Source organism: Dromaius novaehollandiae, chromosome 12 (genome assembly GCF_036370855.1).
Source record: "Dromaius novaehollandiae isolate bDroNov1 chromosome 12, bDroNov1.hap1, whole genome shotgun sequence".
Lineage (NCBI taxonomy): Eukaryota > Metazoa > Chordata > Aves > Casuariiformes > Dromaiidae > Dromaius > Dromaius novaehollandiae.
This window is the reverse complement of record NC_088109.1, coordinates 13,017,114-13,084,485: the sequence shown is the minus strand read 5'-3', so window position 1 is coordinate 13,084,485 and position 67,372 is coordinate 13,017,114. Positions and strand designations below refer to the sequence as shown.

Below are 67,372 nucleotides of genomic sequence, written 5' to 3'. Positions count from 1 at the left end.
GCCCCTTTAAATCAAAACAGAAAGAGTGCATTGTGGAATAATCCTGAACAGTTTCTGCTGAGTGAGTCCCAGCAAAGCTTTAGCACATCCCTTAAGATTATGGGGTGTGCTTTCAGTGTGATCCCAGAGGAATTAAGCAGGCGGCTTCAGCTATGGCTTAATGTGACTTGTGCTGCCAGGCTTGCTGGAAAATGTATCCTTCTATAATGAAAAAAAATGCATTTCACATCCCTGTCACCTTTTCTTCCCAATTTCTGTCCACTTCCCAGACACCCCCAAAGGCAGTCTTTGGAAAGAATATTTATTATGTTATCTTTGTCTTAAGCCTTTATCAGATCTTGTTTTGAACCCTATACTGTTGCCTCTGCTTAAGATACTGAAGTGATGGAAGCTAGAGAAACAGATGACATAGAAGGGATGCCTTTACCACACCAGGTTAGTCTAAGAATTATTGGTATAAAATAATTCTTATAAAAGAAAATGAAAAGTGAATTATTAAAGAACTTACAATATTTTTATCTCTGTAGTCCTAGTGTTGTCCCTTGCCAAATTTTAAATGAGTAATTAAATTCTGCCAACTCTGCCTAGAGTTTCAGAAAGAAAAGAGCAGTCATCTTGAAAGTTGTTCTACTGTGGAGTATTGTTGACTGCTCCAGAGTTGTTGGCCTTGCACTTACAGGCTTTTGTCTCTCTCATTTGTAAAGCATTTTGGAATAGTTCTGGAGAGGAGGCATTATGTCAGTGTAAATAATGGTATGTATTTTTACAAAGCATCATCTGACTATTGTTTTCCCTCTCCACTGCTGTCCATAGCAGCCTCAGTGAGTCAGTCACTTGTTATGGAACTTGATCCATTTGAAAACACATTAGTGATGAATGCTTATGGAGTCCTAGAGCCCTCTGCTTGGCTGAATAGTCTCCTCATGTGGAGGGTGCCATAATTCATTCCCCTGATGAACTCCGAGGGAGGGAGCAGCAACAGCTTCCAGAGTTGTACTTCCATCCCTTTCTCTTCCAGTCCCCTGTAATATACCCTTAATCCTTCCCCTCGCCTGCATGTCTCCTCTCCAAACTAGCACTCTGTGCATCTTTCCTCCATTCCCTCAGTTCAATATGTAGCCTCCTCCCAGTGCTGTTATTTTGCACCTTTGCTTACTGCTTCTCCCTGTTTTGGCTGCGCTGCTGCATCCAGAGAAGAAAATATAAATCCAGGTGCTGGCAGAGCTCCCACAGCAGGCGTTGTGAGCACAGTGTGGTAGAGAAGGTTTGTGTCAGCTCCAACATGTGGTGAGTAGCCTGTGTTCAGGCGCTCCTGAGCATGAGGCAGTCGCCTCGTCATCAGTAGCAGTCTGTGTGCAGGCGCTTCAGCTGCAGCTTGGGGCAGAGATCTCATGTGGATGACTACTGCTGACCCAGGAATAATACCAGTCAGTGTAGAGATAGACACCCCCAGCCTCATGCGAGTGCTTTGACCTGCCACTGTGTTTTATCCTTGTGCTTTGTAAATGTAAATCCCCTGTTGCAAAGCACCCCGTCCTTTCATTTTGTTCCCCTAGCAGACATCTGTGTAGGACAGACAGCTGGAGGCATCTTCTGAAGGCTGGGTTTTGGTTTGGGGCTTTTCCCCCCCATTTTTAATTCCCAAAGGAGAACACTTAAGTGTGCCCAAGAACTTTGATTATAATATGCTATTACTGCAGATCTCTGGCTGCTGTCCTGAGGCTGTTGGATACACATTCGAAAAAGGGTGAAATGGTGGAACAAAATGATTATGGGAAAATCAAAGCTTTTAAAGACATTTGTTGGATGAACAGATGTTCAAACATTCTTTTATTTGGTTTCCAGACAGACGTAGAGACTTTCCTTTCATCCTTGTAATCAGTGCATTATGCTGTAATTTGTAAAAATGGCATTAAAAAAATATTAACGGGGTCATATTGTGATCTACTGACTCTGTGTCATTAAGCCGTGAAGCTAAGAATGGCAACTGGGAACAGGGGTTAAATGTGGCAGAATGTACTCTACTAGCATATACGGTCAGACAGTTTTATAATGAATACAAAATGGAATGTAAGGAATTTTTTTTAATATTGCTAAGGTTGTCAGTATTGCAAAACTGGAAATTATTACAGTAGTACAGATGTTTGGTGAGTAATGCATCTTTGAGCTGAGGGGAGAGTAGCAGTGAGAAAAGCTTTGTTTTTTCAAGCCTGTTTTCTACTTCTCCATGGATTTTATTTTGGTACTGCAGGCTGGCTTGTGATCCTGCTAGAGGTCTTGAACTGTGAGAGCCAAAGCATACAATCATGGTGGTAAGGATTCAGTAGGTGGCATCCTTCACTTGGAATCAGAACTAAATCTCCTTACCTGAAGATGGGGTATGTTGTGGTGTTGATGATGAAGATTTTGGATGAAACTTGAAACCCGTCTCCCAAAGAAAAAATATTATTAAAAATGATTGTGCATTTAATGACTGCAGTAGAGTCATTAACTCTGGTCTATTGACCAAATCCTAAGGTAGCACTGTCCTCTCTAGGTGTGGTTCCTGGTGAGTCTCAGCTGAAAGTAGTTTTTTGTCCTTGCTTCCTGCCAACTGTGTTAATTTGTTGCAAATACTTGACTACAGATAAGTCATCTGCACTAATAGAGTTCTTGGAGCATATGAGGAATCCCCTATTTTTGGGCACTAAGCATTTCACGTGCTTGTTGGAGTTGTACAGTCGAACAGCCACAGGGTGGCAGAGCAAAAATGAAAGCCCAGCATGATGAGCAGTTATGATGCAGTCATGTCCTGGAAGCAGCCATGTTCCACCCCAGGACTGTCCGCATTTCACTGCTGGGAGAACAGGCTGTGTATTTACATCTGTAAAGTGCTCAGGGATCTTGTGAAATGAAGGATGAAAGGCAAAAGAGGAATGATAGTTATTAACAGCTTTAAAAACTCCTTGTGTTTCCATTTTAGTTTAATATCCACAGTAAGCTGAAGAGCTCTTTATTTACAAACACATGACTTTTAAACCAAATTAAACTGCATGTATAAATAGAATATTTTTTAAAGTCTAGCATAGGGAGCTAAACTGCTGAATATGGGAGGAGGGAAGAACTGTATGATTCAGTCTGTGGTGAAGCAAAGCTTGCTAGATGATGGGCATCAAGAAAGAATTCAAGGGTTTGGGGCTTTTCATGTCTAAGCAAAATTTTGGAGGAGGGAGAGTCTTTCTCAGGGATTCCTCGCAAGTTTTTTCTGATCTGTACAAAACTAGGTTAATAGCATAGGGTTGTGGGTCTATCTTGGACACTACGTAATAAGGGGAAGAGTACAGTGGGTTTACTTACTTCGTATTGCCTGTGCTATGAAGTCTCTCGCATGTCTGTGGCTGTACGTGCAGTGCTGTTTTTAATTCTAATTATTAGTGGACTTATGAACAGAGCAGACTTCAGGATAGAATGGGTTTTCCATTTCTCAGCAGGTGTTAGGTTCTTCTATTTATTTTTATTAGTGTCACTGATATGAGTGCTTTTTCAGGATGGTATTATCAGTCTGCAAGACTTGAATGTGTCCCCCCTCCACGGTGAATGTTGCTCATCAAACATGGCCTGAGCTACCTCTTAGTCTCACATGTTTCTGATACATGTTCATTGTTCTTTTTCTAATAAATGACAAAAGTGAGGGAATCCTGTCTTACACTTCTTTTTGGTCAGGATCAGCTGTAGAAGTAGCTAATCAAACAGAATCAGATAAACCCAGTGAGAGCTTTGGTAAGTCTTAGCCCTAACCTGAGCTCCAAGGCTCACTCTTAAAAACATCACCCTCTTCTGACTGTTGAGCCCTCTGTTCTAGTCTGTGTTTCTAAACCAAGAGGTAATTTGAGGTCTGGATCAAGAGCTACTAAACCTTGGTACTGACTAGGAAGCCTACTAGTGCCGTTACGTTGGCATTTTGGCTAAAGTGATCTGATTACTTATGATCCTTTAAGAACTCTAGGCTGTTCATTAGCTATAGAAGATTCTGTTTAGATCAATTCCTGCTCCTATTCTTTGATTGAAAGTTGTGCAGTCTGTGCTTTAGTTGCTCATTCTTAGATTTCTCAAGGGCCTCATTCATGTCAATCAGAGAGATTCCATCCTCCTTGGACCGCAAAATTGCTTTTATTAGACTGTATATGGCCCCCTTTCAGACAGGTAGGAACTAGTTCTCCTACAGTACTTGTCTGTGAAAACCGATATTTTAGTGCCTATAACTTCAGTCTCACAATTAGGAGTAATCTATGCCCTCCTGGTGAATTCATTCCCAAAACAGCATTCCATAAGGACAAGCTGAAACTTAGACCCCACACAGTGCTTTTGCCTAAATTTCTTCCTATTAGCTAAATCAAGCAATCCATCTTCTGGTTTTCTTTCTTAAGTCTCACTTTAACCAAGGCTAAGCTGAACTTGGCACCCTGTATATCAGAATACTGTTTTACTAACTGGAGAGGGCAAGGTCTTTCAGAAACTCTTCCATACAGTGTCAGGTTACTCAAAGATTATCTATGTAAAATGCATGCGATTTCTTCTCTGCAGAATATGGATCATTCTTTCTGTGGAGACATTAGAAATAGACTATCTAGAGATAATGATTCGAAGAAGGAAAAGTGGTTTACCATGCAGGAAGCAGAAGTACAAAAATTATTGTACAAGTAACTGCGGATCTGAGAAGTTTTTCTTGTCTGCTTGTATTCCACAACTTTCTCTTCTTTCTTATTGCTGCAGATTATAAGAAATACCCAGTTTTATGCAATGGCAAAAGAATGCTTTCCATCTTGCCTGCAGTATCCTTTCTGGTGACTGACTTTTTGATTGCCACTGTGCACTCAGCCAGTAATTTTAAAGAATTGTGAATGAACACTCCAAAATCTCTTTCCTCAGTTGTAACTGTTAATTCCAAACTCAGCATCATATAAGCATGGTTTAGATTATTTTTCCCTAGATGAATTAATTTGCATTTATCTGTTTTGGAGCTTATTTGCCTCTTTGCCCACTTGTTCAGTTTTGTGAGGTTCTTCTGGAATTCCTCACCACACAGAGTGACTTTGTGTCCTTTGTAATGAAAGAATCTGAGAAGCGGGCCTGTTTGTGCCTTTAAGTCATTGGGATGAGGTATTGATAAAGGAGGGAGAGGGTGTTCGAGGATACCTGTGAAATGTGTGGCCCGAAAGGACACTTACCATTAAAAGTAACTTTTTCTTTTTGCGTACAGTGTATGTGCAGCAGAAGCAGAGTGCGGCTCATGCAGAAAAGTAAGCATGCTTTTCTTTTCCATCACTGACTCATTTCAGACCTTGAGGTTTAAACATAAAGATGATTTTCTGCATGCCTCATATTCTGACTTTGGGAATTACTTTGAAATGTGAACAGGACGACATGGAGGTGGTGTTGTATGGCGATCTCTCAAACTGCTCTAGTGCTTTTTTTCTAAACAGCTCTGGATCCTAGATGCATCATCACAATGCCAGGGTCTCTTCCTCAAGCACATCTCAGAGAGACAGCTGTTCAGGGTCATCCTCTGCCCAAATCTCACGTTCTAACTTTAATCTTCTCTTTGTGATAAGCAGGATGGGTCATTAGGCCCTGGCTATTTCTTATTTGGTGATCTAGGAGTGGTACTGTCATCAGCATTTTCTCAGCTGTCCCAGTCAGAGATAAGGAATTCAGATGAGATGATGCTTCCGTACCTTGAGCTTGTGCTGCTCGTCTGTAAGCACTGCGTGCAGAGTACGTTAATGGTTGCCTAATGAGACCAAAACTCCATGATGTCACGTCACCATTCTTATTCAGCACCCTCTCTCTTTCCAGGACAATTGGAAATAATGTTTTCATTTAAAAATGAGACAATAATTGAGTTCTGTAGACTGTTACTTAGTGCAACAAAAGCTGCATTTCTTAGGTCTCACCTCTCTATGCTTTCTGAAGAAGATTGTTGTAGGGTATTATCATATCCATGGAAAGATATGTTGGGAATGTTGGCCTAAACATGAAGTCTTGGTGGGAAGCTTTTTCTTTGTTTTGCATCTTAAGATACAAGAGGGGTGAAGGGTATGAGACTGTCAGGTGGTTTCCTTGGCAAAAGTACCCTACCGCAGCTTTCTCAGAAAAATGCTCAAGGATCAACTCACCAGGTTCCTGATTTTGTGATGCTGAAAGAATTATATTGCGCCTATGGTGCAGTCATTTATATAATTCCGTAAGTCAGGTGGAGTTAATGTTCTGGTAACTCATAGCAAATGAAGGCCTTCTGCAGTCTTACAGTGGGGGAATTAAGAGCACTTGGCAAGTTGCAGAAACAGGGCCCACATGAGCTAAAGGAAAAGGTGGGATGGCAAACAGATCAATTAGGCATGAGGGAGGAAAGCTGCGTAGCTTGAGTGATAGAGCATGAAATGTGTGTTCTCATGTCCATCTTTTCTGCTCTTTTTTAGATGAACTAAGATATGTTTAAGTTAGTGAATGTACAAGGGAATGATGGGCAGTAGAGAGGTGACATTGCACAGAAGACAGTGAAGGCCTGAGACGTGGCAGTAGTGGTGATATGCTGAGGAAAAAAATTGAGTATTGGTAGTGGATTTTAAGAATGTTTATTTGGAAGAACTATACTGTGTTTTCTATGTTTGTTATTCAACAGAAGATAATTGTTCCCTTAAACATTCTCCTGCTTAGTATTTTTTTCAGAGTAGCTTTGAACTGCTGTTATGAAGTTTTGTCATCTTGTCTCTTTAAAATGTTGCAGTCAAGGAGTCCAGCAAGAGAAGCATTTTGTTAGGAAGGAAATCCAAATCACTCTGTACCTCAGAGTTTTTTTCGCTAACTCCTAAGATTTGACCTGTGCTTACAGTCCTGCAGCCCTGCCGAACAAGTGGACTATTTGGTCTCCATGCTGTTCTGCACTGTAAGTGTCATTTGCCATCTGGCAAAACGTGGCGTGGCTTGGCAGTTTCAGGAACGCATTCAAGTTTAGAACAACGGACAAGCAGAAGTTTGCAGTTTTGGGGTTAGAATGGAGCTGGCAGGGGAAGACAACTGAAAAAGTAGAGGCATGGCTTTAGGCTGAGATGTGTTTGTAGAGGCCTAGAAACTGTGCGGTAATGACAGTATTAGAATGTGCAGGTATCTACTAATTTAATTATTGTAACAAAGGTATTTAAATATTTGTGTCAGTTTTAAGTTGCAGTTGTTGCAAGATCAGTATTCAGAAAAGCTCTCTGCAAAACACTTAGCTATGTCTGTTCCAAATGCTGATAGTATTTGTTCTCTTTTAGCAATTTCTGTCCTTGATGTGATATACTTTAAAAGCATTATTAGACTAGCTTTCACCTATACCTTTGTGTTGCAGTAAATGTGTACTTAATGTGTGGGTAAAGAATTGGAAGAATTAGTTTAGGGAGCTGTCCACTGTCACATGTGGCATGTTGCAGAGGTGAAGCTGAACTTTCAGACTGTAGCTCCTATTGTTTGTCTTCCTATGTTTTTTACCTACCACATGAAGGCCACATCCAAGGCTGCTGTTACTATACGTGAGACAGCTAGTCCGTGCTCCTTAGAACACTTCTTTTCTTTCCTGGGACAAAAGTAAAAGAAAATCCGAGAACTTCATCTTTCACTGAGACAATGCAGACAAAATTTGTCTGTTTGTACCCTAGTCCTTTTTGATTTGCTCTGTCTTTCCAAGACAGATAAGATGGATTGTCTGTTACATGCTATGCACCCTAACAAAGGAGGCTTGTTTAGCAAATGTTACTTGTCTCAGGTTACTGAAATGGGCACAAGAGGAGTCATGGTAGCTATGTCCAGAATCGCTTGCTTAATATAGTAACATTATGATCTTCAGAACAGCTACAAAGACCACCTTCAATTTGTACATATGGTTTGCTAATTTACTGTATTAATTTTGCTGGTTAGTTTCCCCCCCCCCCCTTAATTAGAAATTTTAATTACTGCATGCTGTGTATTAAGATGTTAGAGCTTTGACTGGCAGTTTGGAATTGCAGAAGGATCAGCCGTCTCTGTAGGGCTGTAGCGCAACAGGGATTAGCTTGCACCCTTCTGCCTGCAGGTGTGTTTTGCTTATTGAGTCAGATCATCAGAAAATGCTCTTCTAGGTAGCATTCATCTTTCTGATCAGACCTTGTCCCTTCCAAGCAACCTGAGTTCAGAGGAGAACTACAGATTCACTGATCATACACAGGTTGGAAAGACCAGGTCTAGAAACTGAATGACAAATGGGTGAATTGAGAACTGTTTCATTGTGGCATTGGATCAGCCTTGCCTCTTTTTCTGCTTACTCCAGTTATGATGCTGTCAGTGTAGGGAGGATTCCCTGTCCCTGTCTCTGGAGATCAGCGAGTATGTCTGCATTTCCTGCAGCTCCAGTTTTCAGTCCTGCCTAGTCATTTAGAAGAGAGATGCCTGGAGAGTTCTGGCTGTCTTTGATCATCTGCTGATGTTAGCTGTCTGTACACTGTGTGTAGCATGTTGCAGGCGCATGTTGGGCATGAGTGAGCGTTGAAGGCAGATGTGTTTTCTGTTCTTGAAGCTCCCCTACCTCATTTTTCTTCCTTTTCTCCCGCTTTCAAGCAGATTCATGGGAAGACAGGGACTTCTAGATTAGAATCTAATGTTTCCAGAACCGCACACTTTCTTGGAAAGCACAAGAAGCTCTGTCATGGGTAATTATGCAATAACCTACTTGTGAAGGAACTGTTTCCCAAACTCCTCACATTTGGTGGATATCTTACATCCTTTGAGCCTGAAGTTTCATATTTTTGTTCTGTCTAGTGTAAGTGTGGGTTTTTCTGTTACCCAAATACCCAATCATTTAGAAGACTGCTGGAACATGTTTTTCAAGATATTGTGTGGCACTGTGATCCACAAGATAATTATGAAACTGCAAAAATATCATTTTAATTTGCAGTTTTTCAGTTAATTGTATGTTCTGTTGGAACAGAAGCTTGGGATTTTCCTTCCTTCTTACTATTTTTTGTTTTCTTTACCTTTATTAGATCTGATCTTACTCATCTTTTAAAAAGTGCAAATCTTTCCGACCTCTCTTCTATTCATTCTTTTAACACTATCAAATCAATATGCTCTTCAAAATGAAGAGTATAGCATTGATCAGTGGCATTTTAATAATTTCAATAATATCTGTCCCTTTTCTTAAGCATCTAAATTCCTGTTTCCCCCACAGGCCTGCAGGTTTTCCCCTACAGGTCCACACTGTATTGAGCTGTTGACAACAATGCGCAAATCTTTTACCTTGAATGCTTCTGTTAATGTATCTGTGTAGTTCAATTTATTGTTTCTTTGTGATTACCTTTCATTTGTCAATACTCAATTTCATTTACCATTTGTGCTGTTGCCCAGCCTTGGTACTTTGTAAATTCCTCTTCCTCTCAGCTGAATTAACTTTGGACTATTTGCAAATTTCACCAAGTCATTGTTCTTCCCTTTCCCGAAAGCCATTAAAGTTAAGCAGCGCTAGGGCTAGTATGAAGTTTTTCAGTCCTCTGTTGACATTTCATTAGGTTAAAGCCTGACTCTTATTTTACTTCTGTCCTTTTTTCACATCAGTTCCTGATATGTGACAGGATTACCTTCTTTTCCTGAGCTACAGGGTTTCCTCCTTACCATCTCGTGAAGGTCTTCAAATGCTTCAAAACAGATGGTACTTGGCAAGCCAATGGTTTCTGAATGTGTGTGAATAATTCCAGTAGACTGGAGATGCCTGATTTTTCCTTTGCTTATTTGGTGTTCGATATATTACATTTATCAGGATGGCTTTGCCACCCTGCCTGCCATCCTGGTTTAGATTGTTGCTTTACCAGTTTATCTGGCACTGAAGTAAGCTCACTGGTCTGTAATTCCTATGAGAATTTTTAACCCCAGCTTTAAAGAAAGTGATAATATTTGGTAGGTGACTGAAGTGAGGACATGTATATTAGAACGTCACTCATTTAGTACTGTCAGCAGTACAGCTAAACATTGTAACAGCCCATCTTCTGATGATTGTCCACTTATTTAGTGGACTCTGCCATTTTTCTGCCATCAGTAGAGGTGAGTGAGGATACCTTGGCTACTTAAAAAGTTAAAGGAGAGAAAGAATAACTAAAATCTTAATATACTGTAGAAGCACATTCTTGTAGCAGAATAACCTGGATCAACAGTTACTAAGTACTGGAAGTTACCAGGGTTCTGCGCTTTGAGCAGAGCAGTGCTAGTCCACAGTCATCAGAAAGTTGGCACAAGCGTCAGCACAGGTTCTCGTGTTCTTCACCTGGTTTGGAACTTTTGCTTCCAATTTGGAAAACTGAAGGTTTCATTATTCCTCTGAACTTTAAACTAGCCCTGTCAGAAAGCACTGAGGAACCAAGTATATGCTGGAAGGACTCCTGCAAGTAACACACAGCTTGAGCCAGGCAGCCCTTGAAGAGTGACTGAGCAAACCCAGCGTACCATTTAGCACCAGGCTACTCCTGGCTTCTGCCCATGGTAGTAACATCTGACTCCAGCACTTCAGTGCCTTCAGAAAGGAGCATCAGGAGAGACTTTGCAACAAGTAGAAAATGAGCAGTGATGTAGAAAATATGCCATGACTGAAAAGAGACTGATTTAATTAAATGTTTATGGCTGGGATGCTCTGATGTAAACAGCCTGTGGCTCCTGGCTTGCAAATTAGGTGTCTTTCTCTTTGTGGCTAATCTAGCAATTTATGCCTGTGGTACTAGAGTTTTTATTGCTCTGAGCACAAAATATCGAATCCAGGTAAGTGACAGTGTGCTATGAGGTAGGAGAATCTCTTTACTTAAGCACTGTTGTACAGCCTTTCTTAGAGTGATGTCCAGCAAAAGTAGAGCAAATTACAGTACAGTAATGCCTCATTCCTTCTAGGTTGTGGCAGTTGTGTATTAAGAGAAAGAGTTCTATTATGTACATGATTTGGAAGACAATGTGGTAATGCTTCATTCTAAGATTGCACCAAATCAGATGAAAGGTACTATCTCTTGAGTGTCCAGTCCATTTCTGACAGTGCCAGTTTTTTCTTGGTATTCCACAGTTTGGTTTGGCATGTGAACTTAGTAGCAATATTCAAAAGAGAAATAGTTGGGTTTCTTTTTAAACTTCGGAGTGAGTTTTGGAGGTACCTTGTTCAGTTTAGGATCAATATAAAGACAGGAAAGTAGATCCTCATTTGTCTTATAAACTTATCTTCATTTGTATGGAGAAATGATAAACAGATTTCTGGAGCCACTATTCAGTTACTGAGTTTACTGCTAAATCTGTTAGATCTCTTTCAAATCTGTCATTGGTAAGTATCTCTTTGTGTCTTTACATTCAGGAGTTGTCATTTGTTAGATTTATAAAGAATGACAGGGCTGTTCTTTCTTGAAAGAAATGCTAAGAGGTCACCTTGTCCCTCTCCCTACCCAACAGAAGGATGAGCTGTGTTTGTTACTCTTTTCAGGTGTCCAACTAACTTGTTTTTAGAGATTTTTGTTACCATCTGTTAGGGTGCTTTCCTGTCATCAGGATTGTAAAGTTTTGCTTTTGTTTTGTCTTGCTCTTTCTTGTTGCAGTGCAAGTCTATTTTTTTGTTATCCTTATCCACTGTAGCATGGAGAACAGACTATTCTTTTTCCCTTTGCAGTGCTCTTTTATGTAGTTGAAGGTTGATCACATCCATGTGCAGTGTTTTCTCCCCTGGACTAACTGTTCATAGTCTGTCCAGTCTATCCCCTTGAGCTGTGTTTTCTAGTTCTGGAATTGTTTCTTTTTTCCTGAGTTTTTTCCAAATGGTCAATGCCTTAAGTGCATTTCTCTAAACTAGGCAGTTCTTTAGCTCTAGGGCCTTGTGAGTACTGAATAAAGCAGAGTATTAACTTAGGGTGCCTATCAGGCCATCTTCCTATTTATACTTCCCAGTCTGCTGGTATTGCAGAATCAGGAGTGAGTTGACTTCTGTTTAATGTGTGAGCTAAGTAATTCTGTGATGCCTCTCTGCAGGTCTGTTATATGGGCTTTCATTTTCTGTTTTGTACTTATGTGTTTGTGTAATATATTGTTTCTTCCCCTGTTAAATAGCATCTTGTTTTTTCAGACTTTTTCCATTATTTGTTATGATGACTTAAATTCCAGTCCTTCTCTCCAACATACTCATTCCCACCTGATCTTACTTTCTAAGCAGTCAAGACTGTTAATGAGGATACTGAATAGTATTAGCTTGAGGACAGACCTCTGTGTGCCATGCTTCATATATCCTCCCAGACAGTGTACCGTTGATAACTTTCTTAATTTTTTCCAAACAGTTTCATACCCAGCCTATAATACGTACCTCTAGATGACTTTTTCCCAGCTTGCTTGTGAGAACGTCATGTGAAGTGCCAGAATTTTTCTAAGTCAGCTTATGTACAGCTGTATTCTGGGTGGCTTTTGAAGTTTTTTTTTACTCTGTTTTTGGTTGCCTTCAGCTGCAAAACTGCACCTGTGCGCAGTCTGCTGTCCAAAGGGCGCATGTGGTTATTTTTGGTTTTATTAGAACTCATTTTTTCAGAGAAAAATCAAAGAATTTTTTGTGTGAGAGAATGCACAGGAATGTGGACTACTTTGGTGCAAAATAAGTTATAAGCAGGCAATATGCAAGTCTTCCTGGTTCTGTAGGTGCATTTCATTCTTGACCTGCAAGGCGCTCTGTCTTCACAGCGTTGACTTTCTCATTAAAGTATACTGCAACCACATCCTTAAATCAGGGCTGTCGCCAAACACTGAAGTGCCTAGCATCTGAATCCAGATTGGATCCAGTTGAACGCTACGGCCTTTCTCTCTTATGGCTCACATCTAAATCACAGCAAACTATTATGTATGTCATCTTGGGCTGAAAAACATTAAATTTTGCTGCCGAACCGGACAATAGTTTGGTGATGAGGATGAATCCTAGAAAGAATTTGAGGAGACGGTCAGGCTCATTTTCAGGTATGAAATAAGTGGGGATTTGAATTGCAGGTGAGTATGCTGGTCCATTTCAGTAACGTGATGCTTCCAGGTGTGATTAAATGTTTTTGTTAATATTTAATAATCAAATAAGATGTTTGCAAACAAGCCCTTCTCCTTTTGTGGCCTTTTAATAAGCATATGATAAATTCAACAGCTTACGTCATGAGAAGCTATTGGATTTAAGCCCATCTGAACATGCAGATGTTAGGATGCCTTCTGCACCTTCGTGTGTAACAAATGGGTCTTAGTTATTATAAAGTGCTGCACAACTTCACCTCTGTGCAGTGTGTTAGGCAAACAGTTCTCAGCAGAAAATGTTTGCAATTGCCTGAGCCCTGGGAAAAATGCTCTTTTACTCCACTAGTCTTGCTGCACTTGCTCTTTTTTTCCCCACTAACTCAAAAGAGCAGAGAAATGTATCTTTGCAACCACGCAAGCAGGAATTAGCCCAACTGTATTTTACACGTAAACTAACAAATAAGAGGAGAATCTGAGCAGCCTCCAGGGACTCGAATTTGTTTGTTGCTGGGCCGTTCTATCTGCAGCTGGCATCGGCAGAAACCTGAGTGCTCCATTAAAAGTCGACCACCTCTGTTCACTGGGGCACGGGGCTAACAGAGCCAGCCTGTTCTGCAGACAGACTGACGGCCTTTATCTCCCCCCACCAGGCTCGTGATGGGAAATGATGAGACTCAGAAACAAAAAGCTTGAAACTAGGACTCCGTACTCTTACCCTGCAGCTGTTGTACCAATGAACAGCAGAGACATAAGGTTGCTTTTCAGGGGCCATGTGGTGGGAAATTCACTGAGAGCAACATGTTACGTGAGGACTGGGGCTCATCTGTGGGTACTAACTGGAATGAGGAATACGTAGGGCTTGTGCTGGCCCCCAGTAATGACCAGGGGTGTGTGTGTGTCTAAAAATCTTCATTCTGAGACACGGGATTGCTTGTGTGAATTTCTAATCTTGAAGGCAATGAGGGCAATAATCTATATAGTCTCCACCCTTTCAGCTATCACCATAGATTAGTGCCTTAGGCAACTGCTTACTACCTTCTCACCTGCCCCTACTCTGTGTTATATGCTATCTTGCAGTAAATGCGACTGCTAAAATGAATAGTATTCTGTTGGCAGGCAAGATTGATGCGGTGGCTGCTCATGAAGAGTGAGGTAGGGGTATGTGTGTCTGTCTCAGTGGTGCAATAGGATTAAATTGCAACTGCAACATTTTGGGGTTAGGGATAATTCATGTGATAATACACAGAATTGGGTGTTTTTGCCTTGTGAAAAGACAACACTTCAGCCAAGGGGGACAGTGTGCCACACAGGAAGTACACTAAGCTTTGATGGTATCATAGTCTGAAGGGAAATGCATGATACTACTCCAAATGCAAGGGAAGTGGTCTTTCCACTTCAGTGAATTTGCAGATATTTGAGTGGTAGATTCACCAGTTCTCCTCTGCAGGTGAATATACTTTTACTTTGCCCTTGCTGCTGCCTGTTCCTTTGTTCTACCTACTGGTTTCATCAGTGGGGCTCCTCGATAGGTGCCAATGAGTTGCTGTTTCCCATTGGCTTAAAGGCCATGTTTTGTTACTTGCTGTTTTCTTTTGAGGTCTGGGTATGTGAACCATTTAAAAGTAACATGAGTTCTGAGGTTATTGGGGGGTTGTGTATAATCCCATCACCCTTTTGCTTTTTTCTTTTTATAATGCTGTGTCCGATCGAAGTAATGCATGTAAAAGGAGGGTTCCCCTAACCAATTCCCTCTTCATCCTGATCTCTAGTTAGTATGAGTGACTTCTCGATGGCAATTAAGATAGTAGCTTGTGTTGTAAAATCTTGAATGTAGAAATGAACACCATAAATATCCTTCAGCTCTTAGCTTTCTAGCCTGTGTTAAGTACACAAATTGGATCGTTGCTCTTATATTACCCGTTGAAGGTAAAGGTGGTATGCCATGCAAGGCATTTTCAGAAGCAGTAGCCCTAACCCTATTCTTGTAACAGTCAAAGTGAGTTTTATGGCTGACTTCAGTGGGGAGGGATGGGTATGTCCAAACCATGCAATTGAGGGCTGAAACCATGTTGCTACACCATATGGCTGCACAGGTGGCCTTGGTGATCTCTAGCACAGTTCTACATTGCACTGTGTAGGTGCGCCCAGAATTGGGGCTTTTTCCCTGAGTTATGGGAATTTAACCTCTTATTTGTAGGGCATACACTGGTGCCTATAAAATAGTCTCTAAGCCTCCCCTCCTCTCACATGCTAAACTTTGATATTCCTAGAGAGGAGAAAAAAAGAAAGGGAAGATGGCTGGGGAGCGTAAAACATGAGCACAGGCCATTAAATACATTTGGATATCGTCTCCTGTTTATAATAGTGTGTGTAACTTCGGGATAATCCACTGCAAAACCAGGGGAGGGATGACTCCACAAAAAAATACTCCTGGCTTATAGCCCGTGACCCTGCCTTATGTCAGTTTGACCATGGTGTTGTGCTTGTATCAAAGAATAATCCAAAGCAGTTGTGTTGAATGAAGCAGTACAAGATCTTGCTAGAAGGGATTTATGGATGAGCTTTACTGTTATGTATCATGTCCTGCTTGGGCTCTGGGTAACCTGAAACAGGAGTGGATGCTTAAGAAATTTTTTAAGAACTTACCTTTTTCCTAAGTATTTCTAGAATCTGTGTGAAAAATCTAAGTGAAGGATTGTGGCACAGGGGTGGGTGGTAGGAGTGGCTGGCAGCAAAACTGCACAGGTGTTTTTGGTTGATTTGTGATTAACTTCAGCTTTTAAGCCCCTCTCCCTGCATTGTGTGGAGCTCCAAGCCCACTTGGCTTTATGGCTTCTGAGACTTCAAGGTGCTGAAGTGGGGAAGCAGCCCAGTGGTGTGAATGTTAGCAAGGATTTGGCAGGCCTGCGGTCCCCTTAGCAAGCCTCTCTGGCATGTGTGCTGAATATTGCCTGTCAGGTAAGTGGATCATCTGTCCCTTTTCGGTCTTAGTTACTTCAGCTACTTTACGTGCCTGTCATTTTCAGACTTAATTGCCCTAGGTGTCTCATAGTCTCAAGAGTGCCTGTTGTTAAGCATATCGGGGGCAGCCTTTGGTTTGTGTTATTCTGGTTTGTGACTGATTCTCTCTCTCCTGTCCCTGTTTTGTCTCACGTTTTTCTGGTCAAAAGATTTTGTTTCTTAGAGCACCCAGAGCAGAGTTAGAGGCGGAAGCAATGCAAAACTGAGATATGTCCCCATCTCTCTTTGATCTGTTGATCTTCCGCAAAGGCCTGATAGTGAATGACATTCATATAAACAGGGGGTAAGAGACCTGATGTGCGCAGTTCAAACATCCTGTCATGTTCTGGGCACATGTACTTGATTGAAAAATAAACATGTAACATGCATAAACATTTGATGTATTTTCCTGTTAAGAATTTGTGTCCCTGTGTTTTTTTTTTTTTTAAAGACTTACAGTTTATTCTTCCATTTTCCCACCATCCATTCATAAAATATAGCCTGTTTTTAAATCTGCTTCAAGCTGCTGGCTTGATTTGGCATCTGTCTCTGCTGTAAACAAGTTTACCTGTAGGGAAGGTTACATGGTGTAAGAAACACAATACTTCATCGAAGTGCTTAGATGCTTTTCTCCTAGTTGTGACCCCTTGAAACATTTTATACATTTTAATTAAACCTTGCACAGCCTCTCCTCCTCCATACACTTGAGGGAAAGGGTCGTGTTTAATCTAGAAAGCTGTACAGGTAGGACCAATTCTATCAATTTGAATTTTGGAATCTTCATCCCTGGAAACTTTCAAGACCCAACTGGCCAAAGGCCTGAGCAACCTGGTCTGAGTTCAGTGTTGACCGACCCTGCTTTCAGCTGGAGGTGGACTAGGTGCTCTCCCAAGGTCTTCTCCAACCTGATTGATTCTATGAATCTGCCTCAGAGATCGCATGCAACCATAGTTAAGATCAGATGTTCTCCTGTTGAAATTCTTGTAGCCAAAAAGAAAAGCAACAGCTATCAGTGTGTCCCCTGGGAGCTCTCCAGCTTTGGAGTCAGTTCCCTGTTCTGTCAGAGAGCAGCTGAAGTGTGAGGACCTGCAGAACACATCGCAAAGCTTATTTCTTTTCAGAGGTGTTTGGAAGCTGTCTCAGTGATGGGAATCCAACCATGTAAAGCCCGAACTCTGGAAAAGAAAGGACTGGTAGGCTCATTCACTTGGGAAATGATCATATGGGGCTAAGTAATAGGTGTATGTGCGTAGGAATCGTGCATTGGCCACTTATGTGGAAGGCCAAGATGATGCTTCTGCATTAGATATCGCTTTTATTGCTGGCTTCTCTGCGGTAGGCTCCTGCAATAAGACCAGAGCTTTTCAGGGACTGGGAGAAGAGTAACTGATAAGTTGCTGAAAGAGATGTATCCAGAAAGTGCAATGAAACTGCTTTAGAGGCTTGTTTTTGAGTAAATGTGGTCCGATTCCAGACTCCACTCCCAGTCAAGTACTGGACTGTCCTAACATCTCTGGTGTCGATCTGGCTGTGTTGACCAGTGGATTCTCTCTGCTAGGTCAGTGAAGAAGATAAAACTGATCCAACGTGCATGGTTGGGAAGTCGGTGACCACATGTGATGGCTTCACTGTGCTCTACTTATCTCAGTGGAGTAACATGGCAGAGGATCCCAGAGCCATGCTTCCAGAAGGGAGAATACAGTTTTATCACAAGGCAACATGCACTAGCTCACATTACTCAGGGCACAATCCTTCTAGGAAAGGCCTTCAATCCTTGTGTTGTTTCCCACAGCTAGGAAAACAGATGGCAAGCCCAGTTCAGGAGGTGCTGATGTTAGAGAGGATCAGGCCTTGAGCCTTAAGGTCCTTAGTGACAACCATTTTAGCATATATTGGTAGAGGGGCCTGGTAATGTCTCTGGTAGAGACTTGTATATATAGTTGTCAGTTCTGTCCATGAGAAGTTTGTTTTTACTATGAACTGTACTGTGCGTGTTGTTCATCCCTAGCTCTGTCTCTTTGCCCTCCTGCTATCCTCAGCTCTTTTCAGAAACCTTAGATTTATCACTCTTGGATCATCTGTCTTGTTCTGGCTTTTAAAAATAAAAGCTTTTCAAAGGGTCTTTGGAACAGACTGTGTTATTTTTGGCCTTGCCTTGTAGTGACACTCATTGCAGAATTAAAACTTCTAATTAGAAAGCCAAAAAAAGCGAGGGAAGGAAAACATGCTGCCGCAAAGTTAAGGTGGTTATTTTATTTGCCCCAAAGGCATGGAATTCAAGCCCATTGCAAAGTTTGCTCTGCCCAGAATATCAATGTATAAAATGATCAATGCTTCCCATATGTAATCTAGAACCTTTTAATTCTTTAAACTTCAAGCAAGCATCTCTGCCAAGATACTTGGATGCTGCCTCACTTGATACAAACATCCTAATAGGAACCATTTAAAATTCGCGGAGATGATATGGAGGGGACTGGATGCCAGGAGAAAGTAGTAGTGAAGGATGGCAAGGGAGAGGTTATAATAAAAATAAATAAATAAAAGATGCAATAGAAATAGGAATGCTGATGACCTCCGTGACCTTGAATGAGACATTTATGTTCCCTAGACCTCGGGTGTCGTTCCATCCCCCCCCCCCCCCCCCACATACCTGTTAAGTTATTCTGAGATTATCTGCCGAAAGGCTCTATGCCATATGAGGAAGGAGTTAGGTATACGTAGAAATTTGTGTGAGCTCCTTGTTGCTTTGGGTGACTGCTGCTTGATGCTACTCTTTCCCTTTATATGGGTACCTGCTTGGCACTGCCCAAACCTTTGGGATTGGTATAGGTATTTCTATGATACTTGTACTGGGGAGGGAGGAGGGGGGCATTTTTGTGTGTTTGTATTTGTGTGCATTTGCTTCTGCCTGACCCCCTGTGAGGTCCCAGTCCGGTTCTCTGCAAAGCTGCTCTGAGAAGTGGAGGGGAAAAAAAGGAGAGAGAAAAGCAGATGATTGACAGTAGCCCTTTAGATTTCCGTTGTTAATGCATCAGTAATAAGATAAGGCTTATCTTTAAATGTTCATGGATTCGAGACTTTGATGGAAACAGGCTTTTGGGTTAATATATTTTTGAAAGATAAAGCAGAATAAAATGGAGAGACCAGGGGAACTTACAGTATCTGGAGAAAGACAAGCTTTTCTTCTAAATCTTTCTTCTCATATGCTATGTTTCTGTGCATGTCACACTCGCACATATAAATTGTGCGTTTGTAAACAGACACTCAATGTATGTGCATTGGCGGGGCTGAAAAGGGGTGTTACTTGTCTAAGAGGCAGCTGATTGAGATGAAATCTGCTGCTGCCTGCCAGTTGAGATGAAAAGTTTCACCTTCTTTCCCTCCACTTCCGTTTAAGTCCAGCTATTGTCAGGTGGGTAAATGTGAACAGATAAGAGGTTGCAGGGCAGCACAGATTTTGCCTCCCTCACCACCCTCTGTGATGGAAAAGGAGTTGTGTGCTGGCCCTGGAGGAGTTTGGGCAGCAAAGTTCTGCTGTTGGATGAGCTGCAGTGAGGGAGTTTGGGATGTCATAGTCATTAATGCATTTCAGCTCAAGCCCATTGCATGATCTGTTTTGCATACATGCACATTTGGATGAAATTATCTTGCAGCTGTGCGTAGTACAGTGTCTGGAAAGGCCATGCCAAAGGTATACAGTCTCCTTGCTGCAAAGAGCTGCAGCATCTGTGAATCGGATCACAGATTGGTTGCTGTTTTTCAGTTGTGCATCTAAATCCCAACTGTCAAATTTTATCTACCCAGCCCCCTCCCCCCGTATGCCCGCTTCAGTCAAGAGTCATCTTTCCCTGCACTTATCTCCCTGTCCATGAATTCTTACACAGCATCCCTAACCATCTGAGCTGTGGAAGTAGATCAGGGAGGCAGGAAAGGAAGATGAAGTCTTGTCGTACTGCAATGCTAATTTAAGGAACAAAGCAGAGGGGAAACCTCCCCTAATGTTGCAGTACAGCTCTGTGATGACATACGAAGTTCACCTTACCTTCCAGGCAGGGGAGGCAAGTGTGTTATTGTAGTCTTAGGGGAAGGCATAAGAGAATGCCAGGTGGATTCTGTGGTGGTGTGTAGAGCAGGAGGAGGTGAGGGAGGAGGAGAGGCTGTAGCATGCAGATGCATACATGTCCAGCCTGGTGAATGCTGTGTGGGGGAACCGTTCAAAGAGCTGTACTACAGTGGTAGAGGGAATAGTCTCCAAAACAATGGTCTGAGGCATTAGGATCAGTAATCTTCTTCACAGAGAAGGAAGAAAAGCAAGCAGAAAGCTAAGTGTTAATCAGGCTCGAATCCAATCTGGAAGACAGACAGGATCTGATCTTTTAGTTACAGAAATGCCACCTCTTTACAAGTGCTCCAGCTGTTTCCATTTCACCTGTAACCTGCTTGGACTCAAAATGATGTCTCCCTTTAAGGTTGCACTTGTATACACTCAGCATTTTACCAGATCTTATGCTAATTACTGCTAGAGCATCATGTTTAACTGCTGGTAAGGGTTGCCTACAAGCAAATGGCACAGCTAGAAGGATGGTTCCAGGGTCTTTGAAGACATGCAAAAGGATTACTGGTCCTAAAAACTCCCATTCAAATCAGCCTGGGAGAGCAAGAGAGACAAACTTTAATTTGAAATCACCAAATCTTTAGTGTGGCAGTGCCAAATTAGGGCTTTGGCTTCTCTTTTTATTAAATCTCTTGAGCTTGGTTTGAGGTTTTGTTTTTGTTTTCAAGACATTCTAAAGTCAGCTCTGAAAATGAAACTCATGAGACAAAAACCTTGGCTCTTTTTGAAGTCATTAGCAGAAGTTTGACAATGCAGCTAGGACTGTGATCAGAGTTAGGCAAATAACTTTCGAAGGAGTAACTTAGTTCTCTTCTCAGAACAGACTACAAATGTAGTAGAGCACAAGTTCCTCTCGTATTTATCAGTTACACTTATTTCAACCTTTTGTAGAGTGTTAGGGTCTCAGTTTTGACTTCTTGAGCTTGCATATCCCTGGTTGGGATCACATGAGTGTTGTTTCTGTTCATAGCTGTGTAAGTGTATCAGTGCTTTCGAGTACCTGTCATAAATGCCAGTATTTGCACACCACCCTGAAATTAGCTTCCTTTGAACAATTTTCACTGGTAAAGTTCTGGTGTTAGGACCCAAATGCATTTTAGAACACTGCATTTATGTTGGTTAGAATGTATTTATGTTACTCATGGACCTCTATATTTAATTAATGTAAAACAACTGTCTTGAATCTAAAAAGCTATCTGGTTGCAATTAGTTCTTGTTTGCTAATTAATTACCAATGAATGATTAAAGACTTGTTTACTGAGGTTTAGCAGCTATCAAAGACACACATCTAGTACTCAGGGGATTTACTGTGCAGTAACTGAATTGCTGAATTAAATTCTTATTGGGAACCTTTAAACTGTGACTGAAGAAAGCTGCTCTGCAGCCAGAGTTTCCTGTAACAGCCTGCCTGTGTCCTCCTGGGTGAGGGTAAATGAATTCTGCTGGCTCATTAGGGCGAGTAACTTGTTCCCTTCTGCAAATTCAAGGTAAAGCAAAACAGAATCTTGGGTGTTAGCTGTGTTGGTAGATCAGGTCTGCTAACACACAAATACACTCCCACATACATTCTGTCAGGTCTGTGACAGTCTTGTTTCATCTGTGTTTCTTCACTGATGCTCATCGTGTGTCTTACTCCAAATAGTTTGCCACGTATGGAGACACTTTCTTTCTTTTTCTACTGAGATATGTTTGCAAACTGATCCTTGGTTCTGCATGTAGGTTTCTTTTTCTTAACAATTTGCTAGGGCTTTGTTGAATTGATTTAAGTCTATGGGTTTGTTTGCAGATTATTTAGTCCCCATGTTCATGGTCTCCTTGGTCATCAAAGCCCAAGTTTCTGTTTGCCACATGATGAATGAGAACAGTGTTTATGGTGGTAATTAGTGGAGTTTTTTCTTTTTTTTTCTTTGGTAACGAGCTTAAAGAGGCTTGAGGAAGTGATAAGTTAGTCCCCTTCTCAAAAGGAAGCCCTGTAGGTGTCTGGAGATGTGTAACCAACACTGCTTGCTGCTTTTGACAGTCCTGCCCTGCCCCTTGTGAACCGCACAACAAAAAGGAAGGCTGACCGCGTATATTTGCACACAGAAGTTCAGGGATCATCCAGCAGAGTTTAGCTGTTCCCCATCTACTTGTATGAACTAAATCGATTCATGTAAATGTTGGTGAACGTAAGGGGGAGAAACATGGTTTATGACAGCAGCAGCTCAGAGTCTGAAGGGATGTTTTTAAAAGTTGTCTTGCAGGGCCTTTGGGCCCCTGCTTTCTCTGTCAAGGGCTGCTCTGCATTCTTGTTTTTAGCCCATGGATCACAAAGAAAGATGGGAGACGAGGAAGGGTGTGGGGAGCTACTAAATGGAGAGAAAATTCTGGTGGGAATTCATGGAATGATTTCACCTATTCTTTCATTTTCTCTTGTGCTTTCTTTATTTGTAAGCCTGAGGTTTGGATTGCTTTTTTACTGGCCTCTCACACTAAGCAGAGCTGGCAGGAGAGGAAAAAAAAAAAAAAAAAAAAAAAGGAATGAGCAACTGCGGCAGAAAAGTGATTAAAAAGAATAATTAGCATTTGCCCCTGATAAATGCGCAAAGCCATTAATTAGACTGATTTACTCCTGGCTTTTTTTTCCCTTCTCCCTTTCCTCTCTCTGTATTTTTTTTTTTCTCTTTATCAAATGGCAGCGCCGTGACTGCCCCTTTGGTACGTTTTCATCAGCTTTTCACCAGTTGTCAGAGCTAACACCCGCCTTTCCTGGAGCCCAAGCAGCCTCTTGTAGCTAATGGATATGGAATGCAGCCAGAGCTGATAGCTGCTAGATCTCCGCTGGCTTACAGGTGTTTCCATCATTACTGGCGTATTATCTGCCACTGGGTCCCCTTCCTCCTCCTCCTCCTCCTCCTTTTCTCTTTTCTTTCTGTTTTCCCCCTTCTTCGCAGTGCTCTAGAAGTAATTACAGTTTAAAAAAAATTCCTGGCAGATTTTTAAGAATTTTATTTAATGCAACATGATGTCCCGGTGATCAAATCAATTTCTTTTTTTGGCACGGTGACAAGCAGTGGTGCTGCTGCTGTTGCCTGTTTGAATGTAATTACCAGGATGAAAGGGAGAATTTTAATTAAGACAATTTCCCCCACACACCTTCTTCCCTCCCCCTTATTCAGATCATGAGCTGGGGGCTGTGGGTTTTTTAGGATTTTTTTAATATGTGGGTTTTTATTGAGAAATATTAGTAATCATCAGGCTGTTGCATATTATATCACAAGTATGTCCTCCCCTCTGTTCCCACCCTGCTGAGAGCTGGCTAAAGGCAAGGGTCTGTGCAGAATGGGAGAATTTTTATATATTCTCTGTGTGTGTGTATACATACATATATATATATGTATGTATGTAGTCTCACATAGGGGCTTGGCAGTTTACGAGTAAATATGAGCATTAAAGTCCTGTTTCAAATCTGAGTAACACAAATGTGATCACTGGGATATATGCTTTTGTGATTAATTATATACATTCCTGTAATGCCCAGTGGCCAAATTCTTTATGCAATCTGGGGTATTTGAAGCGGAGACAGGCACAAATCACTGCCTGGAAGCCAAACACCACAGAAACATTGCAAAATCTGAATTTAACCTTCACTCTTCAGGCCTGCCTCTAATTTAAGGAAGTTTTTTGAATTGTGATCTGGAAGATAGGTAAGAGAAGGTACTTCTGAAGTAAAAGGAGGAGGAAGGAGTTGCTGGCAAAGGGGAAATGTGAAGTCAAGCTGGAGAAGAATCTGCTGAGGTTGATTGGAAGGAGCTGGTAAGAAGGTGAGAAAGGAAGCAGAAGCTGATGTCATGGAGCTTGGAGGTATCTTAGAAAATAAGAGAAAGGGTTCATTCAAAGTGAGCTTTTTTTTATATTCAAGTAAATACAAGTGGATGTTTATTATGAACCTCTGGCATGGGAAATGAATTGGCAAGAGGTTTTGGGAGTAAAGACTGTGAATTAAAGTTAGGATTTGTCAGGAAGAATATGAGATGCTGAGCTTAAAGATTTTGGGGGGTAGTTAACCAAACTCTCCAGTCCATCCAGTCCAGCAAGTCTTCTGATTTTTCTCTCAAAGGGTTTGCATCTTGGGGATTATTTTAACTGGCTCTTGTTTGGAGGGATTCGCTATACTGCAATTCCGGCATCTCTCTGCCCCTGAATCCCTCCACCGTTTGCAAGACCTATACTGAGGTCAAGTTCCCTGCTGCTGTGAATACTGCAATGCAAAGGCAGCAACTAGGGAAAAAACACTGACAGGAATTTTCTCATTCTTTGTGAGGAGGTGAGGGAACACCTTCCAGGTCCTGCTGATATTTGCTCGTATCTGCTTTCATCCCCTGCCTTGCATGACAAAACCCCTGTGCTCCAAGGCACAGGTAGGGTGTCCTCTGCAGCCCGGCCGTGCAGGTCTGTTAACAATCCAGAGAGGCTAGTGCAGGGTAATTCAAGCTGCCTCTTCCCCCAGGGCAGGGAATATACTGTCTCCACAATACACTTTTTAACCTGCAGTCTGGGGGACCAAGACAGAGCCATTACTGGGGACTGAAATTAGGTCTTCAAACGGTTGGTGTTGGAGGGAGCTACAGAGGGGAAAATTCACTTCCCAGCTGCATTTTTTCAAGAGTGTCCCGTGTTGGCAGAAGATAACTTAAACCCATCTTGGTGCTGGGTTTCCCCAAAGAAATGCAAGTGTATGTGCAAGTACCTTAGCTCTGAAAACTGTGGCAGGTTTCCTGAGAAGGACTTGTTCCAGGCACCCTGCCTTGCTGGGGAATGCTTCAGGCAGGACTTTACTGGACAAAGGGAAAAAACAGCAGAACAAGGTAGACAGCTGCCAAAAATGAGGGAAGCAAGCACTGGCTGAGTTTTTTCACATGCAATGAAGCTGCTCAGGGTTTGCATCTCTGCCGCCTGCCTTGTTTGTCACACCAGCTGCCATGGAGCAGCGGGGCTGGCGCATTTGGGCAGGACTGGTTGAAACAGCTGAAGCAAGGGAACTGGTAGAGCTAGAACTCTGGCTGAATGGCTGTCCCTGTCCTCCACAAGGAAACCATTGCTGCTAATAAAGTCCTGTTGCTTACACCTGTGTTTGCAAGACCAAAATAGAAAATTTTGGTTTTGGTGTTTGTAACCACTCCAGTGCATGCTCTTAGGCCACTCTGATTGTGAGGTTGTGAGATTCATGGCACTCAAAAAGCTTTGAGTGAACTTTGTTACCTGGCAGCCAGCATGGGACAGTTACCATAGCTCAGCTGAACTACGGTAGCTCGCACAGTGTCTTGTTGCTGTATGTGAGGTTATAGACCCTGTCCTGAAGAGCTGGTTTGGTTTGGTGTGACTCAAGTTCAAGCTGCAAAAAGCTGAAGCCAAGAAGGGGGCTTGGATTCAGATGTGCCCTGGTTACCCAAAAAGATAGGCACAGAATGTTGGTGATGGCAGAAGTAAGGCTTTAGGAGGGATTTGATTATAGTAAAGGGACGACTTTATAAAACATGGACAGGAAAGCATGTTCCAAAATAGCCATCAGCATGAGAGATGGCACAGAGCTGAAGGCAGTGATGTTGGTAGTGAGAGTGTGGACCGAGCAGTGCACAACAGAGAGCAAGGGAGGAGCTGACTGAAGAAGGGTTTGGAGAGCATGGGCAAAGATGCTTGAGTGCTGCTTAGTGGGGAACCAGTGAAGTGACTCAGATGGAAAGATGAGCTGTGGCAGGATGTGAGTAACAGAGTTACTAGGTGGAGATCAGAGGGCTCTACGTGAGGAACAAGACCAAAGATAAGCTGCTAGGGCAGGGAGAAGAGGCTACAGCATTGTGCTGTTGAAGGCTTTGGGCTCTGCTGGATCTGTCCTAAACGTGACAGAGCCACTTGTGGGCTGGCACTGACCACCAAAATGTCTGATTTTGTTGGAAGAGGCAGTTTCTTTTGGATGCAAGCCTTCAAGGGTTTGGCAGAGTTTAGATGCACTGGGTTAGCAAGCAAGGATTGGTATGCACGCCTCAACCACACGCAGATGCAGTAATCTGAATTATTCGTGTGCAGCCCAGGTCCCTGGCTTGCTCAATCCCAGAGTGGAAATTGCGCCTGAGGTTAATGCGCTGCAAAGAATGTACGGGAAATGTTTCGCATTTTAAACAAATAAAAATCAGTGCATATTTTTTTAACGCTTGCTGACCAGTTCTTCACATCCTGTTAAGCTAAATATTTGCACGGTAGTAGTGCAAAGGAGGTTGAGCAAGGAACCTGTGTGTTTCATTTGGGTGGCTGTATATTGTGATCAGCTGCTCTTTCCTCTTCTGTCTGTTTTTCTTAGCAGGGTCAGGACGAGTTTCACAGTCCGAATGGTTCACTGCAATTCTCTACAGGATATCCTCATTTTACTTTAATGGGGAGGAAATTAATGAAACATACAGGCCCTGGGGCTTCGAATACTATACATTAATATTATCCCAACGCATTGTGGTATGTGCACTCTCTCAGACTAAACTTTACACTGCACAGAGGAAGTTGTGATCAGATTCAGGTGCCTGTGAAATTTAAGTGGTGGGGGAGAGGGAAAAAAAATAAAGGAAAAGAGAAGCTTGAAGCAGTTTCCTTCCGTTTCAGCCCCTGATCAGTGTGAGAACAGGGATGTTCAAATGGGATCAGGTCAATACAAACCAAACAAACTATCCAAGCTCCTAGGACAGGACTGTTTAACTGTATTTGTGTATTTAGAAACTACATTCTTCTGATTTGCTGATTACCTTCTTTGGAGAGTGAAGTCTTCACATCATCTGTGGGTGGATTGTTAGTCGTCCATAAGACAGTGGTTGCCTTTGCAGAAAGTAGGCTTTGAGAGGATTGCAAATCTTCCCACCTTCCTTTTCCCCAAATGAAAAAAATACAGTAAGTGCTTTTGAATGTGTGCAAGCAGGCAAATGATAAAATGTGAGGATACCAAAGTAATAAAGTTGAATCCAGCTTCAGGGTTTTTTTTATAGTAACCAAAAAAAAAAAAAGCTAGTAACACAGTAGGAAATGGGCCTGAGTGTGCAGCCCAGGTATCTCGTGCAAGCCCCCTTAAAAGGTAACAGTTTTCATGCACCTCTGTGCTGGCTGCATCACAACCTGTGACCTAAGAGCTGAGAGCTCCGTGCCCTGACACCACCCCTCTAGTCTATGAAGCCTCTCAGAAAGATCAAAAAGCTTTGGCCTTTGACTGGAAGAGCTTAGACCCAGAGCACTTGGCTGTCATCCCAGCTGCTCTTAGTTGCTTAAATATAGTCCCTCTCATGGTAGCTGCCCCTCTGTCTGGAGGGAGTCATTAACACTGGACGGTGTCAGGCCCACTACTCAGAAAACTGCTGACAGTGAATTCTGTTTTTCCTTCTGGGATTTTTGTTTTTTGTTTCCCCTTGTAGTGCAATTTCCTCATGTTACAGCAACTGGCACCATCTTTGCGTCAAAAGGAACCAAGCCCTTCACATTTTTGGTGGAAGTGTGTGGAGAAAGAGACCTTGTTTGGAGAAATCAGCTGCATCAAGGAAAAATAAGAAATTAAAAGGTCATCATGTTTTTCTTTTTTCGAGGGCTACCAAGACTTTTTTTTTTTTTCTTAGAAATATGCTAAAATACCAGAAATTTTCTATGGGCTGAAGAAGGAAGTGACCCCCTCCCATTCCCAAGCTCCACATCACTGGCTCTGTCCATTTGATTTTAAATGTTGCTGAACCGCTTGCCTGGTGGAGAAAACCACAACTTGAATATTACCACATTTTGCAAACTGAAGGCTCTGCCTTGGGATACGGGGACAATTTATTAGTGGAAATATCTTTAATTAATTTGTGCACAAGTTCGTGTTTTTCTTTAATTCTTCTCCCCAGGCACTTGACCCATAGTAATGAAATCCGAGAGCCCTTTTCAGAAAATGACTTTCTCAGCATTTTTTTTCCTTTTAAAGTTAAGTGTATCGCATAATGACCATGAAATGTTATCCTTTATTAGGAACACACTTTTCACTGAGAGTCTTCAAATAGACTTTATTACCAAGAACTCTGTGGTAAGCTGCCATCCGCTGCCTTCCAGTCAGACAGGCCTGGCTTTGAACTCTGCATGTGAGTATCTTTGAGGACAAGTGCTCTGCTCTGATGGCTCGGTCTGGACTTGGCCATCTCTGGAAGGAGGTGGGTCCCTGTTCTGTGGGTTTCATTCTGACCCCAAAGGCTGAGCTGAGGAGAAAACATAGTTTTGACCATGAGTGGTCAACAGCAGTCTGGGCATTCGCAGCCCAGCCACACGACTCCAGAAGAAGGGCCATCATGAACTGACACTTGTGTTTGGGGGCCCTGTGTGTGACCTGCTCCCGTAGGGGGGTTAAGATGCCTCCAAATGTTCCAGTTGGAAACACAGCCCTTTTTGTTAGGTCTGAGGGGGAATGTGGCCAGGATGGCTCCTGCTGGCCCAAGACCCCTCCAGTGTAATGTTGAGGTGGCAGTGGCTCAAAGGTTTCCTCTTCTCCAGGCTGCCTCTAGGGAAAGTTATCAAGCTCAGAAAATTGGGACGTGTTTCTAGAGTTATTTTGATGGAGGCAATGCCATCAAAGCAAAATGGAATTTTTGCAGTTTTTTTGCAACTTAGATTGAGTTTGGGCGGGTGAGTGAGGGGTGCTTAACAACAACAGGTAATGAACAGTTCTGATGCATAACCAATCCAAAATACGGCACCTCCTGCCCCATAGCTGTCACTCACAAAGCCTAGCACCTCCTGATGCAACATTGAACATGCTGTTTCAGTATCGTCTCACAGGACAGTGTCATTGTTGACTAGCTGAGAGTGATGTTTCTTAGGAAATTTCTCATTCAAATAATATTCAGGCTTTGACCCTGCCGAGCGTATGAAAACAGAGAAGACTGCAATGCTGGGAATTCACCATGTTGTAACATTACCATGTTGTCCTGAAATGAGCAAAGTGCTGGCCAGAGCTATGTGGAGTCCCACCTGCATCCCCAGCTCCAGGTCTGAATTCCTTGTTTTGGGCAGTAACAGAGGGTGTTTGCTGTTCCCTTCTGTCTCTGTTCTGTTTGATGCTTGGTCCAAGTAGATTCGAACTCCAGGGGTCTGGGTCGGCTCCCTGGAACCAATTCACGTCTTGCCGAAGTGATTCTTCTTATCGCAGAGATACTAATAGTGTTTAACCCCCCCCCCCCCACACACACACACACCCCAACAACAGAAAGGGTTGTTTCACAAAGGGTCTATCCCTATTGTTTTGAGGCCATCCATCTCCCTGTCCCAATACCATTTCCCCTCTAATTTGTTTAGACCACAGAATGGGCGCGTGAACAACTCATTTTGTTTTTGTTTTTGACAAGCGACCACAAGAACATTGGCTGTGTGTGCTTTTCGTTTGGTTGCCGTTTAACAGCTGTTCCCTTTGAAATAACCCTGTTTCTGCTGGCTTTATTTCTTAGTTGCTCTTACCCAACTTTTCCGACCAGTAAGCATTCTCCCTCCTCCCCACCCACCTGGCCCTGTTCCCTGCCCTCCCCACCACTACCCTAGGAACCCTTTTGGTTATTTCAACCTCTGTGATTAAACTGGCCCCCAATTGTTATCAAGAAGATTCAGGAAGGAGGATGAAAAAAGGAAACATAATCTTATCTGAGAATAGAAAATATGATAAGGGCCCCCTATCTGGAGGCTGCAGTGTCCCTCGTGGTGGGGCTGCAGCAGTTCCTTTGAAAATAATCACCGACACCATCTCTGCTAAATCACCTTTCACACAGCTCAGGCCTTTGATACAAAGGCCCCTGGCAAAATTAGAGCAGGATTGTGTAGACCCCAGAGCAAACGCATTAATTGCTCAAGAGATGAGAATTAGGGGGCACCCAGCTATAATTGCGTAGGAGGAACTTCTGTTATTTTGCGGGAGGGAAAGGGAGGGAGAGATGGTGTGCCTGCATGTGTATTTGTGTATGTGCATTTGTGTGTCTGTCTGGTTACTACCAGTTGATGGCTACAAGTTACAAAGCATGACACGAGGTGCCAATTAAGCAGCCTTTGTACCTTTTAATCATCCACATAAGAGGAATTAATGCTGGACCAAATGCAATATACTGATGATCCTAGGTGCTCAGTTCTCTTAGATAGTCATGGATAAAGCACTAGCAAAGCAATCTTGTTCTGGTTATATGTAAACAGCAAGACCGCATGGGCCTTTCTTGCTTCTAGTATCTTTCCTTTCTTCTGCCTGTTTTCCTGTCAGAAGCCTCGAGGTTAAACTTTACTTGTTTAATTTCAGCTGAAGTGAATTTCATAGTGTTGTATGCTAATGGACCCTACTGGTCACATTGCAAAAAGGCTGGTGCATTGCTCCTGAGAACTTGGCAGACTTCTGCCATGAATATAGCTGGCCTGAAAGGGTGCAGGCATAGTGAGAGGCGGCCGTCAGGGCTGGAAGAGTGAAATATCCTACAGGGACAGCACCGAGGGGCATTAAGTGAATGTGTAGAAGCATAGGAAAAAGAAATATGGGTCATAAGCACTACTATTAAAAAAAAAAAAAAAAAAAAAAAAAACACAACACCCTGTAATCTTTCTGTCTGTATAGGCTGAGTTTCTAAGCAATGTCTAGAGATTTCAGGTACTCAGTCTTTGGGTTTTTGACATGAGATGCCCTTCACAGAGTGATGTAAAATAGCCCTTTCTAAGCAACTAAGTTCTTTAAAAATGTCTGAAATGAGGCACTTAAAAATGGAGGATCCCCAAATCCTAGATCTCTTCTGAAAATCGTGCCTTGCTTGTTGACTTCCTATATTCGTGATGATCCTGGTTTGTATCTTTTTGCAACTGACTCAAATTTAACTGGAAAAACTTTAAAAGAATAACCCCATCTTGCATGTGTTTTAGCCATTAGCCATCAGCCAGATTACCTGTTTCCAAGATATTTTCAGACAAAACTAAAAGTAGTATGCTAAAAAAAAAGACAGCAACTTCAACAACCAAGCAAATTCCAACCTTTTGTGAAGATCAGGTTAGGAAGTTTGGCTTGGGGCATAGGAAGTGCCGAAATTGTCACATCTTGTGAGATTATTTAAATAAAGAATCTAAGCTGAATTTGGCAAAGCTTGAAGTATAACATAGCTCCTTTGAAGCATACTCATCGATAATTAAATCCACTACAACTACTTTTTCTCATAGTCTTTTGGTGTGACACTGCTATACAAGGGAAGGGCATTATAGCATAGCCATCCGCTATCTCAAGGCAAGATGTTGAAACGAGTAGTTCATTGCTATTCTAAGGCTGAAAGTTTGCAAAGTAACAATTATAAGTACTGGCTTGGCAAATTACAGCAGTGGGAAATTGGCACAAGAAGTAATAAATAACCCTTGTCTTTCTGTTGATCTAGTTTTGAGAGGCTGGCATTTGTGAATGCAGCCCATTGAAAATGAGTGTTGTAGTGTGGTCTGTTACAGAGCCATGGTCCATGTGGGATAAGGTTGTGGATGACTGGCAGAACCTTCTGCGCTATTTTTTCTAGATACACAAATATGCCCTTTAGGTCTTTTCCTCCAATTCTTCAAATTGACGGTGTGAATTATGGATGGAGGTGCCAGCCTCAACTTTAAATTTCCTGTTGCATGTTGATTTGGGGGTATTTATGCAAAGGAAAAACACATAGCTTTGTGGAGTATTCCTAGAGGGCTAAAGCGTGCATTGGAACATAAATCCATTTTACCATTTATTCGTGGATGGTATCCTTTTCTTCGGTAGCTGGCTGTGAAATGCATCTAAACTAGACACTCAGATTTCCTGGATCCTTGCTGGATGCTCAGATCTGAGACATTCCACAAGCGGCTAAGCTAAAAACCTAGGTTCATCAAAATGGCTTTGTTTTGTAAGCTTTACGTAGTTGGGCATAGTCCCTGCTCCAAAGACACTGTGCTCTGATTCACTTGCAGCAGAACAAAGCAAGGCATGGACCAGCCAAGGCCAGCTGTCACTCCAGCTGCAAAGTTGCTCGTCAGCATCACTCTCAGGAGGTACACCCCCCCCCCCCCCCCCGCCCCCGCTTCTGTTGTGACGGTGGAGTTTTTTGAGTCTGTGCTGTGAAGCATCTCAGGGAACTGATCCGGCTTCAGGAGGAAAAGAAACCCTACCTTTAAAAATGCCACACACGTTCCTTGTTGAAGTGGATCAGTTCTCCTCTCAGACTGGTGTCAGGCACTGTTGCCACAGCATGGCAAAGGGGATTGCGCCGTGCAGGACAGAGATGGTCAGGAGGGAATCCCCTAAGCTGGTATTGCTGCTGAACTTGTAACATGAAACCCTCAGCAAAGGAGGAGAAAACAAGTGTGTGAACAGTTTAAAAACAAAACAAAACAAAAAACAAGAAGATGACTTCTTTGATGGAGAGAATGCTTAAAATACCTAAGTCCTTCTTAAACAACAACAAAAAAACAACTCAGAAGCAGTGTTGTTCTTCCTGACCCCAAAGTGGAGAGGGGAGCTGTCTCAGGAAGCTTGCAATGTAGAAAGGGGAGAAAGAAAAGAAAAACAAAAAAACACAGCATCAACAAGTGCACAGTCAGTAAGATTTAAAAATCGTCGTCTGAGTTTTAACAGCAGAAGATGTTAGTGACAATAAGGAAAGAACTTTTCCATGTGATGTTTAGCCCAGCATGCTCTTTTGTGCTGCTGGAAGAGGCTGCGTGCAGGACTGGAACGTTGCTCCTCCTTTCAGGCCCTTTTTATGGCTGCACCTTTTAAAGAGGGGTTCCCAGGCATTGCTCAATCTGTAACCTTCATGCGCTTCCTGTGGAACGTGCTCTTAAATTATTTTTTATCAAAAAAGCCCAGAAATTTGATAGGGGAGATGAGGAGATGGGCACAACCGGGGAGGATAATAAAGAAGAACTGTCACTTCCCTGGCTGGAGCTTTGTTGGCCCTCCTGCTTTCTGAGATAAAGACACAGCGGCTGGCTTGGGTTCTATATCAAAAGACTGATTTGGCTGCTTGATTATATATGAAATATAGATTTAAAGCTTAACTTATGTTCCCAAAAGCGAATCAGTCGCAGGGTAAAGCCTGACACATTTGTTATGATCACTAAAGAGCTTTGCTGGGTGTGTTGATTCCCATAGTGGCTGGAGGGGCTTTAAAAAGCTGTTTGGATCCAGTTTACTGAGATCTTACCTGTTCAGAATACATTATTTATTAATAACAGCTCAGGTTTTGGAATATTTTTCTTTCTCTATCCTTCTGCCCCTGGGTTTCGGTATCTACTTCCAAAGAAGGAGTTAAACCTCTTTTCACCAGGCATAAAGAGACACGAAAACTTCCAGAGCCACTGTCCAGAAGGGCTGTGATCTAGCGAAGTGCTTAAGTCCTTGTGAAGATGACCTTATTCAAACCCCTTGTTAAATGCTTTGCTGGATCTGCTGCTTTAGGCTTTGTTCCTGGAAAGCAGAGAGTATCAGCCTGAGAGAAAAGCTGCCCTAACATGACTAAACTGCTTCTGGTACCTGAGCAAGCTCTCGGAACAACCTGGGGCATCTTCATGGGTCCTGGAGGAAGAAAAGCCTCTCGGGGTCTGTGGATCTTTGCCATATTCACCTCCCATACAGCACTGACAAGCGCGCAGCCAGAAGGTCAGTGCAACAGTATGAACTTGCCAGGAAACAGTGGTTAGAGCCATCCTGCCTTGGCTGACAGGCCTCTGGGGCTTGTCTTTTCACAAATGACACACACACATGCACAAATGAAACCCTGGCAATCTCTCTCTGCAAGAGCCTCACAGCTTCCAGGGGGAAGGAGTGCAAAGTAATTTGATGCCTTCATTATCTTCATAACATGAACCAATTTGTCAGCAAACTACTGTGCGGCCTGATTCCTGATTGCAGAGGAAACCAGGCTGGGAGAGAAGACTATTATTTGCAACTAGTTTAAGCATTATTCTTTTCAGAAGAATATAAATATACTGTGTAGAGCTGGCTCATTAGACGCTTATCCATTTGTATTTATGGTTTAATTAAATAACTGTACAAGAGGACCTTGGTTTCTAATCATAACAGTAACGGTTTTGCCCTCTTTGTGGCAGTTTCTTTTAGGGGAAGGCTTTGTAGGCATGAGTGTATTTAATCTGTCAGCTTCCATCCCGTGGAGGAAAGAAGGAAGTAAAATATTTTAACCCTCATTTTACAGGTGGGAAGACTGAAGGCTAAAGAGTTTTGGTGACCAACTCCAGGTTACCTTGGTTACTGACTCCTTATGAGAACGCTTAGTTTTCTGTCTGAAATGCAGGTCTATGAAGCCGGTGTAATTAGCTGATTGCTTTTTGCTTCAAAAGTGCTAGTGTCCCATGCAAATCTCGATGGAGCCTCAAAAGAGCCTGCTTTTACCTCTCTTCTTGTTTTGTTAAAAATTCCAGTCTTAGTCCAGCTTTCCAGTCATCCTGAATCTTACTTTTGGATGAATTCTGTTTGAGTTGCAGATATTGGGAAGAGATTTATAGTTTGTCATGGCTCTGATTTTAAGCTAGAGCAGGAAGGATGTAAGTTACTGGATACGATCCCTCCAAACAAGCCCCTTCTCAGAATGGCCTGAGCTGCACCCCATGCTCTGGGAGATAACTGGTAAGGGCTGAATTGCTCAGGCCACACAGAATGGGTGCAGGAGCTGCCTGTAGGGCTGGTGTAATGCAGACACAAGATGGATTATGTTCCACCAGTAAAGCTGCACCCAAGATGGGCAATCCTCTGACTATCTCCAAAGATGGCCCCTAGCCTGGTGTTACTTTCTGTTGTGATATTCATATGCACTGTTGCCTTCACACCTACCAGACCCAACAGGTTTCTTCATCCTATGTTTCCTATAAAAAAAAATACTCCACAGAACATTTGCTTTGAGTTTTTGATGCGGGATGGTCTGTTTTGTGGCTTTGGAGTGGAGGCCTGGGCTTTGGCGTGATTGTAAAACCGGATACTTTTAGGTAGAGAGTCAATAGAGGCTTTTGGTTTCTACCCATCCATTCTCCTGTTGTGTTAGCTCATCTATTTGACCTAGAGTTGGGGAAGAGGACAGATGGATTGAGAGATTTTGTGACTGGCCATACGTCTTCAGGCAGAATTTAACTTTTGAAGCTGAATTTTCTCTCTGAAAAGTCAGGTGAAATCTGAAGGAGCTGCCTGTTGCTCAGAGAAGGCAGAGCATTTCGACATTATTTTTTATTATTCCTAATCCCTGTGGTAGCTGATATTTTGATTTTTTTTTTCTCTCTCTCTCTTCCATGTTTAATGTGGTCCCTTAGATTGCTCAAGCTTTTTTTTTTTAACTCAGTTAAATCAGATTCCCCAGTTCCCTGAAATATAGAATACATGGAGGTTTTCTCTAAAGTATAGTTTATGCAAATAATTCCCTCTCTGCATTCCTGTGCTAAAGTCAAGCACTGCATATCTGATTGGGCTCTTAATGACTTTTGGGAATCATTTAAATATCTAGCTGACTAGCCCAGTTAATAATCAAAGCTGCAGCGCCTTGAAGCAGGAGTGACTCATGGAACAAGAAGAAAGCTTCTGGTTATTTCTAAGCCCCGCTCCTGCCCCTTCACCAGATGTACAAACTCTGAAGGGCACAGCATTATCAGATGTTCCCAGGCAGCATGCATCCTTTCTGTCTTGCTCCCAATCACATGTTCAGGTGGTGCAAACTGCCAACTCAGTTTCTGAACATCTGTTGCCTGTTCATCCCATTGCAGGGAGATCACTGGAGCTTGCAGATTAAACAGTTCAGGGGCAAATTTAGTGTTTGAATTGCAGATTTTGTTGCGGGGGGAGGAGTAACCCTTAAATGTTGCACTGGGGATAATGCTTCGGAGACAACTGTCTTTACTCCTGTGTGCTTAAGTGTGCTCTGACACTGGAAGTACTATTCTTGAATGAACTGGAAAACAGCCTTGGGATTTGTACTTGGAATTACTACTCTATTTCAAGGTGTTTTTTCCCAAATGAGTTACTCTATTCTTATGTTTGTCCCAGTTTTTCACGTATTTTCAGACCATCTCCCAAAATGTCTCCTGAAGTTTCATGCAATTTCTACAATGATCTCTCTCTTTTTTAATTTTCTGTTCTGGAGCGTCATGGATTGTTGTCACATGCTATTACTGCTGGCTATACTACATCCAGACAAAACTCTGCTTTGGTAATAGAAAAACAATGACTGCTGTACATTCCCCCGCTCCCCAAGATTAGTCTCCTGAGCTCTAATGTGATGTTAGGACGACCTTTGGCATCTCTGTACATGTCTTGAATGGCAGCGTTCACTGAGATATGCTGCTTCTCTGATATATAAATCAAGATATATTCCACCAGAGAGAATGAGTGCCTGGGGGAGGAGAAGAGGGCTTTGATCTCACTGTGCTTTTGAAATGTGACTGTAGAATCTGAATTAGATTGTAATCTGTTTGGGGCAGAGGCATCTCTGTCTTCACTGTACAGTGGCTAGCATGCTTTGGGTGCCGTGTTATCAACAACAGAGGCTGAGTAATGAGCGATGCTCATAAACTGTGTGTATTGACCCTGCAAAGTGTGGGCTGTTTCCTACTCCATCCTTCCTGTGACTAATTATACCTTTTGATTTCTTTCCCCTGCTCCCCATCTCCTTAGTAGATGGATCCCCTGTACTCCCTGATCCTGGGAGGGGTTCTGCTGCCCAGGAATTGCCCAGGTTTGGTGCTCTGCCATGTAACTCTGGGCTTGCAAGTGAAGGGGAGAAAAAAGAAAAAAAGATGGGAAATGACTCATGCTGAGCATAGCACTCTGTACTGTGCATTGTGTGGCTCTACACTATCAAAAAGCTGGGAGGTGCTTTGGGATCATTCCCTGGGAATGGTTTTTCTCAGCCATTGCAGGAAGCAGCTGCAGCTCAGGCACTGCACCTGCCTCTAGCCCAGCCCCACACCATGGGCAGTGTGTTGGCAGCGTGTGGTATGAGGTGGGCAGCATTGCTGTGCTGCGCGAAGCCCGCCGGGCCTGCCTCTCAGGCCTGCACAGCCATGTGTGTCTTGCTCTGTGAACAGCATCAACTCTTAGGGCTAATCTGTGATACTCAACTATTCATGATTGGCCTTGAACACCCTCTGTGGCCTCAAGAAACCTTGACATGGCAAAGGCAGCAGGGGAAAGCACAGGGTGTTTTTGCATCAGAGAGGAGGCCAGCAGTATGCATCTTTCTGTTCGTAGGCTGTCCTTAGTAACAGCTTGATTCCCAGACATGCTGCTTTTTCTGGTTTACCTTAAAGGAACTTTATTCCAGAAAAGGACCTGGACATCTGTTGTTCTAGGCATATTTTTAATAAGAAGAAAACATCTCACAAGCCCCTAAGCCCTCTCTCTCTGCAACAAAGCTGCAGTTTTTAAAAGGGATCTGTGACTTTGCTCATGAAGTACCTGAGCAATTTAGGATGAAAGTGATCAGCTTCCCTTCTGAGAAGCAGGACCAGACAAGAGTCCCAGGGAGAGCCTTGCAATGGGACAGCCACATGCAGGAAGCTTCTAGAGCCAGTCACAATTTTTTCCCTTCAGCAGTGTGATTGCAGAGGTGCAATTCATCCTGGGCTGATAGAATTTGCTTTCTCTTAGTCTGAAGCATTGGAGTGGGTATAGGGAGCCTGGGGGTTCAGTCACTGGGTTGAGTTGCCCTAAGCTCAGAAAACACTCCTTTGGAATTTCCTTTCCCTCTGCCCTGTATCTGAAATGTGGATTTTTTTGCATGTTAAACAAGTTAATGCGTCAAGTCAAAGACTTTCAGTGGAAGGTGCGCACCGAAGCTGTCTTGTCTGCTCCTCTCCAGAACTGCTCTTTACTCAGCTTTGACAGTAACCTCATGTGTAATGGTTTCACCAAGCTTTTGTTGTTACTGCTATTAAAACACCCTGTTTAATTCCCACTCATTGCATCTGAATGGAGAACTTGCCATATCATTCTGGGGCAAGTAGAAAGGAGGGATGCTCAGGGTGTAATTACTATTTCCTAAACAGGACATGTTCAGAGCTATTGACAGAGCTGTCCATGTCCTCCCAAACCATTTGTGTGTATGTCTGTCTTCTTTCAGAGTAAATAGTGGTCTTTGGCAAATGTGATGTGGCTCCCAGAAAACTTGTTTCCTTTGGCTCTGCTTTTAATGTGAAAGGTGGGATTTCTGTTTTTTTGCTCCTGGTGGTTGAGACTTGAAGACAGTAGCTTCCTTAGTCTTCTCAGCACTTGAAATTGTACAACTTTGTTCTCTCTAGATGTGATCCTAGTGTCTGTTGCCCAAAACTCTGGGACAGAGGGCCTCTCCACCACAGCATGCCCTGCTGTGATGCAAAGGCTGTTTACCTAAAGGCAACCTCTGAAGAGGGAGAACAGGATGTGCTCTCAGATTATTTGAATGAAACTGGCTGAGAAATGTAGTCCTTGTGGAAACTGTTTTGAAGAGGGCTATTTTTCCCCTGTGTCATGATAAGCAGGAATGAGTCTCTGGAGTGCTTTATTTTAGGAAAGAAGAACATGATTCTGAGAGAGAAACAGAGAAGGTACCTTTTTTTGTGACCCACCAAACTCCCAGTGTTAAAGCTGAGGCACACTTAGATGGGATCTCCAACTCAGTTGCCCATAATTACTTCATTCTGGTGCATGTTGTCTCCCAGTTCGCATGGGCTGCTGAGCAGCGTCCTAAACACTCACCTAATTCTCTTGGTTCTTCACCTGCAAAGATACATTAATGGAGACAGAAATTTCTTGTTTCCCCAGCCAGGATAGAAAAAGGCAAAGGATTTGTGAAAGGGAAGGGGAGAGTTGAAAAAGAGACTTTGGCAGATGACTGTACAGTGAATCTTATAGCCCCATTTAACATGTCAGTCTCTCAGAGTAGCTGATGGCATATGTGAACTGCAGCAAGTCCTTGAGCTATTGTGTAACTTGGTGGATGCATGCAGCCGCTGCTCATAATTAATCATTTAAGCTACAGTAAAATCAAGTGACTTTACTGACAGTATCCAAACTGCTGACCTCAATGCATTTTAAAAGTTCGCTGGATACTGAACCTCGAATGACCCATGGATGGATCTGGAATAATAATTTTCATAATCCTCAAGTCATTATCTTAAGAGGGAACGTATTGTTCTCCTAATTAAGTCCGTCCACATGCTGTGCATCTTCCCATGCAAATGCACTGTGCATAAACTAATTAAAAGAAATATACAGCCACAAGGACTTTAACTGTCTTTTATGCAATCTCTTTAAATTATAAGGAGTCTCCCTCCTCCCACACACACTCTAACAAGGGATTCAGCACCATATTCAGCAGGGAAAACCACTGAGCAATTTTGAATCAGAATGTGGATTTTCCCCAAATTTATTAGAAACCCTTTGTTTTATGACATTTTTGTGAGGGCCCTGGCTGCGCAGAAGACTGTAATTAAGAGTTATGATCACTTAATAGAAGATAGTCCCTGCCCTGAAGAGCTTACAGTCTAAACAGACAAGACAGCCAAAAGCTGGAAGAGCCTTGTTTTGCTGTTAAACAGCTAGGGCATAGAAGAGTTGAATGACTTTTTCAAGGTCATACATGCAGCGCTGGAAATGGGAGCCAGTCCTACCTCAGCGCTTTAAGTACAGCACTCTCTCACCTTGAGCAGTACACCCAAAAGGCCTAATATGTAGAAACCTATTGGATGCATCAGCTTGAGAGAGCAGTTTCCCAGTGAAAACCACTGGTACTTGGTTAAACGAGAAGCGGCTGTGAAGCTGCTTGATTGTTTTCGGTAGATGTTTCATGTTCTCTCGCTGTCACTTTTAGGTAGAAACAGGATGCGACTATGCCATCTTTTAAAACACACTTATTGCTTTCCTCTACTAAGGGGAAAGATATGTGATGATGCATATTGAACTGGCACCTGGTTTGAGTACACACATAAGCTTCTCTGAGCTGGAGCTTGTCAACTGAGCCTGAGTGTCTGATTCTGGAGCATCTCACTGTTTTCTCTGGTCTGAATTGTCTTCAGTGGGTTTGGTGGTGGAAAAAGTGGCATTTGCAAATCCCACCTGGGCAATTATGGACATGTTCTGCAGAAAGGCTGTCAGTGACAGGACATAACAAGTGGGACAGCCAATAAAGGAATGGTTTGTGAGTAGAATGACCTGAGCAAAATATGTAGACAAAGACATTTGTATTTGCACTGAGGTGAACTGTCACAGTACGGCCATGCCCACCCTTGAGAGAGTACACAAAAGCAATCTCTGTGTAACTCAGCTCTTCTGAGGTAGGTGAAAGAATACCTGCTAGTAGATGAGATGGGCCTTGTAGCCTACAGCCCCACACAAGCCCTTCTGAGTTCTGTCAAATATCCATTAGTTGGTTTCTTCAACTTCTGAAGAAGTGATGTCTGCAATTACTGAGGCAGCGTGGGTGCAGATTTTAGAAACGGTCGATCAGTTTGCAAGAATGCCATCCACAATGGGATTAGCTCAGGGGGCCATGGCAAAAAAGTCCTCAACAATCTAGGCGTGGTTGCTAGCTAGGGAGAGATCTGCTCTTCCCTCTGGAATCTGTTATTGCAGAAATGGGTGCAGACTGCGTTTGCGGCATGTTCTGAAGTATGCAGCTTTGAGCTCTGTTGGAGACAGGATACTAGATAGACCTTTGACTTGCTTTGGATAGGAATTTGCACATAAATTTTGAGAAGGAATGGCAGGTTCCTTCCTCTCTTCTATAACAGGCGGTTAGAAATGCAAAGTGGAAGATGAATTTGTTCAGGTTGGTCTTGATTGCTGTCCCATTCTTTGCAAGTGGCAGGTTTCCTGACAGCATCCATCCCAACACAGTACTCATTTAAGTCTGCAAAAGGCAGATAGAAAAGGAGGGTGAAGAAGAGCCTGGCCCTGATGCTGGGAGGCCCCTGCAGCACAGTATCAGCACCAAGTGAACAGGCAGTTCTCCCCTTATCTGATACAGTCTGCAGAGCAGACAGATAGGACTGTAGTATTCAGTATGATGGGAATGTGGGGGGTGGACTCTACCAAGAGAAAAGAAACCCTCCCCTCTATGGATGAGCCTTCATCTCTGAGATGTTTCCCCCCCTCTCTAGCCCTCATTCCAGTAAGAGGGAGGATTTTTTTCCCCATCTAGTGATGAGATGAAAGAGTGCCCCCCATTTGACACTTCATGAGTTGGCTGAACCCTACAAAATGATCTTCATAAAATCCTGATTCCAAAGCATCAAAGCCTTTTTCTGACTGGTAAAAACCCTAAAAATTCCTGGAAGAACTGCCAAAGGGCAATGGGGCTGATTCTGTCAACTGCCTTTGGTTAGAGCTGGGTTTGGTTATTTATGGGGGCCGGGGGAGGCAAGAACTTTCCAGATGAGCGACTGAACCAAATATAACAATGATAAAAATCAATGCAGTTATGTGAAGGGAAAAGAATGCCTGCACTGAAGGCCTGCATGAGCTTGCACTTCTCTGTGCTGAAACACCCTCCGCATGGTGCTGAAACACCCTCCGCATGGTGCTGCTTGTGGCATCCCACCCTGCACTGTTTCCCCACACATTTCACAGACACCTCTTCTGTATCTGCTGAAATGTGGCCTTCACTGGGCAGATTCTGGCTAAGTTTAATGGTACGTAACAAGAGTCTGTGCTGATGGAGGAGAGAGCGAGGAGTAAATACCATATGCTGCTAAAACCATGGCCAGGGGAGTAACCACCTGAATGTCGTGAGGCGCAATCTCACCCCAGTGAGCAGGGCTGAGACTCCAAGGAAAAAGTGCCACTTGCTGAAATACTAATATTGCTCCCTGAAGCAGATATGTCTCTTGTCAAATACTAGCTCAGACGGAATTGGTGCATGAGGAATGGAAGCTGGAAGATAGGGTATCAAATGGCTTGCGTGGAAGCTCTTGAATGAAACACAAGGTGTAAAGATGAATATTTCCTAGCTGAAAAGCCTAAAGAGATCTACTCATGTGATGGTATGAAGAGACTGAGTGGGCAGAGGGAAAACTTTCAAAATCCCATGGCTTCTTAGGTAGCCTTGAAGTGTTACTCCTGATCAGTTATAGGGAACTGTTGGTGTGCATGGTACTGCATAGTTATGAGTTGTCAGAGCAAAAAACTGTCCCTTCTCCAAAGGATTTGCAGTCTAAGAGCACAAGGGAAGACAGAGCATAAGAGAAGGCAGAGCATATAAGGTTGGGACTGATCATTAGATCTTTGCATGCATCCTAGAGTAGAGAAGGAGGAGGTTTCAGTAATTCCTTTAAGAAGGAAGCTTGCTTGCTTGCCATCTATTTTGGGAGGAAGCAAGCTGAGTATCTGGTGTAAGTGGGAAGATGGCTAGAAATCAGGACTGAGTGGGAGAGGTGAAATACCTGGTGAGAACGGATGTTTTCTGGACAGGGTTGGAGATGGTGACTGCAGACTGCCTTTGGCTGAGTGTATGTTTGGTTTTCCTGTATTAATGCAGTTTCGGATGCCTGCACAGCTTGTTAATAGCCACACAATTAGCCTATCTAATATCATCATCTTCCTATTGTTGGTTTATTGGTTTATTTTTTAGGTATCCTTTGGTGAGAGGCCTTCAATACTGTCACAGAAAGAGTATGGGAAGTCTAAATTCTCACTTGGATAATTGCATTTTTCCACCGAGTCTTCTTGTACTTCTTTCAGCCAACTATCTTCTATTCGTGCTTAGCTTCACCTGCTGAGGAGTATGTATTTACACCTTTGGAAAAGTGGTGAGGTTCAGCCTGCTAAGGCTGCTGTTCACCACTATGCAGCAAATTCCAGCTCTAGGTAAGCCTAATGAAACTGGAGGAATGTCTTCCCCAGCAGACAGAGTCTTATCCAGTTGGGTGTCTTTGTTCCTATCAGATTCTCTGTCTGCATGTGTGGTCCCACCACCAGGTTGCCTTTCACCACCCAGCTATCTTGTGGAAGTTCAGCCCTGGCCATAGCCATCAGATGTGGAGTCTACTTGCTCCCCTCTCTGCTCCTAACTCCCAGGCAGACCCTGCTTGCCGCACTTGAACAACTAGGCAATGAGAGGGCCAGTCTGAGGTGAGTGATTTGTTCACTCGTGAGATGGCAGGACCCTTGTTTCTTGTTAAAGGCACCGTGAGATAAGAGCCGCTATTGATGTTCTAAGGTGTTTTTGTCATGGACCTTTCCCTGAAATGACAGTGTTTATCCACACTTTCTCTCCAGCTTATTGATGGAACCGGAAAATTTTCTCCCGCTGTCTCCTGCCTCTGGAAAGCCCCTAGACAAAAGAATTTTTCAGACACATCATTTCCTTTTGTGAATCAAACTCTAACCCCTTAATGTTCAGCAAATAATTTGTTCCAAAGGGACCGTGTTGTATGTGATCGTAATTACATTTGGTTTTTAATAATCATAAACACTCTTGTTTTCTAAGAACCAGCAAAACTGATTTCCAAATCATTTAATTTGAATGGCATGTTTTGTGTTTGTGTAGCATCTTTTCCCCCCATACGCACTTCTAAAGAAAAACAAACAATGTATTAAAATAAAAAAAAAAAAAGGCAAGTGTGTGTGGGGGAAAAACCTTGGAGAACTTTAAAAGAATATAAACCTGAAAAGGGAGGGTGGGATCAGCTAATTTGTCCCTCTTTTGTGTGGTTTATTAAGCCTTTTGTTCTGGAACGCACGGGTTCAGTGGGAAAGCGGTTTTTGATATATAATGTATTTACTTTTGCTAATTAATTAAAGCAGTATTCATATGAAAATGCCGACTGATAATGGCTTTCACAGCAACAACTGTGTTTTTTAAAGTAGCAACTTTTAATTACAAATTGACTGGCAGGAATATATAAACCCAAATATTGTTCCACTGATTTCCTTTTAACTGTGTTACTCTTGCTTGATTTATCGGATTAGAGCTTTTCACACGTAGAGCGTAGAAGATATTGTATTTAATGAGAAATTAAAAGATTACCAACAATACCCATAAACCATTAAAAACACAAACTCTAGATGAATGGTAATTAGACAGAATGATTTGAGGCTGATAAATTGAAAGCAATTAATGTATTTGTTTGGGATTCTGAAGATAGCTCTGTGTGTTCCAGAATGCATTGAAGGCTTCAGATTTGGTGCTGGATTGTGTGTGGAGATACCTGCACTGCTTCAAGTGTCCGGGGTACCGGTAGAGTGCTGGTGGGGAAGATGCTGCCAGGGCTCCTCTGGGCTTTGAAGAGAGGGAGAGATGAGAAGCTATAAGAAGGGGGGTTTGTTTGGGGGAGGGCTGAATGGTTATATCAGAGCAGGGCTTTCTTGGATCAAACCTTTTTTGTTTGTTTCATCATTATTATTTTTGACAGAACAACAGGGAAATGTAAGGGAAAACTGTAGAAGATAAAAGAGGAAAGAGTGCTGAGGAGAAGTAAGTTTCTCATCTGTGCTATGATTTATCTGTAATGCATCTTCTGCTTAAGCAGTCCAGAGTCAATCAGCCTGCATGAGATGCTCTCTTGTAGGAGATCAGTAAGAGATTGTATATGATAGTGTTGGACTGTAACCCCGGCAAGAGCCTCCTGGTTCTGATTTTTCTCTTACTTTTGGCAATGCAAATGTTTCAGAATGCTCTTTCAGCAAAAGGGAGCACTGTCTTGTGGAGGTGCCTTTTGATCCTGTATTCCTTGTACTTGGGTCTAGAACAGAGCTTACCATGATTTCCCATCTCAGGAGAGTATTTTAAGAGAAGAAAAATAGCAAAAATCAAGCAATCTCCTAAATCGGGATAGAAATGGCTCTTCTCAAAATTCTTAAAACACTCTAAAAGCCTAAAGCCCCATGTAACTGATCTGATTGATTGAAATATCTCATTTCAAGTTTTACCATTTTTATTCTGAAGTCTTTTCCAAATGTAAATTAAACAGAATGTTGAAATGAAGAGTCATTGCAAACAAAAACCTGAAACCTTTTTCCAATTTTCCCTCAAGTCAAGATATTCATCAGAATCAGCCCTTTCTTACAGAAATGTTTTGCTTGTGATAATTTGGCATTTCTGATGGGGGGGGGTAGTCATGAATGAAATTCTTGATGTGGAATACTGCAAGTGGAACTCCCTTCTTCTCTACCATCAGCTTATCTCTCTATTTCAATCCCTACTTTAGATGTATTTCTTCCATGAGGCTTTTCAGTGCTTATCCGCTGTAGAAAGAAATGCATTATTTAACAAGGCCAAGAGCAAGAACAGTGTATGCCCTTCACATTTAACCATCAGCTGCTGGTATCTAGTTTAGGGAACTGGTTTTCAAAGGAGCTCAAGCTCTTGAAAGCACTTAGCAAAGTGAATGCTGGTGGGTGCTGAGTTCTTTTGAAAACCTGACCATCGAATTCCTGGTGGAAACTGTCGAACTGAGCCACAGTTCTTCAAAGCTTTGCCCTGAAAAATGGTGTTCTTTATGGAAGCTCTATGGCTTGTCAAATGTAGGGTCTAATTCTTCCAATTGCTGACTGCCCAGCACCCTGGAATCTAGCAGATGTGCTGAAGCTTACGTTTGCTGGATCGGGTGTTGTGTTTTCCTTCGCTTTTGTGCTTTCTGTCATGGCTTCCTCCCTGTGCAGCACAGGGATGTTCAGTTCACTGCAGCTCTCATGGGGCAATTTGTTACGGCTCTCCTCCATCCCATTGGAGTCGCAGTTGATTGCAGAGGAAAATAGTTGTGTCAGTGAAGAGTATCTTGCTTCCAGGGATGAACTGGACAGTACTGTTTTGTCTAGTGGCCTCACTCTGGGGAACATTTGCTGGTTTGTCGAGGCTGCTGTAAAGTAGTGTCTTCGGCATTTCATAAAGTATTTTTCATTCCTTATACACCAATTCAGCCATCAAATTAACAAATAAGGTTCCTGGAGGAGCCACCGGGGACCTATTGCAAAGGCTGGATGCCCATAAAATCCAGTTGCATGTTGCAGAAGGGAAAAGACCAATAAGGAAACAATAACAGAAAAGCTCTATTAAAAAGGCATATGGATACAATGTTGCTGGCCCAGTTAATGAACCTGTTATATTCAGTAGTGCAATAAAATCCAAAGTAATTGCAAATGAAACTTAATGCCTTGTAAAAGAGTTCAGCTCCTTTCTTCCATGGCTACAGCTTTTTGAATTAAAGGCCTGATCCAGCAGGAGATGTGTGTGTGCTGCACAGCTTAAGTACTGTTTTGGGAAACATTTGCTTAGCTGTGGACAAAGTTGAGATTGTTTCCAATGTTTCAGCTGTTTTGGCCAGCTTAGCCTTCTGCAGGAGAATGTGGAACAGGGCGGGGCATGGAGAATTTGACCTAGACCCTGTGCATGTGGGATCCTGCATATTCTGGTATTACCTGTAAGCTCAGGAATCACTCAGGAATCAGACAAGTGCAGCCAGTAATCTATTGAGGTGATGACTACTTTTCCACTTGTTCTGAAAGTCCTGCCTCCCTACATCATAGTAACTAGATTGGTGGGCTCAAAAGCTCCAGGACAAGCATGGGAGATGAGTCATTCTTAGGTGCCTGATTATCATGGTTTGGCCTAGAAAGGGTGTGCATCTTTATGGACATGAAATTACTGCCTGCTGCAGGCAAACTCCATTTGTTCCAGGAAAACAAAGGAAGAGGCCATAATTTGTCCTTCTGTTACAGACTTTGGATAGTAACAGTTTCTTTAAGGCATAGGATTAAATCCTGAAGCTTGTTTGCACTTTGTTCTCAAGTCAAACTTTCTTTATGTGGATAAGAAATGTATAGAAAGAGGGGGTTTGCAGCACCACCATTTTCTGGTGAGGCTAGTGATATCTTTTGGTTGTTTAATGCCCAGGCTCTAGGAATTTAAAAAAAGAAAGCAAACAAAAACCTGCTTGAGAACTTTAACTTCATCTTAAAGGCATGTTTTTAGTCCTTATATTTTTGTGAACTCCCTTCCCTACATAATTTGAAAACGTGGCTTGGTTACGCCTGAAAGACTCAGAATCCAGCAGGCAGAGAAATATACTCAAAGCTGATTGTTATTAAAAAACACCCTTCCCCCCAAACTGATAGTATTTGAATTCCTGGGTTTTCATTGCGGGTTTTGGGCCAGGGGAGCTGAAGATTGGTAGGAGCTGACCTGCAGTAGTTTAGAAGCTGGATCGTGGCAGTTTGCTTGAAAACGGTCTGAGCATGTTGAGCCTGATGAACGACCACCTGCGTCATGGGGTGAGCAAGGACAGAGTGAGTGCTACAGAGAGAAATACCAATCCTCGAAGACACATCCTTTCTAGTTCCATGCATAAACCCCCACTTTTCAGGAGAGCTTTATCAGTCCTCTAAAGGTGATACCTTCCATTTCTCCTTACTAATAAGGCTTTCATTTAATTTGCAATGCTTTGTTTCTCCACATGAATTGACTATAGGTGGATAGAGTGGTGAATGGTCCTTTTAAGTTCGGATGATGGTTCTAGCTGTGTTCCTCAGTTAAAAATGCACCGTATCCTTCTTTCCTGGCATGTGCAAGCAGAAGTCATGGGGTGCTCCCTGAGAAATAGCCTGTGCTTTCTTTATTGTTGTTCCTTGCTTGCTTCCTTCCTATGATGGCAAGAATTGGGCATCCTGCTAGTCTTTGAACTGACAGTGCCTCCATTTTCACAGTTAATATCAGTTAGTTGACAAAAATGGAGGAAATCTCTGAAATTCCAGTAGGATTTCTAGAGAAAGTTCCTTCCCCACTTCCCGCCTTGAAAAAAAGCAACCTCCTGCAAATTCTCTAGCCCAGTTCTTTCCTTACAGGGTTAGGGTTGGACTCCTGGCCTTTAGTTTTCTGTGTAACCATGGGGTTGACTTGGCTTCTGTCAAGGTTCTTGCTGAAATTGGTCCAACTCTTTATGCTCAGAGCCACCCACATACTAAATTCCTCACTCTCATAAGTTGGTTAAGATCCATGTAAGTCATGGCATCTGTGTCTTCTCCCTCCCTCCTCCCCCAACCCCCCCCCCCCCCAAAAAAAAAAGAGTGCAGTGTTGCAGATAGAGACAAACAGAAAATATATACAAGGTGGGGAGCCTTAGTCCTATGGTACTGCGAGATGATGGCACCAAAGGCACAGTCTTGTGGAAGGGTATTAAGAGTTTTCAGTAATTAAAACAAGACTGCCCCTTAAAGCTGAATGCTAAGTTTGCTGAAGTCAGTGGAGAGATTTTATGATTCCTTGCTCCTTCTGAAGGAGCAAAGAATATGGTCCTAATCAAATGGATAAAATTGTGGCTAATTACTCATATATTGGCAACTGGATATTCTAGGGGCCAAAAGTAGGGCTCAGCATCTGTGCAGGCCCCTAAATAAGAATTCAGGTTCTTCAAAATTGTTCGTTATAAAGGGGACAGGGCTACACTGCAAAACTCTAGGGTATTGCAGCATAGGTCAGTGGGTGTTGTGTGCTTTGGGAACTCGGCCCTTTTATCTGGGTAAATGAGAACACCATCTGTTTTCAAATGTAGTTCCAGCTGTAAGTGTTGAATGCTTGAAAGTCTGGCTGGGAGCAGATTTTAAAGACTGTCTCCTCTTCCATTTCAAAGCTGAATTTTGCAGGCTGGTATGTTCCTTCACCTGCTTTTGATAGTGCTGAAACGGCACAACACCTTTCAGGGCCATACATATAGTCAAAGACTTTACAGGGATCATTGTTAAGAAGCTTTTTTTAAAAAAATAAAAATAAAAGGGATCTGGATGTTTAGATCAAGAATATGAACACTTGAGTTCCATTTGGAAAGTACAGGCCAGCCAGGAATTTCAGATCTAGATCTTGATTTGAAACCCTAGCAAAGTTGGGGTATATGATCCCAAGCCTGAGGTTGTCTAAACATGGAAATCACTCAGAACTCAAGTCAGCAAAAACGAATGTAAAGGCACTGAATAAATGCGATGGTCATGGGTAGCTATTCTTCCCACCCAGAAGCTCTGCCATTCTCAGGATACAACCATTATTGTCTAAAATACTACCTGTCCCATTGCAGCTTGGATTTGGTCTCCCTACCTGTGGATTAGACACAAGGAATATAAAACAAAGCACATGCACAAAACCCATGTGTTTCCTTTGCAAAATCGGACTGTGCACATAGCTAATTCTTTTCATGTTAATCTACACTTACAACCTGATAACAAGCTAGAGCTTTCTTCTAACCAGCCTTGATTAAATTTGGAAGATTTCTTCCCAACAGGAGAACCCTTTCTACTTTCATGCAGTAAACATGATTTTGTGCTTTCCGTATTTCACTTTTTTATTTTTATTTCAGGAATTCTTTATTATTATTATTATTATTATGAATAAGCCAGTTTTAAATCAATTTCAACAGCTGGAATTAATTTTCCTGTTACTGACTCTTCACTTGGGCCTGTCACCGAGCAGGAGGCTTTCTATTAGCATAAACATAACTGAAAGCTCTGGAATTTGCATTAATGTACTTTTAACAAGTTGACAGTCTTTTGGCACACGCTCGTGAGATCTGAGAAGCAAGGGAAAAAAAGACTGTATTATACCTTACACTGGCTGGATTGTAAGAAGCTGTCAGGTAAAACCTCAGGTTTCTTTTCCTAGTACAAAAATGTGGGACAAAATATCCACTCATAAGCAGGTGCATATATCTGACAGTTTTGCAAAGTCCTTACTGCTTGCCTCCTAGCTTCTGAAAGAACATGCTCACAACTCAAGAGCAAGTTGTTTTATTGTTATTTAATGGATGTGGAACTCGCACAAGGGCTGGAGGTGCTGAGGTGCAAAGTATTTTACAAAGTTTTTAAAGTGTCTCAGGAAACATATTTCAGTGAGAAGGCTCCAAGCCTTTGAAACGTGCTTCAAACTCTGCTAAATGAGTTGGAAGATGCATGTAGAATAAGGGGCTGGTTCTGCAAGTCCATGAGGTAAGAATTTCAAGGGGGCTCAGCATGGCAGTTTTGCTAGCAGATTCCAAAATCATGAGTGAAGACCCAAAGACTGAGACAATGGTTTTATAAATCTCTTTCAACCAAATAATTAAAATGAGGGTCTTTCCATCTACTCTCAGCTCTAAAGGGCAAGTGAATTGTGGTTTGAACCTTCCTTCCATAGCTATAAGGACCAGAATTCAATTGTTGGTTAAACAGAAGCTGAAGTTCCCACCAAAAGACATGGCTTATAGCAGCGAAGGCTTAATGGAAGGTGAACATTAGGAGAACTGGTGAGAATGACATTTGACCAAACTCTGCTTGCTTTGCAGTTAGTGCGGCAAAGTAGCTGGGCTACTGCTGCGTCAGTGTGGCAACCAACGTGCTTGTCTGTGTGCTGCTACTTCCTTGCAGAGATGACTGTGTAAATGGGCTCTGTCGAGGCTAGAAGCTAAGAGTTAATTGAGCCCCTGCGCTGCCAGCATCAACTGTACAGATAGCAAGCTTTGAGTAGATCTGGATCCCTCAGTTATGTAGATATTTTGCCTGCATATCAGTGGGCTTGATGTGTGTATTTAAAGAATGAAATAGGTTTTCAACAATTACTTACATTAAAGGTTTTAAAGTATTTGTGAAAAATGTACAAGTTGACATCAAATTTATATTATATACAGAGAAAGAGAGAAATGTATGCATATAGATGTATGCCACATTATTCCCAGTTATAGTAGAAAAGTAGGCAGGAGAATATACTTAGATTGCAGATCAGACTCAGTTGCCTTGGGAATAAAAAGAATACAGAGAACTGAGGGAATCCTTTAAACTACAGGATTTTTTTAATTGAGTTCTTATTTGACTGTTTATTTAGGCCCTACATTAAGACAAAAATGTGTATTTAGGCATCTCCTCCTGCTGGATTCAGAGCAACTATTAAAGCTCATTTCCGTAGAGATATTGCTAATACTGGCTTCAGAACAGGGAAGAAAGAGAGGCCTGGAAGAGCCTTTCTACTTAGTGGGACTAAGCTTGTGCTGCAGACAGGGGGCTTAGAGAAAGCTGAACAGCTTCTATAGCTTGGCATATAGTGGCTGTGTTTGCACTTACATTGTCAAACAGCTGCCAGTGGTTCGTGAAGGCTGGGGTGTTTCTCTGCATCAAGCATGGTTCCTGGCATGGTTTGCCTCTTGAGCTTGGAGAGACCAAAATGGTACCTGTTGGTCTGGAAGCGATGACATGACCTCCTGGCCAGCTCTGGAGTGATATGACACTACTTACAGTCAGTAATATGGTAATAGAGTCTCAGTGCTTGGAGGAGTCACTGAAAGGTGTGTTAGTTAATAGCTGAAACCTGACTGAATTCCTCTGTCAACTCAGGACAGGATGGATCCTTCTGCCGCTCCTCTTTCTCCTCTTTGCATCTGAATCACATTGTCAGTTATTCTGGAGAGAATTTTTCCTCTCAAGGCTGCTGTTCCAGTGTCGGTCACTACTGTGAAATTCACTGGGGCTGTTATTTGTTGTTTATATGAAGGAAGAACTCTAAGCTGTGGAAGAGCAGTATCCCTTTGTCCCCTCACCCCTTTGTCCCCTTTCCCAGGTGATACAAGATCTTACCTGCCCCCAGGAGATCCTAGCTGAGAATAGAGGTAGCCTGTCCAGAGCTGCTTGGCTCAGTTGTCTGCTGTACAGTCTTGTTTTGATTGATGGAAGGCATTTGAGGTACGCCTGCACAGCTATGACCGAATCACACACAAGCTTTCCTGAGCTAGCTTTAAATCCAGCTCCAGTACATCTGCTCGTGTGGTTCTGGCTGTGCAGAGCTCCATGCAGGTTCCTCATCCAGCCAACAACCATGCGCTTGTGTATAACCCACATCAGACTAGATGGTTTAGAGCTACCTCAGGGATGGCCGGGTGAGCTGCAGTCACTGGCCTGCTGAGTGGTGCATGGGGCCTGATCCATGGAGTGGGAACAGGACCTTTCTTCACCCCGGCCTCCAGACCCTATGTTCATCTCCTTCTTACCGCACTTCAACAAGCCCCTGGAAGAAACCAGTTCTATTGGTATAGGCAGTGCATTGGGCAGAGAATGGGCTGCAGAGGCATGAAAGCTTTGCTCCTCTGACAACTGCGTATCCTTTTTGATAAAAAGGAGACATTTCTCCCCTTGCACAAAAAAGAGATTTCTCTCCATTTGCCAGGCCAATCTCTTTGAATCACATGAGCTCAGAAATTGCCTCAAATGCAGGAGTGAGGAAAAGGATAGCTAACATAAGAAGCAGGGCTCAGCAACTGTGCTTGTGGAGAGTGGGGTGAACCAAAGACCAAGGCCTAGCTGGCTACCTGAGCATCAGTTCTGCCAGCGTCAATGATACTGTGTGAGCAAACATTTACGGTGTTGGGCACCCAGTCAGGATGTGTGCATCTCTGAGCAGTGGGCAAAGGCTGTGGGCTGGGAGAGCTTTGCAATGATGGGAAGAGGAGTGTGGGAGGGGAAAAGGGAAGGGTACTTTGGTTTAGAGATACTGTCCGCAGCGCTGATTCACAGTGCTAATCGGATCTTGGTGGCATTTTTCCTCTGGTATCTGCTCTGGGCGTCTGTCACTGTTTTTGAGAATTTATCTTTCTCATCAGAGCTTGGGTTATGTGTTTTTTTTCTCCTCTCTCTTCATTCAATGCCAGAAAGAGGAAAACATTTAAAAAACAAAATGTCCTTTTCTCAGAGCTCTGTTCAGTAGACCTGGGCCACTGTGAAGTTTGTCCTTGTGCAGATTGCCAAGGAAGTTGGGTGCCCTGAGGGCAGTGGCCAGCCAGTATTACCCACAGCCTTTGCTTAATTTTTCCTTTTTTGATAGGAGTTTTTAGTTACAGATCCCCTCCATTCTCAAAACAGTACTTTGGGGGCCTGCAAATAGTTCCTTTTTATTCTGCAGCAAAGGTTGCTATAGGATCATTTTTTTATTGAAAAACTTGCTATGGCAGAGATCCCAGGGTTGAGGGTCCGGGGCCTTTCCTTAAGTCCCCCTGTTCTTGACAAGCTTGAGAAATGGCAAATTGTGATTTAAACTGGCAGTCTTACTGCACAACAATTGAGAGAATCTTCATCTTGCCCAGTGGGTCTACGTCCATATCCTCCCACAAGAAAAACCTGATGAAAAATAGTTTTGAGAGGTTTTATTAGAGCTCACTTTCTGGCACTGCTGGGGGCATTCGAGCCACTGTCATGGAGCTCCATTTTGTCCCTTGCAATCTGACCTGCTTTGATTGAGATGAACCCATGAGCTAAGTGGAGCTCATGACTCAGTAATACAACCAGTGTGCCAAACTTCCATACTCTGCAGCAGGGGAAAAAGGGGTTTAAGTATTAGTTATTATCTGTCAACTGAAACCTCCACTCCAACCCCTGTTGTATCCATTAAATTCAGCACAGCATGAGAAGGGAACTGTTTGGGGAATGTCTGATAGAGGACATGAGCTGTGTAAAGCTTCACTGGTGAGACCTGTCTGTAAACATCATCTGTTGTTAATTCAGCCTCACATTCTTACAAACAGACATTTCTGTGTTCATTATTTGCATTTTCTAGAGGAGAGATTTTTTAAATATGGAAATGGAGATATTCAAACAATTGGTTAGCATCCATTTCATATTATTATTGAACATACGTATTACAGAAGTGTCTAGAGACCCTAGATTATAGCAGGGCTTCACTGAACAAGGCATGGAATATGCTTAGGGGAGATATGCCTTGCTACAAATAGCTTAAGACAGTCATAGCCAAGGCAGGCACTTGGGGAGAGGGAGAGCAAGCACAAGGGGTAAAGTGACTTGCTCAGGGTTGTGTGCAGGAAGGTAGGATCAGAGCTGGGCTGCAACACAGGTTTTCCGACTTTGCCCAGTCCTTAAATATTGCTGTCTCCCTAAGCTTATGCAGGCAAATGACAAATGAGAACAACTGTGTAACCCTCAGAAAGCAAGTGATAATATTGCTATAACTCTGTCTTTGCAGTGTTTTTACCTTCTCATGACATGTCTAGCCTTAGACCCTGAGCTTTTGATGGGAGAGGTGTTGGTTTTCTGGTGAATAAAGCATGATGTTAATTTTAAGCTTTTTTCTGCATACAAAGTGTTAGAGACAATAAGAAAGAAATGTTCCTGTCATTTATTTAAATGACCTCTGAATTCAAAGAATGTTCTCAAAAGTGTATATATTGGTTTATAGGTCTGTAGAAATCAGGATATTTGCTTGGCTAAATGCAGGGACTTGGGATGAGGCAATGAAAGGAGATCAAATGTAATTGTAATTGGAGGCCCAGGCTGACCTGTTTTAGGCTACTTTGCTTCAGAATTTGGGTATGAGTGAGAATCAGAATCTTCCGTCATTGGAGTTGATGTTTTGTACATTTGGATTTCTACCTTTTTGAACATGGAGATCAGGAGATCAACTTGTGGGTACAGCCATCACAACTGCATCCCAACCAGAGCTGGTGTGGGACCCAACCCACTTCTTGCAGGCAGGGTCCACACTGAACAGTCACGTCATTGCTTTTTGGGTGTCAGGAAATAGAAGTGCCGGTTGGCAGGTGTGGAAGCTGTCTGTGTCCTGGTATCATGCGGTGACTTCTGGTCACTGTGTTCTTGTTGAGTGACACCTCAGCCTAGGAGGGCTCATGCTCATTTCCTAAGACTTTTAGTACAGTAAAACATAATTTTATTTGAGTGTCTTTTCTTTGAGTTTCTTTATCCTATGTAAGCTATTGTTGTCACTAAACATAATCCTTCTTCCTTGATGGTGGCTTTGGCCTGATATATTCCACAATCAAGCATTTCTGTACTTGTTCTTTCTGTCCTTTAGTGAAGTATTTCCAACAGCATTCAGATTTGGCTGAACTCTGCTCCTACTAAAATCAAAAGGTGCTTTGCTTGGGACTTCAGTGGGAGCTGTCAGACCTGTACTTGGTGCTTTTGGAAATCCATCCCATGCCTTGTGATTGTGCAAGTGGGCAGGGAAGGGGATCAACAGATCTGCCATGTTTCATAGCAGGAACAGTATTTTGGAGTGCGAAAATTGTCGTGAGAGGCAATCTTTCTGTGATGTGTTAAGTTTCCTTGTATAGGAACATTGTGGCGACTGTAGGACATGCAGAACAATGTAATTGGAAGGAGTCAGCAGGGATGTATGGGGGCATTTGTTCTAGAGAGGAGCTTACACATTGCTTTCTGCCTGGTCTATAATATGTCTCATTCCTCTGATTAAATTTTTTTTAATCCTTCAGACCATATTGATTTTTCTCTTAATGCTGCAGTATCCTTCCTCTTGAATATGTTGTCTGTAACTAATTCCTACAATTCTTAAAGCTGTACCCTGCAGGGACAGGAATAGCCGTGTGCAATGCACATGGACATGTGCCAAGTCCATATTTTCTGGAACCAACAGCAGGCCACAACCAAGAGCCCCTTTCCCATCTCAGGGTGCACACCTCTCGCTGACAGAGCCAGCACACAGGCAGCAGGACCCCAAGCTGAGCTTTGGATGTGTGGGAGAGGCTGAGCAGAGGAACGGGAATGGAAGCCCAGGTTAATCTGGCTGCACTGAAGCCCGTCCGTAGCATCCGTTTCGCTGTAATCATCCCAAACTTCAGAACCTTCCTGTGATACTGGTTTGGCCATTTTTTTTATGGTTATCACAACAGTAAAACTGTCATTGGTAAAAACATCCCATTGTCCAGAAATGCAAGACAATAGCATCGGCAAAGAGGGCCCATCCTCCGCACCCTCCTTCCCCTCGCGACCCCTCCACACTCAGGAAGTGGCAAGGCTGTACTGTGTGGCCAAAAAACAAGACAGCAAAACTCTAGTGAAAAAGGGAGTTAGGGCTGATCGGTAAGCCAGGCATGGGCACTGAACATCTCTTAAGAGATAAGTCTCTGACGCTTGATTCTTTTCAGTCCTTTTGGAGACCGTGATAAGGAGGCGGCAGTTGCTTTGTCAGAGTTGCTTACGCTTTTTTGTGCAGCATGTTCAGTCACTGAACTTGTTCAGATAAGACAAACATCTAAACTCCATTTCCGGAGACACATACCAGTCTTTGTACTCAGGCAATGGTTATACCAGGGATGGGCTACTGGAGACAAAACTGATGTTGAAAGACTGTGAGAAGGGCTTTCCATTGTAGCTTGTGGTTCTATATCTCCTTTATTCCTCCTGAGCTCCAAAACTGGAGTTCTGACTCCAGTGGCCCAGTGCGGGGGGTTATTTGGTAAAGGTGCCCACAAGCATCCTGCTGGGAGCAGCAGGAGTTGAAGTACTTCTGAAAAACTGGCCAAACTTCTGGGTGCTGTGGGCTTACCAAAGCTGGGCCCTGCCAAAGTCCAATTGCATCCAGACTGGGGTGTACCCAGTTCATAGGATTTGCAAGTCCTCAGCCATCAGAAGAAAACTTCTTCGTGAGTGTTTCACTTACTGCTGAAAGGTAGCCACATGAGAATAGAAATGTGATTGATTAAAGCGAACAATGTCTGGACACAATTGTTTAGGATAGACAGTGAAGGAAAATAATGTAGCCAACTGGAAATCCACAGAGAATTTTGTAAGGTGTCAGGATGTGATAAATGCCTGAGTTAGAAATCAGTCAGACTGTTACTTAGCACCTCTTCTGCAAAAAGTACTGGGACAGCTCTTGTAACTGCAATTAGTTAGACTTTCTTTTTAAAATCTCGTACAAAGCAGGAGTATCCCAGAACAGCCTGCATGGGTGGGCAGTACTGCCTGGAAGGAAGAAATACTCCCCATTCAGTTGCCTTAATTTTTTTCAGCTTCAGAGGACTCCCAAATAACTACTCATCTTGCTTTAACCTGTCAGCTCTGGGAAGTATTTGCCTGAGTTGATATGGGCAGATATACATCAAATAGCTAGAGCTGTCCCTACCTCAGTGTAAGTAGCAGACTCGGAGCAGCCAGGATATTTGGAAGCGATGTCTGTGGGTATTACACTTCCGGTTTTGAGACTCAACATGAAAAGGCTGAAATACAGTTTGTGCAGACACCTGTGAATTCAGGGGCATTTTAATATATCTGAATACCCTTTTTCTTGTATGATTTCTGGCAGCTCCCATCAGGCCAGAAGTACTCAAGTTTTTGCTGCCTTCTCTACAGACAGGGAGGTAAATACATCTGATAGCCATCAAACCTCAGAGAAGACTCAGTTCCTCAGCAAGAGGATGATTCCCCAAATTGAACAGAGGCAGCCTGAGAAATGCTTGGCCTGTTCTACCAGCCTGGGACAAAGCATAACCTCGTGTGCACTGCCTGCTTTGAGCGCACTGAGAGTGACTTTCTTAAGTTCCTTGCTCTGGTAAGCTCTATTTTTATGGGTCACATTATTTGTCTGAAGCTCTGTGCTCAACCTAATGTGAGTCTGATCCAGGCAGCCTTGGAGGATGTGAGAAACTGTATCAATTTTGGAAGGAAGGGACTGCAGGAAGAAAGCAGTGTTTTTAGAAGTTTATGGGAGGGTTTTTTTTCCAGAATGAAGTTAACGGGTTTATACTTAGTTACACTGTGGCGTAGGTCCCTGTCACCTAACTCAGGACTGGCCCCTGGCAATATCTTGAGGCGCAGACTTGGTGGAGCTGAGAGTACACAGCCACCACTCCAGTGCTCACCTAAGGAATAAAAGAGATGAATTCCCTAGAGCTGTGCACCACTGCTGATGAGATCCTTCATGAAACTGCCATCTCGCACAGGGTCAGTTTATGCACCAGGATGCCAGTGACTAGACAGGAACAGACTGGTCCTAAACCAACAGGCTTGTCCTAAACTGGGTGCTTAACTTTGTTGATGATTTGCACTGAAAATGGCGGTACTTTGTATGTTTTCTAGGAGTCCTAGAGGGACAGGGACTGTTAAAACATTGAAAACTAGCTTTGCTATTCTGTCTTGCGCCACCTCTGAGATCCCTGGGTAAGGGGATTTAAAAAAGAAAAAAAAGTCTCCTTTCCCCTCCTCCAACAGATTTCATGCTAAAAACCACCAAGGGGAGCTGGGTATCTTCGGCTCTCAAAGGATTTGCCCACCAGGATACACTGAAAGCACTTACCCACTCTATCACTCCTGTGTGCTTGGAGGATCATTCCTGCCTGTGACCCTGCACAGTCGTCAGCTTAACCCTCAAGCGAGCAGCAGTTGTGTCACTTAGGCGTCTAATCCCATTTATACCCTGAGATACCAATTATAAGATACAAATAAATTTAAAAAGCCCTGCACTGGAAAGACCTATTATTAGGTCATCTAGCACACGGCTCTGTCAGCGTAGGGTTATTCAATTAACTGGAATCCGAGTCATTAGTGTGGCAGGTTTTTTTGTTAATTGCTTACTACCAGAGCAATGATTTAAGATACTTTTAGATTTCATTGACATTTCCTCTCATTGCCAGTTGGCCAGGGTCAAATATTGGGCCTAAGGCATGCGATGTTGTCTTTCTGCTATCTGCAACAATAGAAAATCCTGTCCTGAGAGAATCTCTTTCTGGAAGGGAAGGGATGCACACAAACCTCCTCTCCTTTCTCTTGCTGCATTGCATTCTTTCTTATAGCTCGTTCAGAATTGCTGTGTAATGGTGTGGATTTCCCAGCTTTTGCTGGGTTGCTTTCTCCCCTGGTTGGGAGCTGGTGTGGAAAGCAGTGACCTATTACAGTGGCAGGCTTGCAATGAATTCATGACCTTGTGCTTCACAGTTTTTGCTGTGCTCTGCTGACATGCTATGGAAATGAGAATAACGTGTTTTGCCTGCAGGCAGAACCCTCCAATCCTGCTGTCCTACAGCAGTGTTTCCCAGACGGGAATGCTTCTCCTGCTTTATCTTGATAAAGCTATCCGTGTCCCAGGTGGGATGCACCTGCTGTGTGACTATTCACCCCTTGTTCCACTCCATTCTGGTGCCCTCTACTTCCCCTAAGCTTGCATTTTAGTCTTGCCCTTCCCATTTTCCAGACCTGCTGCCTACCCTTACGGAAAGGCCATGCGTGTCATTCTTGTGGAAGGCAGCTCACTGCGTCAGGGGAACTCAGAGCTGCCCAAGTCTTGATTAGTGAAACTTTCTGTTGTTTCAAAGTCACATTGACCTGAGTGCTGCAGCAAATGTGTATAGCGTCTGCTGCCGTTGTTTCGCATGAGGGAGCTGCAGTCAAATATTAAAAAGGCAGCGAGAGCATTAAATTATTCGGCAACGGAACATTGTCATTCCTCCATAAAACTATTTTGACCTGTAGTTTTCTATGGAGTCCATTGCTCTTAAATGTGCAATGAGAAAGGAAATTAAAAATTAATCTTTATTTCCATCTCAGAAGAAAACCTTAATTCTCTGCATTGAAATTATACTCGTAATCCAGGGTAATAAATTATAGTTTTTAATTGCAGCTAGTCACAGCCAATCAAACGGAGACGTCTCTTTCTCTCGCCTGCTTTAACTTCGCTATGCAGAAGAACTCATGGAGTGCTGGAAAAAATTCACATACATTGACCCAGGCTGTTAACATCATGTAGAATAAGGCTAGGACACATTACAGCAGTAAGGCTCTGCTCTTCTTTGGCACCTCTGAGTGAACAAGATTTGAAAGCACCTCATGAACAAGAATTGCACCCATACACACAGGTACAGGGAAATGGGTAAATCCTGCCATTTCCCCATGGTGAAGGTGAGATGTAGCATCTTGGTCAAGGTCATGTAATGAGTCAGCATTGAGCTAGGAATAAAATCTTGATCCTGGTTCAGCTGATTTGACTATCAGACAATGCTCCTCCTCTGAGCAGGGAATAGAAGCCAAGATGCCCTGCTCTGGCCCACTGACCAACTTGGCTGACCTTCAAACACTTGAGCTGTGATGTCATGCCTTTTTCTGAGAAAAAGGACCATCTGTGTAAAGCAAATGCTTGTTTATGCTTGGTGTTTGGTGCAGGTTAGCTTTGTGTTCTTTCACGTTAAAGTATGTTGCAGACAAATGAAATTTTTCTTGGAGTTTGACAGCAGCTGTATTACATGTGATGGAAGCTATCTTGGAAATGGCTTTACTAAGGTACGCCATGCTTTTAGCTCAGCCAAGGAGGTCTCTCTGTTCCCAACAACTGATGCTGTGTATCTGCCAGCTTCTTCCTTTACTAAGCCACAGTGTTTAGCTGGGTACTTGCATACCGTCTGTACTGCTAGGTCATCCAGGCTGGCTGTCATCTCACCATTTGCATGGTGGCACTGAGCCAGTGGTTTTCCTCTCTAAGAGCAACCTAGATGATGTTCAAATACCTGTGCAGTGCACCTGAATTTTTAGGTTGCATCTTTCTCCAAGCAATCAACATTTTGCATTTTTTCTATCCCCTCACCTCTGAGATCATGATCTGCACTAACAAGATTTTTGAAGATTTCTTAGTATTTTCAAGCTTAGCAAGGAAAAGGAAGAGCCAGCAGGAATGGAAACCTCCACTGGGGGGAGAAATACTCTTTGTAGGGGTCTACAATTTTGATAATAGTTCCTAGGGTTTTTTCCTACTTTTTCTTAATTGTACCAGTATGTGGAAGAGTGGGCAACAGAAGAACAGAGAAGTGGCTAAAATATCATAGGCATAGATGTTGGGAATGAGATGTAACCCACCTGACATAAAAACCCTTCTATGGTGGCACAGTATAATGAATATTCACAGTGAATGTTGTTATCAAGAAGGCTCAGCCTGGCATATCTATAGTCATTGACTTGGGAAAGACTGTAAAGTCTTTGCAGGCAGAGTCCTCAGTCTGTGACCATTCCTCCTCATATTACATGAGCTCCGTACTATTAGATGCAATGAGAATGGAGTGCACTTGAAATCCTTACCCAAAGGAACATATGGGCAGTAAAGCTAACAACATTTCTGATCAAAAGCACTTGGATTCTTGATGAGTAGTTACTAGAGTCCAAATATGAGGACCATGCTAGCAGGAAATGCCTGTGCTGCAGCACCGCTACAAACGGGCTGGTCTCCCAGTGGGGAGCCTCACAAGGGAACACAAACGGTTCAGGTGGGAATGGCTGCCTTTCTCCGTGCTGTGGGGAGCTCTCATTCATGTTGTCTTCTGTCCCAGCCCTAGGGTAGGCTCAGAAGTGAATTAGATGACTATCAGGAGAAAAAATTGACATCCTGAAGTTCTGCCATGTCGGGCCATCCCAGCGCTTTCACATGTTTCGTTACATGGAGCTCTCATAGAAACAACAGTGACCAGAGTGTCAGCAAGGGCTGCTTCTGCCTGAAGTCATGGGCATGTGTTTGAGCAGCTCACTTGCACTGCAGTATTTCTTGCCGTGTCTTTGCTGCTATCAGTGTGTGAGTTAGCTAAGTTAAAGGTACCTTGTGTATACTTACATGTGGCAATCACACCTCTGATTTGATTTGTCTGGGCTGTTTTTAAATACATGTTCTATCCCTTTCTGTGGCAGAATTCGCCACAGCATAACAAATTGAATTGCTTGAAAGCTTTTTCTGGTGTCTAGTTGAATTTTGCAGTTAACTTCCTTTTCTTCTGGTTCTACCAATTGGATTAGCCCTAAATAATTCTCCTCCTTTCTTGTAGCATTCAAATATGAGTTGAAGCTGGATACATTTCCCCCTCCTTTACTGTTTGCCTTCCTAAATCAGTTCCCCAAAGTTCTTGGTCATTTTTATTCTCTCTTTATTCCCCACATTTTATTCCCCAGTTTTCTGCAAAAATAACAGTGGTAAAACAATTGTTGGATCTCTTCTAGTTGTTGAAACTGCAGGATAGCAGCATAGTCAGCATACTGCTAAGGTCAATAAGAAATATAGCTGCTTATGGATCTTGAAAGAGATTCTTAAATTTTGAATGAGACAAGTTTGTGATGCAAAAAGCAGGGATTGCCAGTAACACACTCACCCAAACTCTGCTTCCCAGCAGACAGCAGTGAGAATAAGAGAGCACCCAGAGGACTACAACTTGTACATATACATGAACAAAGCTCCCTCTGGAAGTTAAATGGTTTATCTAAAATTATCACACTGCTGACAGTTCTTTAAAAGAGGTACCTGAGGGCTGGGGAAAGAGCTGCAGTTGTGATTGTTAAAACCGAAAGAATGACGACCCTGGAATTTATTGTCCTGTATGCGTGATTTTTGTATTTAGCAAAATATTGAAACAAGGATTTATGAACTAAATAAACATGTTTCCGGAAGATGATGCAGCTGTATGCCTTTAGCAGTAGTGGCGACATGGTGAATACATCTCATCAGAAAATCTTTTATTTTATAGGACAATAAAATTAGTGAATGAAAGCAAAAAGGAAGGTATAATGGATCTGGATTTTAACAAGCGTGTGAATCAGTATCTCATGAGATCTTGCCTGAAACAGTGTAATTGTCTTGGACTGAGTAAGGACAGGCAGTGAAGAAATAGGGGAAAGAAAATGGGGAGAAAGGGGGAGTAATGCTGTGACTATGGTTGGAAATTTGAGAAGACAGGATGGCCTGGTTTTCAGGGCCTCAATCAGTGGGTTTAATTCCAAGCTTTGCCATGGACTTCATGAGGGCACTTCACTTCTTTTCTCTGGATATTGGTATACCATCGTTAAAATGAAGACGGTACTATTGCCCTGCTGGCTTGTGAGAATAATGGCATGTAAAACTGAGAGGTTCCATGAACCGTGGGAGTGGAGACCATGTAACACTGTCAGATTTCCTACCCTGCCACATGAGCAATTATAAGAAATTATCCATTTCTCATCATTTCGTGCTTTATGCACGAGGAGTGGAGACTCTGGTTCCTACTGGAATAGTAGCGTTTCATACGCGTTTTCTGTCAGTGCTGTTATTGACGCAGGTTGAAGAAACAAGCAAAATTAAATAAAAGGTCTTTGTTACTGAGGAGCAAACACTTCCCCACATATAATTATTATACATCTGTTATTGGCAACTGAATTTCTTTTTTTCTTCAATTTGACTGGGATTGTGTGGGAAGAGGAAAAAGATTTATCTGGCTTTTGGAAATTTCCTGTAGTAATAGCAGGAGGGAAGAAATACCTTTGCTTTTTCTGTGTCCTGGATCTACAATGGCTTAAACTAAGCTGGAACTGTGTAAGAAGAGCTCTTTCGGGCTACACAGTGATCATTCAGACTTGCAGCAATGTCATTTAGTGTGTGCTTTGCTTCCTAGCTATTGGGAAGTAAGGGGATTGCCTTCTCTATCCCCCCTGCAGTTTGGGGTCACTGCTGTTTGTGCACCCAGGAGCGTTTGCTTTTGCCCACTCTTCTGAACAGTTGTGCTATCCGGAGAGATTCTCTAACATGCCCTGAGCAGCTCTTCCTCACGCGCTCCTCTGTATCAAACACTTCCCACCTTGAAAACTTCCTTGGTTAACTGCTCATTTCAAAATCATTATTAATGTATTTGCACAGGGATTTTGGAATTTAATTAGCCTCTTTTGAACTGCTCTTAGTGTGTTTGTCTAGAGAAACAGAAAATCCCTCCATGACTTGTTTGCTTTCTTCCTTCGTTGGCTTTCACTGGAAGGGAAAGATACCACAGGGTTTTGCAGCCCTCCTGATGCAACTGGTGCTGCGTCTGAGGATAAGCGTGGCGTTTTGGGAAGGAAACTGCTGCTTCTGTGGTGCATCAAGGTCTCTGCTGTATGCAATGGAGGGTGTGTGAGCGTTGGCACAGACAGGGCCACTGAGTGCCGTAGGACAAGATTAATTGGTGGTTAAGGATCTGTGCAGCATCTGAACACACAACTCGCTCTTGCCTCACTTCTGATGTGGACCCATTTGCACTGAGGCAGCTACACTGGCTGAACTCGACTCCCATTTGCCTCTTCATTAGTTTCCCTTGGGGGCTGATTGTGATTTGAATGTGTCCTGCTTCCAGAGGCAGGAGGCCAATTGGCACAAAATAATTTTGGTTTCACTTCTTCAAAGTGTATGTTCAGAGCAGCAGTTCTACTGCATTGAATCAAGCCTGTGTTTGCTCAAAGCATGTTGCAGGGTGTGCGTGTACATGCGTGCAGATCTGCAGGCACTGTTTTTCATTGGAAGCCTGCTTTAAGTTTTTTCCTTTTGCCTGATGCTGCTTTGAAAAACAGACTGAGCAAAGCAGAATAGTGTTTCTGGTAGTCTCTGCCTCTGCATGAGCATGCACACGTGCTCTCTTTCTCTCTCACAAACCACAGTGGTTATGACCACTGCCTCTGGTACTGTTGTATTGGTCCCAAATTGAGGAAGGATGACTAACTTAATCACTCAATAGTTTTGATTTCTAAAATTAAACAGCCTGCCATATGTGCAACACTGTTACTATATTTATGCCAGCAGTTAGTAGACAGCATCAACCAAGCTGGAGGGGCTTCACAGCTGCAGCTTGTGCCTGTGCTGTTGCTGTGTGTACACAGATGTTTCTTCCCCATTTTCCTAAATGCAGCCTTGTAGACATTTCTCTTGTAAAAACAAAAGTACTTGTACTGCTAGAGCTTTCTGGACAAATTCTGAGTCATCACTTTGTAAATGTGTCTTAAGGCTTCTTGGTGTATCTCAGCTCCAAACGAAGGGTGGAAGGCCTGAGGGACTGCATCAAACCCAGGAAGAAGAGTACAGCAAGCCAGAACTGAAGACTCCATCCCTGAATGCTAATGCAGCTGCTCTCTAAACGTCTGAAATGTGAGAATGAGTAAGTTGCAGAAAGCCCTTCCTGGGAAATGGGCACCCTCCCTGCTGAATTGCTGCAAGAGGACTGAGCACAGCCCCGAGGGACCTGTGGCAGCACACTGTCCTGACTGCCTGAGCTAGTGGGTGAATACGTGAACAAGATGCCTTTCTTCTATCTTTTCCTTTGTAGGAGCTCAGTTAGCACTGCACAGATTTAGTTGAATTTTGTGAGAGGAAATAAGAGGAATAAGCAATGGATTAAAGCCAGGATGAACTGTACTGAAGTGGAAGGAGCGGAGCCTCATTCTTTTGAGGAGGACAGACTGAGGGATGAGATGTTAGTTATTGTTTTGGTTCAGGCAACGTTCCTCTATAATCTTAGGCAGGTTACTTGACTTTGTTTTCTAGCAGCAAATCTGGCCTGCCTGACAGAAAAGCTAAGAGATGGAACAAATAGCACTAAATATTTTTAAGTATTTGAGTGAAAGTGAAATATTTTGACATATTAGATGTGATTTTGCTGAATGACTTGGTGACTTATACGTGCTTTTGTTTGAGCAAGCATTACTGCAGAGCATAGGCAGCAGTGTGTTTTGGTGGGGTTGCATATGCCTGTTGAGTAGGTGGCAGAAGAGAGTTTGTTTTTCATTTGGTTATGCTTTTTATTTAAAACAATTGGAATCCTTGGAGATTTTTTACACAGAGAATAGGGCTATATGGATCTGGCAAACATATTTAATGGAAGCAGAGAGTACCTCCGCCTCTTATATTGGGCAGTGTCAAATTAAGAAGCCCATATAAATTAAATCAGAAAAGCAAACTGTGCCTTCTGCACACTCTCCTCTAAGAATGTGTAAATGATCCTGGGGTGCAGGGACGCCCCAGGGTACCCAGGGGTGGCCCACGCACCCTGCACCCTAACCTGTTACTTGTGCCTTCAAGCTCCGGAGATTATCTTCAGTACATGAAAATTCAGTCCTGCATGGACCAATTTCTATTCTGGAATTTACCCAGAATATCCAAATTCTTTCAAATTTAATTGACACATAGAGACAAAATTAAACACTGACAGGTAGCTGCTTTTTAAAATCTTCCCTCCATTTCGTTTTTGTTTTAACCCACTTCCTTCTGCTCCTCGTTTATTGGGAGTTGAGCAAGAGCTATGCCAGGCTGTTTGCTGTTGATTGTTAAGCTTCCTTTAGGAATATTTTCATGCCCACAGTGGCCAAGTCAAGCCTTCCTGTGCATGACCTCTGCTTGGTGGGCAGTAGTCTGGGGTATGAAACAAACAAAAAATTGGGAATAATCAGCTCTTAAAAAGAGGCAGACCAGACTGAGCAGACTCGCCACATTTGAAGTTGCTACCGAAACCAGGGATTGGCATTCCTGCAGATTCACACACCTGCTTTTGCTCCTTGAAACAGCATTTGTGTGTGCAGGCAAAAGGAGCTCTTATGACTTCTACCAACTACTGTCTTGGCTGTGATAGTTCCAGGTAAATTAGTTACAATTCCCAGTTGCCTGGAAACCGTGGAGCATTGGGAGGGAAGGAGGGATGCTTTTGTGACAAAGGCAGGTGAGCCAGCTTCTCTCTCTGATCTGGCACTGACTTTCTGTGATGCCTTGGGTAGCTCAACCTCTCTCTGCTTAGTCTCTGCATCTAAACGGTAGTATTTATCAGAATTATAGTAACGATACGTGTTAAGTTATTAGCATTTGGGAAAGGCTTGAGTTTATTTGCAGGGAGCTGTTCTAGGAATGCAAGTGTGACTAGTAAATTTTTATACTTATTAACTAACTTTGAGTCCATATTTGGACTTACACTTTAAATGGTGAAACTGCAGTGTCAAGGAACTTGCTGTTTATGCCTGTATGGCATTTGGCCATCTTCTTTTTGCTGTGCTCTCTTTGCCTGCCATCTGAAAGGGAATGCAAGTTATATTGATCCTAGCTTTTAGGACTCATTCTATTTATGTGCCCAAATCACAGTATGAAGGTACAAACAGCATCTGAAAAGGGAAAGATCTATATTAGAATGACAAAGAGAATAAATTAAAGCAGCCTCCCCTCTCTAATGGCCTGCAGTTACCAGAGGGAATGCCCCAGTGCTGTCTACCTGAATGATGCTTCCAAGTCTCCAGCATCAGGGGATTTTCTGCGCACACTATTGATTTTTGTTACTACATTAAGCTTTTAGCTTTGCAAATGGTTTTCTTTGAAATCATTAATATTGTGATGCGTAGCACAAGGGGTGAAATAGCTTTTGCTGCTGTTGTATAGGTACCGTCTGTGACCACTTCCTCCTTCCCTTCTTCTGTTGAAGTCCCATTCAGCTGATGTGTACCTCAAGGAGAGCCAGGAGAAAAGGAAGTAAAATTGCAAACCAGGATGGCCTCTGAACTGGGTGAGGAAAACCAATTTTTCAGCAAATTGAATGCAATGGTTAAGGCTTTCTTAGGGGTTGTGAGCCTGGGGCAAGGGAATTGGAGCACAGCCTAGCGCTGAAGGTTGGGATCCTCTAGGTTATGTGGTTGTCTAGCATGGATGTGGGGAGGCTGTAACAGTTCAGTGGGGCATGAGAGCTGTAATCAGCATGTTTATGCCTATT

The 67,372-nt window shown here is 42.9% G+C and overlaps 1 long non-coding RNA gene across 1 annotated transcript; it reads left to right on the top strand.

Moving 5' to 3' along the window:
• Positions 1-28,155: 28,155 nt before the first annotated feature.
• On the top strand, positions 28,156-67,169 carry LOC135329592 (uncharacterized). Its single transcript, XR_010391154.1, has 3 exons — positions 28,156-28,272; positions 64,636-64,786; positions 67,045-67,169. It is a non-coding gene; the product is annotated as an uncharacterized LOC135329592 (long non-coding RNA).
• The last annotated feature ends 203 nt before the right edge of the window (positions 67,170-67,372 follow it).